Raw genomic sequence first — 72,089 nt, forward strand, 5'->3', positions numbered from 1 at the left:
ATAAATTTATTCTCGAAATGATCTACACAAATAGCTGAATATTTAGATAGAACCTAATCTTTTTTTATTGACAAAATATATTCATCATTCTTTCAAATTGCATTCTTTAGGAAAATGAAATGTAGACTTTTTTGAACCAATAGTGTAACCAGTTTTAGAGTTGGTGGCAACACATTTATTAACCATTTTTATTACTTAAATTTTTTTCAAAAACTGCAATAATATTGAGATCTCTTACATTTATTATTGAAATTATTTCCACTTGAATAACATTGCATAAAAAAGCGGTTCAACTATATACAATAAACAAAACAGGCTGTCTGTTGTCTGTGTTTTGTTGATCTGTGTGCCTATTTCATTATTCTACTCTCTAATAGATTATAAAGAGGCTGGCAATCAGTCAGAATATAATCAGAAATACATATCACATGAATATGAAAGCATAAACTGAACTTTGATATAACAATTGTTATAACCACATCGTTTTACTTATTAAATATTGATAATCGTCTCATAATAGAAAATAAGCCGTAAAAAAAATGGCCTCTTAACTTTTTACGGAAAACAAATCGGGCCGTGTAAGTATAGTAGGTCATGCTTATTGATACAAAATTTCTTTACAAATTATAAACGTCCTCATTCAACGGAAAAAAATAAAATAAAATAAATAAGAAAAAGAAAATGAATAGAAAATAAGCAAAAAGAATTAAAAGGAAAGTTTCTAATTTAGTATACTATATTCCAGTTTCCAGATGCAGCTTGCACACAAAAAGATTCTAGATTTTGCAGCTTACTTCAACTTATTTAGTCATTAGTAAGTGAAACAAATCTCTTATCTGTGAAAAGCCATTTTCAAAATTGTTGCATATTTACGCACTATTCTAGCATAGCATCTTATTAAGAGCAGATAAAACAAATAAAGCACTTCAAAATCCAAAGCTACGCTTGTATACCATGGTGACCAGTATCCAATCATAGAAGGAGTATGTCATTTCAAAGCGTGAATATTTTGAAGAATAAGAGCGAAAGGAAACAGAGAAAGCTGACACACAAAAATATTTAATAGCTCAAGAAATCCAAATGTGCGGCTAGCTCCCTTAGACTATGGCATGAACAGTGGCGTAGGAAGGCTTTTAAAGGTTTGAAATAACCATTTTTTAAACAAAAAGAATATTTCAAATTTTTTTACGCAGTAAATGGTCATAAAAAATAAACACTGAATAGTTTAAACATTTGAAATCTGTTGATGGTTACATAACTAGTTTATATTTATGAAAAAATAAATAATTCAGCTCATTGCCCTCGCGTTTAGGATAGGGAAGGGTAAAATTTTAGGGTTTCTTGTTCCCATTCTCCTATCACAGAATTTTTTTTTGTGAAGAATCTTTTGGTCATGCATATGAACGTAAAAAAATTTGGAATATTTTATTTATTTAAAAGTTAGTTATTTCGAACATTTAAAAACCTTCCTACGCCACTGGACACGCACCTTCCGTTCAAACGTCAACTTCTCATAAATTTCTTGTTAAGAGCATCATTCCAGTAATTAATCATTATATATATATATATATATATATATATATATATATATATATATATATATATATATATATATATATATATATATATATATATATATATATATATATATATATATATATATATATATATATATATATATATTCAAAATTCAAATTTTGAATATATATATATATATAATTTTCAAAAGTCAATTCAAAAGTCAAATCAACAATTGTTGGCGTATCAATAAATGTTAGCATATCAACAAAGTTGGCATATCAACAAGGGTTGGCAAATTAACAAATGTTAACAACAAATCAGGTAAATCTTCCAACAATTGCCATTTACAAAGTGAAGCAGAAGCAGAGTTGCCTTTTTAAACTTTTGTCACCATTAACTTGGTTTAATCAGGTCTCTTAGGTAAATTTTGTTCATTGCAAAAACTAGTGGGATTTTTTAATTTTATGCGTAATTTGAAAAATTAAGAGAGAAAACATAGTTTAGGCTACTAACATTTTTCAATAGTATCAATATAAAGTTACACAATATCGTGACCACAAAATTTTATATTTGAAATGAATTTATGACGACAATTTCAAGCTTGAACGTACCATTTTTTGAGGTAATTTTAAGCTTGAATGTGCCAATTTGCTAACCAAACTGCTCAAAGAAATATTTAAACTTGGTCTATTTTCCAAAGTATTACAATTGTACTACGAATTCTTTTTTAAACAACTTTTTCTCTAAGTATATAGTTTTAAAGCAAAGTAATGAAAATCTATCTAAACTAAACTGCGCCGTTAGGGATCGTACTACTTTTAGTCAACCACATTTAGTAATCAGTATCGAAAATCTGACAGTTAACATAAGTAAAAAGCTTCAAAGTTTTACTTTAAAATTATTTTACATTAAGACACAGCAGTGATATTTATCACAATTACTAGACCTTAAATCTGAGATTTATAAAGTCCTTGTTAGTTAACTCTTTTGATAATCTATTTAAATGCGATAAATTAAATACAATAGGCAATAAGACTTAGAACTTAAACAATACTATAACAATAACTATTAACATTCAGATTAGTTAATTGTTATGACTGATGTTCCACAAGGTTTTGAACGTGAGCCATTATTGTTTTATTACACCAATAATTCACTTTTTAAAATTATTAATAAAAGCAAACTTTCTGCATTTAAATTATAAAACTATTGCTTTAGTTAGCAACAAGGCAGAATCAAAATTCTTTCAAGATGATATTGATAACCTAACTGAATGACATATTAACGATAAGTTTTACCATCAAAAAATGTAAAACCATGCACATTATCAAATACTATGAAGTGAAATCATCAAGTAAAAATGATTGTAAATAAAGCAATTAGTCGCTTGGGTCAATTGATTAAACCAGTTACTAACACGGACAAAAACACAATAAATTTTATGTAATGCATGGAACCCCTATAATTAAAAGATATACAAAAATTAGAAAGTGTTCAACAACGAGCAACAAAATTGATTCCAGAGTTAAAGCATCTTCTCATCTATTTAACCAAACTAAGAAAATTCTATTTCAGCAGATAGTCCAGCCGCAAACAAATGGGGTTATAAAGCAAGTTTTATTGTTAAAATTATAAAAAGCAACAAATATGTTGCTTTTTACGCTTTACTCTTAACTTACTCTCGGTTTTACGCTTTACTCCAAGACTTAGTTTTACTTTTACTACCAAGCGTAAACTTTCTGAGAAACAGAGTTGCAAAACGGTAGAATAAACTACCAGAAGAAATCATTCTAGAGCTATTGTTGTTTGTTAATATAACATTTATAATAATAAACAACAAAGTTTATAACATATAAATAACATATACTTATTGTCTAACAAATCAAACCTTTATTCTTTTTGCTGATGGCACTTAATTTATTTAACCACTCTAATTTTACGACAATCTTTAACATATATCAATCATTGTTCAAATGTTTGATATTAAATGTTATAAACAATAAGTACTTAAAAAATATATTTACAATCATAAAATATAAATTATACTGCTTTGGAAGCAGCATTAAATACTAAAAAAATTTTTTTTATATTATGACAAAGTTGCAACCATACATTTCCAGTCTTGATGCATTTGTCAGTAGTAAACGTTGTTTAGATACCATGCAAATGAACATATTAAGATAAAAACACATCGTTTGTATGCTTCTATTTGCGTCTTTATTGAAAACTTGTTGAATTCTTTTATAGTAGCGGTTTATATCTTTAAAAATAACTTTTAAAAAGTTGCTATTTTTTCCATTTGAACTCTGTTTCCTTCAAACTAGCATCTATATTGTTTGAGTTTATATCTCTTCTTGAATTTGAATTATCTATGGCTGACGGAGGATTGTTTGCCGTTAGTAAAGAATTAATTTGATCGTTGTCTGAAAATAACAACATTAGGTATGTAAATTATGTAAAAGTATATAAACTTTATATATTATATAGGTTTATGTTTTAGTATATCAACTCCAGGCATCAAGCGTTAAATGCGTTTCTTTTTGAGTTTCAAAATTTTTTTAATTTTTCGTAAACAAAGATTTAGTCTTGATAAATATGTAAAAAATGTAGGTTTTTTTAAATTCATTTTTTTTTACTTTGTTAGCAATGATGCAATTATTTTAAAGTTTTATTTACCTTCGCAATTTTCGGTTTTGTATGAAAATATATAATAAATAAGAATATTTACAACACGCAGCATAAATGAATTTTTTATAACTTTAAAACTAGTTATAATCTAACCTAAATAATAAAATTTATCCAGGTTCATTATTTATTTCTAATTACCTCTCATAAACCCTTTTTGGTTTTGCCCATTTGAACTTTTATTTGCTCCATATGAATTTTCATCCGAATCCAGGTTTTCTCCAAAGGATGAATACGTATTACTATGCGCAATGTAATGTGCGTTTTTAGTATTCTCTGTTGGATTGTTCTGAAGAAATATATATATATATATATATATATATATATATATATATATATATATATATATATATATATATATATATATATATATATATATATATATATATAAAAAGAGTTTAAAGGTACAAAAAGTATTAAAAAGTAAGAAAATGTGGTCACGTGTCAGTCATTTTTGGTGTTGTCCAATCACTATTAAAAAATCTACCAACAATTTAGAAAGCTATTTAATTTAATTGAAAATTACTTTAGGCAATATATACAACTTGCTGAATCAAAATAATAAGTTAATTTAAAAAAAAAAATTGTAAAACGAACCTTCTCAATACAGTGCTTTTTATTTGATTTTTTTCCGTTTTTGATTATTTTATGTCGCTTGCAATCATACGAATTACTATAAGACCGATCTCGGTTTAACTTTAACTTGCTATCATTGCCATCGTTGAAATTATGAAAGTTATTTGATACAAAAGCCAATTTTGATAGATTTACTGGATCAGTTTTTTTACTAATCTTTACGGGGTAAGATTGTTCGCTTGTATCGACTAAACTTTTTATAAGCTCATCATTACTATACCAGTTTGCTCCCTGTTGAATTGACTTTTGGGAATCGTTTTGCTTTTTTACGTCTTCTGATTCTGCACTTATTTTTGATAGGGCTTCATTTAACAGCTCTTGCTCTTGTAAGTGTTCAATTTCTTTATTCATAATTGATGTATTTTTATTACTGATTTGAAAATCATTTTCTTTACCAAGTCTATTTACAACAATTTTATCTTCTAGCTGCGCCAATTGCGCCAACTTATTTCCATTTTCGCGATTTCTCTGGTTTTCTTTTTTAATTAATAGTCTCTCCCTTTTTTTTAAATGTCCAACAGAAATATTTTTTTCGCTTTGAACTCTATTGGTTTGTAGTTGACTTGTAAAACTTGCGTAGTCTTTATTATTTTTGATGAACTTGTCATGCAGCTTGCTGTTAATTGTTAATTCGGTTTTTGGTAAAGATTCAAATACTTTTGTTATCAATGATTCGTGATAAGTATTTTTATTAATATGACTCTTTTCACCAGGCTGATTTTCTAAAGGAATAACTTTATAATTTAGCTTAGAAGTACTGTCAGATACTTCAACGTATTCTTTATTGTTTTCGTCCCCGCTGTTATTTGATTTTTGTTTATAATTTTTGCTGTTGGATTCTTTTTGGTTTTTACCAATGGTTTCTTCAACAATTGGTTTCTCTTCATGATCATCGATATTTTTGATTTCTTTAGAAAAACTTTCTTGATCATTTCTAGGTTCAAGAATAAAATGTTTTAATGTTTCATTTACCTCTTTATGTACCATTTCTTTCATTCTATCTTGAAGCTCTTCACTGATTTCATCCTTGTCTTTTGGAGATAAGAAATATAATGGAGTTTCTAAATTTACTTCGGATTTAAATGGTTTTGATTCCAATATTTTGTTTTGATCACTTTGGACTTCATTCTTTATAAAGTCCGATGTTAATGAAACTTTTTTACCTTGATATAAATGTTCAGCATATTCTTCTGGGGAATGAATTTCTCCTACCTGGTTGGTTTCTTTTGATTCGGGTTTTTGATGATTTAATTTAACCTCGCTTTCTGAATTTATTGCTCCATGATGTAAAATATCGATTTGATTTGGTTTTTTATTTGTTTGCTCTTTTAATAGATTCTCCTCTTTATTTTGTTCAAATAGTGAACTGTTTTGATTGTTTAATTCTTGATACCCTAAGAATGTATTTTTAAACTTGAAATCATTTTTAAAATCATCCATCTGGTTGAGCTTATTGTTTTTTGAAACTTTTTTCAAACTATGACCCAAGTCATCAGAAAGCAGAAGTCCTTCTTCAAAGGATCGATCTGTTGCATTATTTGAGAGCTTTTCGAAGGCATTTTTAAAAGATGTTGGATCTTTGATAACATTAGGATGTTTTTCAGCAATATGCTGACTTTCTTTACTCATAATAGTTTCTGATTGTGGGTTATTCTTAATTTGTTTTATCAAATATTTTATATTTGAAACCTGTTCCTCTGGTTTATTGTTTTCGTCTGATATATGTTCTTTGTCATTCGATAATTGCAATCCTATCGAGTCTGTATTAGAGCTAGCATCGTTTAGTTCAATGGATGACGGATGGTGTAACGAATAAGAATCTGCAGCACTTATATGTTTGTTTTTATTTTCAGAAATCATTTTGTTAACAGAGTTTTTTAATTGAACTTTACTTTTGTCATTGTAACCATTTTCTGCTTTTAAATCAATTTTGTTTTTGCTTTTGAATTTTATTGTAACGCCACTGTTTCTGATATCTGCTAAATAATTTTGATCTGGCAACTTTTCTACTGCGTTTGAAACAGAATCGCTAACATTAGATATTACCCTCAACTTAGATGGCGGTTTTATAGTTTCTAATATAACTGAAGGTTCCTCGGCATCTGAAAAAATTTTCATTGCAACTTTATGAATGTCTTTATTGCTTAAAAGTTTTCCAGTGTCATTTACTATCATCTCATGAATGAAATTTGTGTATAATTGGCCAGACCCTCCAAACGTTAGATGTTCGTTTCCTGATCCTTAATAATAAACTTTACTACATTAAAAAGGTTTACTGAAAGTATTTTAATTATACATAAAAACAATGAAAACAATAAACTTAAGAGAAAAGTAACAAACAATAATTTATTTTTTAGATCTTAAGAATGATATCAATTTTATTATTTTTCAATACGAAAATCTTTATGAGCATTTTTCTTCTCCTTTATTATTTTTTTAATACTTTACAAAGCATAACACACGTTTTCTCTTGCATTTCAGTCTTATTTGTATTTTAAGTACATTTTTTTTTAGCTATTTTGTTTTAGTATTAAACAAAAAAATTGTTTATCTTATTAAATAGTTCTCCGTTTAAAAAAATGGTTGAAACCCTATCTAATAATACTCCTAATATACCCTGAAATTTTGGTGTCAATAGCATATGCAAAACATTAATAATCATGTTTCAATATTTTTTAAAATGCTGGTAAAATGTCTGAATTAAAGTTAAATTAAAAAGACTGTTTAATTGATACAAAATAAATTTAATTACAATTAATGTTTCATAAAAACAATATAGGCAACTTTATTTTAAGGGGATCTGCTACCTTAACACTGCGTATTTCTCTAGACCTGTTTATGACGTTTATAGACATTTAAACTGCGTCTTGTGTTTACTGCGTTAATGCTGTATTATTGAAAAAAAATTATTACGTAAACAAAACTTTGAATTTGTTATATCGATTTATTTAAAACTTTTAAAAAAAGCAAGTAATAACTAATGTATGTTACCTATAACAGAAAAAACCAAGCTAGCACCATCACCTGATACTTGGTAGTTACCTTCTTTTGAAAGAAAAATACTTTCTCCCTTAAAACCTATGAACGCAAGGGAACCACCTGGTGGAACAAAAATTTCTGATTTTCCAGCCAGTTTACCCTAAAAATTATAAAATTTGTATCAAATTGCGTGAACCGATGGTTTAGTTGGTTCACACGCACACATATACGCACACACACATATATATACACACACACACACACACACAGACACACACACATATATGTATATATGTGTATATATATACATATATATATATATATACATATATATATATATATACATATATATATATATATACATATATATATATATATATACATATATATATATATACATATATATATATATATATATATATATATATATATATATATATATATATATATATATATATATATATATATATATATATATATATATATATATATATATATATATATATATATATATATATATATATATATATATATATAATATAAATAATGAGCAGGAGGTAACCCACTGGTATTATCCCTCTTATCGTAGAGTAATAGAATTGATACAAATAATAGGGATAATATGGCAGCAGCTGATATCGATCAACCTGTTCACAGTGAAATTTTATTTTTCTGAAAAGCAAAATGGATATTTTAACAATGGATGACAACATGAAAATAACATGTGACTTTCATCTTAAAGAAGAAATTAAAGAAGCAAGAAATCTTCTTTCGAAATTATTGCCTGAGAAAAAAAGGCTTTCAAAAAAAAAAAAGTGTTAAAAAATGCAAAAAAAGCAGAAGATATTCTTAAGGTTTTGCTGGATCCATTGAATGAACTACCCATTTTTTATGCATGCGACCTATCAAGGTTACCTCCAGTTGGTACAAAACATACTGATGTAAGTGCACTTAAACAGGAGGTAGCGTATTTTCGAGCCAAAGTGAGGCAATTTGTTCAGATGAAAAATAATCTAATGAACTTGAAAACCGTACTTGATCATCTAGTTGCTGTCGAAACGGATCGAGCGAAGCACAATTCATGTCTTGGTAGACCAGGCGTCCTGCAACATGATGACTTCCCACCGTTGAGGAATGGATCTTCACAAACTCTTAGTTAGGAGATTGTCAAAAAAGGAATACCAAGGAAGCAAAGTCAACAACAACTAGCACAAAATATTACACAACCGAAAAAATCAAAGACCCATTATTTGGAATCATCAATGAAAAATATGCGATTGAAATCTATAGCAAAAGTTAGCAAACAAACTGCCGTTATATTTGTGTCGCGTCTTGAATCGAGGAGGCTGCTTTTTGTGGTTACAACCCTCTCTCAACTCTATAACTCCGAAACATGAACCTCGACGAACAAGGCCGCTGCGCGGAGAAACAAGTTGAGCCCGTTACTACCAGGGACGTGGTGGGGATCGAATTCTGAACTTCTCACTTATGAGACGAGCGCTCTACCACTACACCACTAGCACGTTTAGTAAAAATAATAAATCAGTTAAGTTTCAAAAACTGAAAACCAAGCATGAAAGATTTTCATCTTTCTATGTTGCTGTTAGTGTCGATTCTCTCAATATGAAGAGGACAGTTGATCGTCTTATGTCAACGAAAGTATGACCAAAGGGGTTATTAGTGTAAAGATATTTTCAGCCTAGAAATGGCTAACAATTATAAATCATTGTCTTTTTGTTCATTCAATTGTCGGACTATAAAGAACAGTTTATTTTCAATTAAAAATTGTGTATATCCAATGACTTTGTGTTGTTTCAAGAACATTGCCGCGTGACTTTGATATATTGATCAGTATACATCCTGATTTCTATGGTACCTGGATTGTCTGCAGTCAACATATTATCAAGTGTACTAAATGGAAGGCCTTATGGTGGTACTGCGATATTGTATCGCAAAAGTCTTGCAAACTGTATTAAAATTGCTGCAACACTTGAATTAAGGATTACATGCTTGCGTATTGATACCAATATTAGGTCGATGCTGCTTATGAATGAAGACATGCCCACTAATTATAAGGATGAGGCAAGTCTTCAAGCCTATATTAATATATGCCTATATATCATTATAGGCTTGAAGACTAATTGTTTTCAAGCCTATATTGATATAAGCCTATATTGATATAGTAGAAAGAAGTACAGTATACACACTTATTGCAGATGATTTTAATTGTCATGAAAGGTCAAGATTTTATGACGAGTTCTCAAATTTTGCTGCTGAAAATAATCTGGTTAAATCTGATATAAACAAGATAAATAATGCTTTTACCTATATCAGTGATGATAGTAAGAATACTTCTTGGCTAGATCATGTCTTAGGTAGCCATACTGTGAATAAATTAATAGGAAATGTTTCAGTAGTAATAAAAGTCTTTGCATCAGACCATAGACCATTAGTTTTTTCAATTTTATGCTCAGTAAATAGCGAAGCTGCTACAATAGATAGTAATTCTACTTTCAAAATGTTGTCTAGTCAGCCGGATTGGCAAGCTTCTGACTATTCCATTTTAACTCAATATGAACAAAGGGTGGATTATTTACTTCAAAGAGTAAAAGTACCGCTTAGTATATTTAATTATTCTGTATTTCATGAATGTATTGCTTCTGAAATTGATCTTTTTTATAATAACATTATAAAATGGATGCAATCTTCAATGACTAGCGTGACACCTCATAGGGGTTTAAAAATAAATTTGAAATTTAATGTTCCTGGATGGAATGACTATGTTGCAGATAAAGATGAGTTAGCCAGGGATGCATTTAAACAATGGGTAGTTGATGGAAAATCTAATCATGTAATTATCTTTGAAAGTATAAAAAAAACTCGAGCAGTATTAAAACTTACTTTTAGGCACTGTAATATACTGTGCAAATTAAAGCTGACAGATGTGCAGGTAATATCAATAATAGCGATCCTTTAAATTTATGGAACAGAGTGTACAAAACTAGTAATTTAAAGGCAACCAATCATGTTGCTAGTATTGTCAGGGTTACTGGCAACAAGGACTAGATGACTTGTTTATGGAACCATTTATATATGGAGGACATAGACTGTCTCTCTATCTAAGTATTTTTTTAAATTTATGCTTGTTGTATAGATATTTGCCATCAACATATTGTGAAGCCACGATAATACCTCTAGTAAAATCTAAAATTGGAGACTTAACAGATGTAAATAATTACAGAGCAATCGCAATCTCTCCCGCTTGTTCTAAAATATTTGAAGGTATTTTATTAGAAAGAATCGAATCTCATAAGAATGCTGATGATTTTCAGTTTGGTTTTAAGAAAAATCATTCCACAATGTCTTGTACATATTATTTAAAAAAGACAGTTGAACACTATATTACTAGAGGAAGCCATGTATTCACATGCTTTATGGATTTCAATAAAGCTTTTGATAGCGTTAATTGTAAGAAACTGTTTTCTAAATTAATTGATTAAGGTATTGCCAAGAATGTTGTTTTTCTACTTGCATCTTGGAACTATGTTTGCCAGATAGCAGACATAGTTCCAAGATGCAAGTAAACTCTGATAGCTTTAAAAAAAGCAGTGGTATACGGCAAGGTGGAATTTTTCCACCGTTCTTGTTCACATTTTATATAAGAACACTAACTTTCAATATTACGAATATGCATATTAGATATAACATAGGTGGAACTTTTTTGAATCTTTTGGCATATGCCAACATTATTGTACTAATTGCTCCGTCTTGGTTTGGATTGCAAAAATTATTAATTGCATTAAATGAAGAAGCCACTGCAATTAACATGTCATTTAATACAAAAAAAAACGGCGTGTATGGTATTTAACCCAAAACAGAGATGTAAGATTGTGTCAAGCAATTTTTCACTGTTCACAATAGCTGGATAAGAATTAGTTTTCATTGACAAATTCAAGAATCTGGGTCACATAACAGGAAATGATTTGTTTGATAATGCTGATGAAAATCTTTAGATTAAATGTCTTTATACGCGTACAAACATATTAATCAGACGATTCAAGAAATGCCCGATTAAGGTAAAAGTGCAACTATTTAAGACCTACTGTCTCTGTTTTTATGATGTGACTCTATGGACTAACTTTAGTGCAAATAGTATGGTAAAGCTAGATTCTTGATACAAGAAATGTGCTAAAATGTTTTTGGATATGACAAGTACTCAAGCGCTACAAACATGTTTATGATACTAGACTCGCCTAATCTAGATACTTGATTGCGCAACTACAGACTTAGCCTCATAAATCAGTTAGTTACCTGTGCCAGCAGCAATGCGGCTATGTATAGATTTAACAGAACTTTTAATTAATTATTATTATTATTTTTTATCTATACAATGGACCTAGTACTGTGATTGTTGTCTGAATCAAGTAAATAAAAATAAAAAAATTAAATAAATATATATATATGTATTATATATATATATATATATATATATATATATATATATATATATATATATATATATGTATATATATATATATATATCTATATATCTATATATCTATATATCTATATATCTATATATATATATATATATATATATATATATATATATATATATATATATATATATATATATATATATATATATATATATGTATATATATATATATATATATATATATATATATATATATATATATATATATATATATATATATATATATATATATATATATATATATATATATATATATATATATATATATATATATATATATACAGTATCGGACAAAACGAGTGCAACCAAATAATGCTAATTTAGTTTCTTTATATAAAAGTGCTGCATTTTTTCAATTTAGAAAAATAACTATGTAACTATTTAGAGACAAAGTTCTTCAAGTTTTATTTATCACAAAGTTCATTATTTGTACACAAAAATTAATAAATTAATCAAAAGTATTAAAAAAAGTTGATTTCCTTCTGGACAAAACAAGTGCAACTCGACAAAATGTTGACCAAGCTGTATTTCGCTATCAATATTTTGTGGCGAATCTTTTGTTGTCGATCACAGCCTTGCATCTTCGAGGCATAGATTCGATCAGGTGATCAATAAAACTTTGTGGAATCGCTGCCCAAGCCTTTTGGATTTGTTCAAACAGTTGATCCTTATTACGAACACCTTCACCATTAGTTCTGCGGTTGACGATCTCCCACAGGTTCTCGATAGGGTTCAGATCCGGAGATTGAGGCGGCCAATCCATCACCGATAGGTGGTTGTCTTGAAATCACTGCTTGACTACTTTTGCAGTGTGTTTCGGATCGTTGTCTTGCTGAAAAATCCAATTTATTGGCATATTCCATTTAGCATGAGGTAACATAACATCTTTCAGGATATTTTTATACATGAAACGGTCCATTATTTCATCGTTTCGATGTATTGGATCTAGACCGTTAGCAGAAAAACACCCCCAGACCATTACATTGCCTCCACCATGCTTCACGGTCTTATGGCAGTAACGTAAATTGAGGCGTTTTCCGGCCGGTCGACGTACACGGCAAACGCCATCGTTCCCAATGATGTTGAACTTCGATTCATCACTGAACAAGACAGTTCGCCCATTCTGCACATTCCAGTCAATATCAGATGTAGCAAACAGGAGTCTTTTCTTCTGGGTTTTTTAGTGAAATCAGCGGTTTCTTTAAAGGACGTCGAGAAAACAATCCGGCTTCAACAGCACGTCGTCTGATTGTGCGGTCCGATACAGGCAGCTCTAATTGCTTTTGTACCTCGCCTGATGATATCCAGGGATCCTTCTTGACGGATCTGATGATCAAAGAATTCTCTCTAGAAGTGGTGGAACGCGGTCTTCCACCTATGTTATCTGCTGCCAACTTCCCCGTAGAACGATATTTAGAACATAGTCTTGATACGGTCCATTTTTTCACGCGATGTTTATCACAAATTTCTTATAATTTTCTCTTCTCATAATTTTCTTTTTTAATTCCAATCTAAGACTGTCGGGAGCCATTTTTGCACTTGAAGTCATAAAAATAATAAAAATAAATAATCACGCTTCTCAAGGCTTAGCGTGTTACATTTACCTTGTGATGATACAATAATGCTCTGTGGAACACAACGTCTTGGTTGGATGTGAACTGTATTGATGTAGTGAAACACTAGTTGTATTTCACTTCTTGTATTGATGTTCTTCAATAAAACACTTTGATAAAACTCACTTCGATAAACTGCGTTGATAATACTGACTGATTGACTTCCATATACTGACTGAATTACATGTCGATTTGCATGTCTCTTATATAGTAAAATGAACCTGTGTGAACCTGTTCTGGAAGATTCTAGATGCTTCTTTTCGATGCTTCTGGAAGCTTCTGGATGCGTCTGGATGCTTCTGAATGTTTCTAGATACTTCTGGATGTTACTGGATGCTTCCAGATACTTCTTCTGGAAACTTCTGGAAGCTTCTGCATGCTTCTGGAAACTTCTGGATACTTCCTTTAGTTATTAAAAAACTTCCGTGACGTTGACACGGACTAGACTTAAGAAAACGAAACAAACCAAAAAAGTTGCACTTGTTTTGTCTGCTGCAAAATGGCACTTGTCAACGAAATTCTGTCTGTGTGCGGTCACCTTTCAGCTGATTGCTCATGTCATGGCATACTATGACTCCAGACTCCTGAACTGTTTGCTATGGTAGTATAGTTCGTTTCGTTTTTAAGACATGTAAAATTAGGAACGCTATTTAGCATTGTTCGATGTTGGTTGCAAATGTTTTTTCCAATACTCTATATATATATAGATATATATATATATATATATATATATATACATATATATATATATATATATATATATATATATATATATATATATATATATATATATATATATATATATATATGTATATATGTATATATATATATATATATATATATATATATATATATATATATATATATATATATATATATATATAGATAACCAAAATTTCTTTTAAGCACCAAAAATGTAAATATTTTCATAAACAAGACAAATTTTTTAATTTTTAAAACCATTTAAAAAAAAAAAATTAATACATGTTTCGACTAACACTAGTCATCTTCAGTTAAAATAAATTATTTAAAATATGTTAAAATACCTATAAAGGTGTTAAAAAAAAAACAATACAAATATAATTATTCTTGTACAAACTAATAATAATATAATTACAAAAATACAATGAAATCAGTTAAAAGTTTATCATGTCATACAAAAGAAATAGGAAATAACAAAAGAATAGGTCAAAAAGATAAGAAGACCCGGATATCTGAACATTTCAAGAGGGACAAAAAGTCTCATATCTATAAACATCTCCAATGCTAATGAAAATTGTTTCACGCAAATATATGAGAAGTATTTTTATGTGTTAAATTCGGTATGTAACTAATTTGAGCTGAAACTTAAAAAAAGTATGTTTATAGAATGGGTAAAACCAGATATGAATAAACAAGTTAACCAGGTATGAATAGGTTGATTGTAGAATGGTGAAACAGGTTAGAAGACAGGTTAATTAGAATAGGTGAAACAGGTTAACCAGGTATGAATAAACACTTTCTGTTTAGTTGCTATTTTTTATACATACTGCGTATCTGTTTAGCCTATTCTTTTGTTATTTCCTATTTCTTTTATATGACATGATAAACTTTTTAACTGATTTCATTGCATTTTTTTAATTACATTATTATTAATATTATATATATATATATATATTTTTTAATGTCTTTATAGGTATTTTAACAAATTTTAAATATTTAATTTTAACTGAAGATGACTAGTGTTAGTCGAAACATGTATTGTTTTTTATTAAAAAAATGATTTTAAAAATTAGAAAATTTGTCTTGTTTATGAATATATATATATATATATATATATATATATATATATATATATATATATATATATATATATATATATATATATATATATATATATAAATATAAATATATATATATATATATATATATATATATACATATATATATATATATATATATATATATATATATATATATATATATATATATATATATATATATATATATATATATATATATATGTATATATATATATATATATATATATATAATGATTTACAAGTCCATCTTATATTGCCAATGTATCATACCAATGCTTTCCAAGCTTCAACTGTCAAAGCTTTAGTTGCTTCTCCCTGAGAAACAACAAGCACAACAGAAGACGATTGAATCTGTTCAATAAATCTGACCATTTTTTCAGATTCAAACTCGTTGAACCCAGTATTGTAAGTCTTTGAATATAGAAAGTCATACTCTATAATAAAAACAAAAACTCATAGTTTTACAGACATAACCATAACTAAATATTGAAAGAATTAAACAGAAAACATTTACTTGGATAATCGAGAACAACAATATTCATTCCATCTACACCCCCTCCTAACTCAACGCCATTTATTTTAATCGAACTAATAGAGTTTGAGCAATCGCCCTTGTTACACCCTGTTGAATATAACTGAATTACACGATCTAAAAGTAAAAAAAAGAATCACAGTTAGCTATATGTGTATCTACGCTAAATAAACAATTTTACAAAGAGCACAGTTCTTTTTAATAATTTTGATGTAAAATAATTCCACCGAAAAAAAAAGGATGTTTTGAAAAAGCCCATAAATGTATTCTTATGCTAAAAACATTAAAAATGTCAATATTTTAGTCTTTTAACCATATTACCCTTAAAAAGGTAAAAAAAAAACAAACATAACATTGAAGATATTGGTTGAGATAACAAATGAAATCTTAGAGATAACAGTAGTCTAAATTAGGAAAAGCAAGTTTATTTTAAACACTAAATACTGTAAAATACTTTATTTTAAACACTAAAAACTGTCTAAATACTGTAAAATATAAAAACGTTGAAAAATATAAAATATAACATGTTCCAACAAAAGGCGGATTTAGTTTTTTAAGACAATAATAGGAATAGAGCCTAAATCTAAATGTATATTCAAAATTTTTTTCAACTATAAATGTCTTTTTGGATAGCGTTCCTCAAATACCAGTTGAACATTTTGAATAATTTAAATTTCTTAATGTAAAAAAACTTTTATTAAAAAAAAACTTCAACATTCAAAACTAGCAGCGTCTGACTATCAATGGTTAATATGACTGTCTGTGTTTACTCTGTTTATAATTGTGAGAATTATATCCTCTCTGAAATATTTGAAAATTAATTTTCTTTACTATAGTTAATACAATATATTTGCAAATATATTTATTTTTTAGTCGATTTGTAAAGACTATAAAATTGTTTTTGACATAATAATTAGAAACCGCTCACAAATGAAAAGTTTATAAAAAAATATTTTATAGTTATTTTATATTTTGAATTTTTCACACGTTTAAAATAAATGGTGTTTAAAATAAAAAATAATAAAAGAGAATTTACAGGTTTTAAAAAGATCAGTAAAACTCCTAAAGAGAGAGTTTTACTTTAAACTCGTTATTGTAAACAAAGTTTTTTATTCAGTTATTTATTCAGTTATTATTTAAACATTATTTATTAAGTTCTTTTATAATGAAGGAGTATTCCAAAAGAATACTCACATAAATGTTTGTTTTTATTTTAAAAATCTTTAAATATTTTCTAATGTTTTTTCTTTTAGGAGAGTCTATTTTTTTTAGGAGAGTATGTTATTTCTTTTAGGAGGGCATGTTTTTCTTTTAGAAGGGTATGCTTTTTCTTTTAAGAGGGTATGTTTTTTTCTTTTATGAGGGTATGTTTTTTCTTTTATTAGAGTGTATTTTTTTTTTAAAAGGGTAGGCTTTTCCTTTTATGAGGATATGTTTTTTCTATTAGGAGGGTATGTTTATCTTTTAGAAGGATATGTTTTTTCTTTTAGAAGGATATGTTTTTTCTTTTAGAAGGATATGTTTTTTCTTTTAGGAAAGCACGTTTTTGAATAATAAATAATAAAATAATAAATTTAGTGAATATATATTTTCTAAAGATTTTTTTATAGGCAAAAATATGTTTTATGCTTTTGGCATATAATTACAAAAATAGCAAAATTTATAATAGTCTTTTTATGTTGAATATCTTGAGAGTATATTTTTTTGAAAATGTTTTGATATATTTCAAAATGGATTTTTTTGAATGAGTAGGAGAGTTTTAAAATTTTGCATAGTTTTTTCTTTATTTTATCTGACTCAGTATCAAAAGGTTTTTTAAGCGTATTTCAACCAGATTAATCTTTTGAATATATTAGAGGTAGGTGAGTCTGAGATGGTTAAACTTTTAATTTATAATTCGAACCATCATTACTATTAAAAAAGAAACATAATTACTTAAAAAAAACTATTATCATTTTTTTATCCAGCAAACCTACTCAATAAAGAGAAGTTGACAAAACTTAATGTTGAGAAACTTTGTTATTGTTTAAAATAAAGAAAAGGTTTATTTAAACTATTTTGCATTATTTCAATCAGTTTTAAATATTTCAATCAGTATTTAGAATATTTAGAATATCTTTTAGATTCTCATTGGACGTTGTTTTTTTTTTGCTTAATTCAATTAATTTCTTATTTTAACAAAATTTCTATAATCTACATGCGATTAACTATTCAAATCTTTTTTTCTGTGGAATCAGTTTAATCTTGATAACTTTAATACACAAATAAAAATGTACATTTTAAACCTAATTTTATAATACCTACCTGAAAGCACTTTACTTACTAAAAGTCTTACTTACATCCTGCTTGTTTAACCAAGTTGTCGTAAAACCACATCATATTTTCTTTTACACTGATTATAAATTCAGATTCTACGTTAGAAGTGTACTTTTTTGCTTGAAATTCTTCGTGGAAATTGAATTTTTGCGGTAAAGGTTTACTTTCTGCTTTTTGCGTCGGATTTAATTCTTCATTTTCAAAAGCTTTAGCTAAAGTTGCTCGTTCTTCGCAACAATTTAGTTCAAAACGGTGTTCACGATTGATTCCTTGCTGATTAATTTTCTCACTGCAACGATTACACGCTTTTGTTGAATTTTGTTTCAGTTTTTTATATTGAAACTCTGTTGATCGTTGCGCTTGTGTTACCTTTACAAATTTATCTTCATCTTCTTCACTAGTTTTAAGTTCGTAAGGAGAAGTTTTTGAATATTTGTCTTGCTTCTTGTCAGTATTTAATTTTTTCTTGTCATCATCAAGTATTTTTTTGTCATCGTTAAACATAAACTCGCCACTTTCTAATGAGGTTTGTCTTATTAACGGTTTTTCCTGTTCAGGCAACAAATTATTATGTTCAAATGAATTTTTTTCTAACGCCTGTTGTTTTATAGATTCAACAGATATGCTTTCTAATGAAGGCAACTTTTTGTTTAACTTGTCGTTTTTAATAAAATGCTTTATATAGTTTTCTTCTATAGGAAATTTAGATTGATTGTTATCGTTTCCAATAAGAGAACTTTCAGTTGACTTATGTTCATTTAAATTAGTTCCTAAAAATGATTCTTCGTTTCTATCATCATTGTCCATCCCTTGTGATCGTTGCTTAAGTTTGGAAGAAAATAGAATACTTTGTTCTACAAACAAAAATAAAAAAATTACTTTGTAAATCTTAGGATTAGATTTAAGTGATTGAATAAAGTATCGTTCAACCTCTTTTTTAATTTATAAATTATTTTGTTCAGTTTTCCAGCTGTTTTGCTAAGAATGGCATGAGATATTTCTAAGTTAATTAAGTAAATTCTGTTTTTCTTGTAACAATATTTTTTTGTACAACAACTGAATTATCAAATAATGATATATATAAATTATAGATTATATATCATTATTATTTATTATTGCTATTATTATACATATACATATACACACACACAAGCACACATACATACACACACATATATATTATTGAATATATACATGTATAAATATATCCATAGGTAGAGTTTATTTCCTTTTTTAAATAAAAGTATTACGATAGCTTTTAACCAAACTGTGTTAAGACCATTTTCAAATGATTTTTCAAATACTTTTGATAATGGTTTTGCAATCTCAACTGAACAAGATTTTAAAACTTTTGGATAAATTTTATCCGCTCTAAATGTATTATTATGATGTATATATAATATATTACTATTTAGTTTTTAAGGTGATTTTTGATGATATCAAGGTAAAGCAAATCAGCATTCGTTGGTTTGTTTTACCTTTGTTTGCATTTGATTCTTCCTTATTAAAAACTGAAACAAAGTACTTCTTTTAAAATATTTGCCATTTTAATTACATCGTTAGTGATACCACTTTCATCATAGCTTTACTTTTTATTTGTATTAAGCATTTTTGTAAAATCTTTAGTTTTGATTTTACTGTTGATATACGTGTAAACTGATATTGGGTTGTGTTTCGAGTTTGCTGCTAAGTTTCTTTCATATTTTTTTTATAATTGCTTTAACGATAAGTTTTATTTCTTTGCAGAGAATTTTATATTCTTCTACTTCTGGTAAAATTGTAAATTTCTACATTTGATTCGTTACATTCTTTTTCTTTTACAAATACTTTTAATATTTCTATATATCCATAATGGGCCTTTAATCTTTTTATTTTGATAGATTTTTAGTTTTGGTATAAAATCATCACAATGCTCCAAGCATTGTGATGGTTTGATAACCATTTGTAATATGTTTTATTAGCATTTACGTTTGTAAATGTTTTATCCCTTCGATTTTATTAAAAATTATTTATTTTTTTGTACATTTGTTAAAAAGAAATTTTTCTTTCATTTTGATATCGCTGTTCCTTTCTTTTCGAAACAAATGATTAAAACTAATTAAATAATAACCATGTTCTGTGTTGCCCAGAGGAATTTGATGGTTGATTTTAAAAACTGTTGCCGTTTTCTGTTAATATTAAATCTAAAACATTGCTATCGATTCCTGCTTTTATTTGAAAAATAATTTAGTTTTAAAATGTTTTGATACAGAAAACAGTCATCTAAAGAATCAATGAATAAACTCGTTTGTTTATCGGTTAAACTTTAGCTTCGCTAAATTCTTCAATCCAATTTAACGATGTATAGTTAAAATCTCCACATATCGTCATGCTTGTACATTTATTTTTCAAACATAATCAATAAGCATCTTCGATAGATTTGATAAGAGATAAATTTTCATCATCAGTACTTTTGCTTTTTCAATAGATAATACAATTAGTATTTTCTCAATCCCAATTTCAACCATAAACCTTATGGCTTCAGACAATGTTAATTTGGACATATTTTTTCTATTTTGTAAGATTTTATTTTTTCATCGACGTAAATACATACACCTCCTTCTTTATTGTGTACACGATTTTTTTATTGCGTACACGATCTCTACCATCTCTAACAATCCATGTTAAATGATTGTAAACTGCAATATCTGGAAATGCTTCTGGTAATATTACAGTTGATTTGTCTGACCACCATGTTTCACTTATTAAAACTATACTTGATTTGAAACTCATGATTTCTATTAATAGCTCGTCAATTTTGTTGCTTAAAGAAGTTGCATTCGTGTATAGACATGATAATTGATTATCTGAATTATTTTGTTTCAACTGCGATAAATATTTTTGTCTTGATTCGCTTAAGTGCGTTTCTAATAACGTATCGGAAGGGCAAATTCTTATCCTCTTCAGCTTTATTCGCCTTTTTTCTCTCGTTCCTTGTTTATACTTTGCTTTTATATATTTTGAACTTATTTAAATATTTATTTTCTTGTAGTATCAGTTGTTGATTCAATTTTGTCTTTAGAGTTACTTTTACAATATCAGGCCAGCTAATTTTAAGTCTATAATGCTTTTCTATTTTATTATTATCTAAGATGAGATCTGCAAAGACTTCTTATAATTGTTTTGAATTTTTAATGATTGATTCAAACCAAAAAAAATTTCAAACCAAAAACATTTTTCAAATCAAAAACATTTTTCAAACCAAAAACAATTCTCAAACCAAAAGTTGCAAAATGACTTTCTCTAGTAAATTTTTCTTTTCATACCGCTGAGATGGCGTTTAGAGTTTTTGTTTCAACTTCTACTGGCTTAGTTTTACATAGATGTTAAAGCCGCCCCCATTAGCAAGAAGCCGTCGCTAATTGAACTTAATTTTTACAGCCGCCACTTTGCTTTTTTAGCAACTATTAGGCCGCCAATCAAACAACGTAATCAGCTGCAGCTAATTTCAGACTCACTCTTGTTGGCTAATAATAAAATAGAGAGTTTAGTAAACCAATATTTTCTTGTCTAACTTAACAATAACAACAACTTTTTTTTAAGAAACAAGTTTTTAAGTTTGCTTAATAAAATCTTGCAAAGAGGGAAAGAAACAGTTGTGAAACGTCCCTCCACACTAGATATCACATCAATGACCGAGTTATGTTGCTTGCATTAGATACTTTTTCATAATAGCATATTAATTTTTTTTGTCTTTCTTTTTTTGTCATTTTTTAATTTTAATTAGCTGATTTAAATATAAAAAGTGTTTTTATTATTTAGTTATGGATAGAAAAGAGAATGATAGTTTGCATAACAGTTCTTTAAAATACTTAAACTGTGCAGCTCATTTAAAAAAAAAAATACAGACTCTTTATAAGCATGGAACTACAATGTTAAAATATTTACACAAAGTCGTTATGTTACAGACGATGAACATTATTACTGTAGTTAATGTTTTTAATAGAAAAATGATGAAATAGTCGAGTCTTCAGCTGCAGGCCATTTATCAAAAGTTCACAAGGTTAGGAATTCTGCATCTAGCAGTAGTTTAAAAAGTCATTTGTTTCTTGCTCAAAAATATCAACAGACAAACCAGCTGTTGAATTAAAAAATAATTAACTTTACATAAATGGTGCTATTACTCTGTTGCTAGTTCATCGAAATACCATGCGAGTTGCGATCTTGCCCATTAGTTTGCTATAGATCTAATATTGTCCTCTAATATTAACAATGTGGGGTTTTAAAATGTTTTAAAAAAAATGTCGGCCTGAGACTTCCCACAGGTTCTGCTATCAGTAAATTTGCTCTACCTGATATTTACAAATCTTTAAGACTTTTGCTATTAGGAAATTTAAATGACATTGATGCGGCAATAGTTTGATTTGGCGGTTGGATTAACAAGTACAAAAAAAATAGTTAAAGTTTTTCGTTATTACCAACAATTAGGTTAGAAAAATGTTTATTTTTCCTTGTTTGTCTTCAGAAAGTCATACAGATGAAAACTATCATAGTTTTATTAAAACATTGTTCAAGAATTTTTTCAAATATATGAGTTTACATAGTGTGCACGATGGTACAGCAAAAATGATGAAAACCTCTATGAAAACTTTTCATCATATTTGCTCTTGACTCTTAGACTTAAAGGATCCACAACATTATCTGGCTCATAACTTGCATATAATATTGAAATGTGATCAAATAAATAATTGGAAAAATACAGAAAAATTGTACCATGCATGAACTTTAAGTTAGCTTTACTTTTAATCACATTGTGAAGTAAATATAAAATTGTACAACAATCTTTGATTTCTTGCTGAAGTTAAAGATGTTGACAATTTAAAAGAAAAATTTCCAATTCAAATTTACAATGATTTAAACATGATTAAAATTTTTTTTTGATGGTGCATGTAAAGAGAAACTTATGTACAATTTTATAAAAAACAACAACAGCATAACAGCATAAGAACCTAAAAAAGCAAATACGCACAAGATGGAACATTGCTCTCTTTACAAATCCTGTAGAAACTTAAAAAATTCGGCAAAGAAGATCCCTGTTTAGAAAATCATGAACAAGACTTTATTACTGAATTAGTTAAAATTTTAAAAACATTTGAACTATTAAACCTTGTGGTCAGTGGTAGCAACTCTCTTTTGATTTTGTCATTACTAAAACACAAAATACTAAATTTTTTTGCAAAATAATTTTGTGATTTAAATGAAATTATAAAACAAAAGGAGTGTAGCTCCAAATAAATTGACCAAAGACTTATGCTATAAGATATGGTGTTTTTTAGATCCAGCCACAAACATTTTATATACAAGAAATAAAATTTAAAAAAGTTTGTTGTAGAATGCAGTAAAACATAAAATTAGAACAATTAGTTACTTTATGCCTAAACAATTATTTGTACAGACAATGGTACAATTAAAGACAATTCTATAATTAATTAACTACAAAATTATATCAATAAAAGAAGTCAATGTTTTACCAACAATTACTGAAAATTATTTTAAACTTAAAATAGTTACTTAAATTATTGATAATTTGCACTATTATATGTATGGCATATTATTAACAGGTAATATATAATTTGTTTGTTATTGCTATTATTATTTATTTTAGTAAATTTATTTATCTGATTGTAGTTATGTCAGAATTAGAAAACGATAAAGATTTAAAATAAGGACCTAATACTAAAAGACTATAACTTCACGATGAAGAAAAGTGTTTCTTCTTCAGAAAAAAATTGTCATGTCGAATCTAAAATAAAGCAATTTATTAGTCATACTCCTACGACAGATAATGAACAGGTTATTTATTGTTTCGGCAAAATCTCCATATCAAGTATCCCCACTCAGCAGTGCTGGCAAAGAAATATTTTAGCACTCTAACTACTAGTATCAGTGGAGTCAATTTTTTCAACAGCTGGATTAATTCTGAATTCAAAAAAAAAGTAATTTAAATTCTTCCAAGATGAGCATAAATCTCCTTATTCATGATTATATTAGCTTTATTTGATTTTCAATTTACAAAAAAAAAAAGATAATTTTATTTTAAGTTAAAATTAAACTTTTTTGATTTTGTCAAAAACATTACATTCATTATTTCAAGCAACTTGCTTAGCCAGAAGCCAGCAACTTTGATGGTCAGCCAGTATCAGCTAGCTGACGAAGTCACTCAGCTTTTAGCCATCGTTTATAACCGCTAGCCAGCAATTTTGATGTTTTAAACATGGCTTTAACCTCTAGTTTTACATAATAGGTTATAAAAGAGTAGTGGATTCTTTACTTTATTCTTTTCTGGATCAGAAAACTCCTGTTTTAATTTACTATTTTCTGTTTCCAGATAGGAAATTTTAGCTTCTAAAGCTCTTTTTATCTTTCAATTTTTCAATAATAGTGTACCCATCTATAATGTTTATGTTTTAAAATAACAAATAAACAAAGTATTATTTTTTTTTTAAATAAAATTTATGAAAAAATAAAAGATTTTGTTAAAGTTAGTTAATTTGCTGATGCACTGGTTAATCGATAAGTTGAAACAATACATCAAAAATAAGCATCATGTCAAAATTAATACATGTATTCACGTTGTTGTTCTCTACTACTATGCAACTTAGTATTGCTATTGTTATGATAATATGCAGGGCTGCTGAGAGCCGTCACGCCGCCTGGGACAGCAACCCTTATTTGGCACCCTTATTTATCAAAATTTCTCTATATTATAGATGAAGGACTTTTTTTTTTTAGATAACTTCATATCATTTGGCGCCCCTTGCATATCAGCCGCCCTGGCAATATGGTATTATTATGGTATTTAATACCTGATATTTGAAAGAAATAAAAAATATTTTATAGAGTAGATGAAAACTTCTTTACATGAACAATGATTCACAATGATTATACATGATCAAAATAGCGTAGTGTTAAAGTGCATTATACAAAACTAATAACTTGAATATTTTTAGTTTAGACATCTAAATAAGTTTTGACTAACAATCAAAACAAAACTAAAAGAAAACTGAAATCATTAAAGACGCGCCTTAACCAATAAAGACACCTTAATATCATTAAAGACAACTAACCACTTAAAAATGTCGGTCCAAGTTTTTATTGTTTTTACAAATATATGTTTTTTTGACTTTAGTATCTTATCCTTATTTGTCTTATCTGTCTAACATGTGAAGCGTTACTGTTTACATTAATAAGTTTTAGCATTCGTTCATAAATTGATATTTTATAAAGTATGGCCTTTTTTTTTAGGTTATTTAGGTGCTCCCAGAAAGTCATTACGGTCTTATCACAGAGCACCGCGGAAGAGCATTTAACTTGAAGTTCACGCCTCTTTCCTTACCAATGTCGCCTATTGAGCAAGAGATGGCGTCGAACCTGGGACCTCTGGGTTCTAATCCAGAACTCTAACCACTGCGCCACGGCTGCCTTTAGAAGTTTATGCTAATAATAGATTTTTGACGTCATTAAAATTACCAAAACTCATTTTTTTTTTGGTACACTTTATATGGTTAAGTAGGAGCGTGGGTTCTAACTGAAAAAAAAATTGTTTTTATTGCTTACTGTTTACATGTCAAAATATTATTCTTTTACATTCATACTTTCATTTTACCATCATTTCTTTTACATTCATTAACAAACTTGCAAGTAAAACATCATAGTCATCGGCCTTTTAAACAGTCTCGCTCAGTGAATGATAAAAAGCTTGTCAAGGAGAGCTCAGTGAATGATAAAAAGCTTGTCCAGTAGAGCTTTTTTGAAGCAACGGGATTAAAGAATACTATTGGTATTGTACATGTTATCCGCCTCAAAACGAGAAAAACAAAGTAACGTTGTCAACTTTGAAAATCATCCAGATTTTTCTAGCTAATCTTTCATCTCAAGCTGAATTACTCAAAACATGCGCACGCCACAAATAAAAAACATGCAAGGGTGTTTATCTACAAGAAGACAGAACGCTGGAGCAACAACGTCTCATCAGTGCTACGCATTTGCATCCCCATCCAAAACCTTGACAGACAAGGTTAGCCGCACATCCGCTCATTAGGAGTCCCCCTGCCAACTAAATGTTCTAGACCAATAACTAAATTGAAACAAAAACTGATACAGCCCAACACATCCCTTCTTTCTTGTCATCTACGCTACTAGTCAAACAACTTATGCTCACTCAACAACAGGTGGAATTGCAACTAGTGCTCACGTTATAAATGAGCGTCAAAGCGAGCTTAGGCTCCATAAGTGCCTCAATGAATGTCATCTAACTCAACTTGTCACATTCCCAACGTACCGTAGTAGTCAACTCATTGAGCCACTAGCGCGTTCAACCTAAACTGCAAATAAACCATACCGTGCTATTTGCATCAAATATAGCGCCTCTCTTGATAACACTCCAATGGGCAAGGCACACTGCTTCATTGAAGGTCAACTTAAGATTGCACGCTTTGATAACTCATCTGATTAGGCAGCTGTATTAACGCACTTCGCAGCGGCTGATTAGGAAACAGTACTTAATAGTTTAAATGCAAACGATTACTACCAGCTTCTAGTCAACGTGTACAATAAAGCCACCAAACTACACATCCCGTTAACTACTACTCCTTTCACGGAGAAACAGAAGCAATTGGTATTACTAGATGCTATTGAGGCGATCAAAGCTAAACGAATCTCTTCGGCCATGTACATTAATACAGATTGTGGTATGTACAATTTTTTTATAGTTTTACATTGCACTGCATACAAAAACATTACCAAAATGGTAAAATCTGCCAAGCAAAGAAAAATGCTCAAGTAAAGAAAACAGAGCGCAAGAAACACTGTTACAATACTTGAAATAGACAATAACAAAGTCATCACCGATACCTGCAAAGTGTCGCTCATTGTTAAATAACTATTTTCAATCGGTCTTTGTGTTAAAGCCTAAAAAGTCAAGCGCTAGCCATTGAGAATTGTACTCTAGCAATATGTAATCTATCCAGCAAGTTTCTCATTTGATATAGTACAAAAGTGCCTCAATCGCCTCGATGATCAAAATCAAGCGACTATAATGGCTTACATCCAAGCATCCTTTTAAATGCGCAAAGATTTTTTCAAAACCTCTTTTTGTAATCTACAAGTACTCGTTCGCAACTGGTGTAGTTCCCAACTTCGAGAAAAATTGAATGATATGTCTATTTTCAAGAAGGGCATAAACTAAATGCATTAAACTACCGTTCAGAGTGGATCTCAGCCTGACTACTTGACCAAAGTTAACGAATGGTCATTAATGACATCACATTTAAATGGAGAGCGGTCACTAAAGGCGCCCCTTAAGGCTTAGCTTTGGGCCCATCGCTCTTTGTGGTCTTTAATGTTGACTTGCAGTACAGCATTGCTCGCCATATGAAACTGTATGCTGATTTGGCTCATGTATTTCAACGTTGAGTAATTCGAAGTAATGCATAGTGATCGCGTATATAGGAAATCAACACATGAATACTCAATGGCTAACGTTGACGACACGGGTTGTCCACTACAAAGGTTTGTTGTCAATCGAGACCTTGTTGTTGTTGTTGGTATAATCTAAATCAATGACCTTAAGATCAGACAATAAGTAGAGTCAAACAAACCAATTGCAAAGAGAATCCTAGAGCAACACAAAAAATTTTTTTGCAGCCGCAGTAATCAGTTAAAGCGCTCGTTCTATTTCATTTACATTCGGTTGCAAGTATGTGTTTACTTTATGCTAGCGAAAACGTAAGCATAAGTGAACACTCCATTGGTCCACTTTTTCAAAGATAGTATAACAAAGTAACTTTTTTACAGACTCAATTGATGCTTTGTCGGCAGTGTTTATGTCATCATATTCTTCAATATAGAGGGTTTGGTATAGTACCTTTTCATCAAACTATAAATTTATTGTATTTCATATTTTGATAACTAAATAAAAATAAATATATACCTTTGTTTTGAGTTTTTAGTTCTTCTACTTTCTTGTTTAAAGTTAATTCTGAATGATTTTCTATCCTTTCTGGTTCTCTTTGTTCTACTGCATTATAAAGAGGAGACTTGTCTTTAAACAAAATGTTGCTTTTATAATCGTGTTCAGATTTATAATCTTTTAAAAAAGAAGATTGAAAGTTCCTATTAATTTTGGGTTCATCAAAGATAAAACGATCTTTATTGCTGTGCGTCTCAAAATTTTTATTTAACGGCTTTATCAATTTACTTTGGACGTTTGTTTCTTCATTGTTCTTGTTTTTACTTTCATTAGATAGATCGCTTTCAGTTGACTGATATTGAGGTTCGTCCATTCTGTCTGCGTTAGGGTATACATCTGATTGTACAGAACGTATGCTTCCAGTTTCTTTAAACAAATCAGAATTAGAATTAGACATTCTTGTCTCAGGAAAAAAGTTGTTATTTTTTTCTGGTAAGTAATGTCCACTCTCGGGGTATTCTTTAACTGTTTTTTTTTCCGCCTTGTTCAGGTCAGAAAGCCTCGGCTTCAACTGATGTGGAACATTAAAGATTTTATTTTCAACAAAATTAGTTTTTAGATGTTGGTTGTCAAGATTGGATTTTAAGTTTTTAAATTTCTCAAGTTCTCTGAAAATCGAACTCTTAAAAGTACTGGTATTTTCACCTCCATTTCGTTTATACGAAGAGGAGTCTAGAAAAGATATAACTTGCTCTTCTACAGATTTTTCTGGTGTCATTATTCTGCGATGCCCGATCTGTTGTAGCGGAGAAAAATTTGTTTTTGGTTTATTATCATTTTCGGCATAACGATTTATAGTTTTAAATCCTTGCTGATCTTCAATAGTATGTACGTAGGTTGATGAATCGTTATTCTCTTCGTAGCGGTTATAATGTTCCTTGTCAAGTATTCTTGACTTTATAGCATTTTTTTCTGGCAATATTGTTTGCCATTGTCTTTTTGAATCTTCAAAAGCCCTTGAAAGTAAAGGTTGCTTTCTATAAGAAAAACTGTAAGTAGGAACTTCTTCACCTGGATTACCATAATTATACTGCAGAATTTGGCTGTTTTTATCTAAATGTGGTCTAATAAAATTTGGTTGCTTGTTGCTTTCAATAATGACAAATTTCGGTCCCCATCTTTTATAGTTTGTCGAGTTCGCTATTTCAACTTTTTTGTTTTTGTCATGATTTTTGCCGCGAGAATTTATTAGTAGCGAAGTAGGAATTTCAGATTTTAAAGCAGATTGTTTTTTCCAGTTTTGAGATAAAGGTCTTTGGTATAAGCTATCTGATAATAACTTATGAGGAACGTTATTTTTGCCAACCACTTAAAAAATAAATAAAACTAGAAAGTTTCTCTTTTTTATATCTTGTACGTATTGTATTATTTAAAAGAAACAAACATATAATAACAAATATATAAGAAAATATGTTATTAAAATAATAATTATAAAAAAAAACATCCATAAAAACACAAGTACTAACCGAATTTAAATAAGATACATGATATATATATAAACAAGTTTAAAATAAGATTCATTTTTCAAATTCTTCCCATTCAACACCATTTCACAATGTAACGCATTTCAAATAATTTTTACTGCGGAGTTTACAAGCTATAAAAAGGACCTAAAAAAAACACATAAATATAAAATATATATATAGATATGCACATAAAAACACTAAATATTTTACAAGTAAGAAATATATATATATATATATATATATATATATATATATATATATATATATATGTATATATATATATATATATATATATATATATATATATATATATATATATATATATATATATATATATATATATATATATATATATATATTAAATATAACATATGATGTGTATAAAATTTTATTAGGCAAACCAAAAACTTTAAAATGGCAATTTTATTTAGCCGCTTTATTTTAGCGGTTTTTGAAAGTCTGAAACTCACTTTAACATCACTGCCCATGCGGATAATTAAACAGGGTTAGCATATGCTTAACAATATTATGAACGTAATATTGAGCTTGAATTTTATAAATTCAGCATAATGTGTGCACAAAAGTGTTATTAAACATTAAACTGTCAACAAACAATGTTAAATTTTGGTTTCGAAAGCAACTACTATTGTAAAATTTATGGCGTAAAATGAGCTTTCGTTTAAATATTCTTCCATATTTTTTGTGCTTTAATGGTAGAGCGCCCGCTTGTAAGCGAGGAATACAAAATTTGAATCCCACTTTGCCACTGGTAGAACCTCAATCGAATTGTTTTTTACGCAGCTTTAAAGTATTATATTTGCTTGTAAAGCTTTGTGTTTCGAAGTTGAAAAATACTTTAACCCTATGGTTAAGAGAGAGAAAGAGTTTTAACAACATATAAAAAGTAAAATTATTTTTTATATGTTGTTACAACAACAACAAAATGTAAATAAACCACTCACAACTTTTTAAATAATATTAAATTGCAATGATTTTTATTTAAAAGGTAAAAAACAATTTTTTCATACAACTGTTACTTAATATTTTTATTTATATTTCAAAAAGATTTTATAGTTAAAAGGAGCTAAAAAAAATTGAGAAATTTTGTTTCTATCAAAACATAGGTTTTAAACTTAAATAAAAGTCTATATTTACTTTAAAGATAATCTATTGACTTTCTTTTAAATATATTAAAAAAATAATAATCTGATTTTTTTCTTAAACTCAAAAAGATTTCTAAAGTAAAATTTCAGAAAAATCTTTTACCATAACAATATTAACAAATTAAGTATTTCCTTCATTTTCAAAAAGAAAATAAAGAAAATAGTGATTTTGTAACAACTGTTAACTTAAATGTACTATTATACTAACATTATTTACTCAATATTAATAAAAAAATTACTACTGAAAGCCATTAGCGTTGCGACAAAAAATGGGCTTAAAAAAAGCCTATATATTTGTATTCTTCACCACCCTTTCCCTTCATATTTGACAAAAAACTTATACATGAAAACAACAACCTTTTTCTTAAACAAAGTTTTGATTTAATGAAATAGAAACCAGTATGTTACAGAATGTAAGTCTGATATGTTGAAAATATAATGAAAGTGTTTTCTTCTTTTGCTTTCATGTCTGCGAATCGGCCTACCGTAAAAGGAAGTTAAATGGGGACGGAAACCAGAAAAGTTTTAAATGTCCACAAAGTAACAGGGACAGCTGAAAGACTAGTGAAACTTTTTTTTATCAAGTATAACTCAGGCCCATATAGTTAGTTGTCTTTTGATTTCACTGTGACATTACCTATTGCAGAAATAATTGCAAAACAAAATTGTCCAAAAATGTGAAAAGAGTAATGAAAAATGTATGAAAAAATCCGTTTTGGCACAGACAAAAGCACTGAAGGTGTAATTGTGAAACTTTACCAAATTATTGCAAAAAAAAGTAGAAACTGTGATGAAACTGTGATGTTTAAGAATATAAACCTAATGTTAACTAATATATTTTGATTGATTCCTAGTTTATAGGAAAAAAAATTCAATATTGGGGTAAATTAGGAAAGTGTGGGTTGTTATCAATTTTGATCAGAACTCTTGAAAGAAATGGATATTTTATCTTAGACAAGTCGATAAAGGTTTGTTCTTCGAAGAATGTCTTGGATTATTTCTTCTTTCTGCAAAAACGGGAATAGGTCTCACTTTGTTTTCCCTCAAGCTGAGGACATATCACTTTTAAGTGATTTGTCTACAACTTGAGGAAAAACAACATTCTAGTTGGTTTTGAATGTTACCAGTGCACTTTAGGTGCACTGGTAACCTTGTCTGGTAATTTAGGAACTCTGGTAACATTACTGGTGCACTTTAGGTACTCTGATGTACAGTGTCTCTATTATAACCCTACAATAGAGACAATTGTCATCCCTAGAATAGAGACAACATAAAGATAGAATAAAGACAAATATCTAAAACAGTTGGTGCCTCTGTTTACCCTACATATGGAGTCAATAGGGGCAGACAAAAAACAAAAAAATAATAAGGTTAGCCATTAACGTTATTTGTTATTATGCTTAAAATGCATAACTTCAAGGGAGCAGTTTATGGCCATTTTTAGTAATCAAAAATGCAATCACAAAAGTATATCTCAGTCAGTGGTACCTGAAAAACATTCAAAACTATCCATGTTTACCTCATTTTAGGTATCTAACTATCTTAGATTGCTTATTCTGCTTCAATAGCTTAGCGCAGAAAAACAGTCTTGCGCCATCGTTGTCCTTAAAAATATTTTAATTCTTTTAAATGTGCTGAAAAATCTATTTGCCGTTACAATGCTAACGGGTAATCAAAAATATATGTCAAAAGCTGCGATTATATTAGTGAATGAAAATAAAATTTCAAAAAGTATTAGAATTATGTATAAAACTAGATATATGTTGGATAGAAACTGTTTAAAATCTATTTACTTTTCATTTATTCATAGCTACAATAACTCCGTCAAGACTAACGTATATCTTAAAAAAACAAGTAAGCCACCTTATATTAAATGCTAACAAATACATCAGTGCCAATCCACTTCTTAGAAACCAATTATATATTTATAATATTCTTTTATTCATGTTTAGATTAAAATATTATATGCTGCCTAATATTTTTGAAGACCTTTTCTTTATCATGAATATCAAGCAACTCACTCGTTGCTTAATTATCAGGTACCAAAAATTTAGTTCAAACAATCCGAATTCTTAATAACTTATCGAGGGCCACATTTGTGGAACTCATTTCTCCCAAATGATAGTAAAATTACAATTTCAATTCAAACTTTTAAAAATATCTAAAAAAAAAGTTACTTAATTACGACATACTTCAAATTCTATTTTATTTTTATACTTTATTTTATTCTCTTTTATTTTTCAACTTTTCCTTTTATTAAAAAGCGATTTTTAATAAAAGGAAAAATTCACCCTTTACATCATTACTTATCTTTAACTTTTTTTTTTAATTTTTATTTTAAGTTGTATTTAATTCAGGAAAAAAATTATTTAAAAGTATTTAATATTATTTTACTGACATAAAAAAAGTAATACTTTTTTTATATGCTTATTATTTGTTAAATATGTAAATGATACAACGGGGCTTGATGATAAGAGTTTCGTCTTCTGCCTGCTTCCGTCACATCTTAACTAAAAAAATATTGTTAATAATTTATTATATTATTCAAAAAAGTATTAAACACTGCAAATCTTAATCACTGTTCACATCTTTAATCTCCATTTTGTGTTTTAACTGTTGAGAAAACGACTTGAAGTCGTTGGATTTTTTTTTAAACGAGTAGTAAGATTTTGTTTTACTAAAATACCTTAATTATCCTATTTTGCATAAAATAACTACATCTTATTTCTCACTTAATAAAACTGAATACTATTTTCCTATTATGAGCTAAAATAGTTTGTTATAATCATAAATAAAATGTTGCTCACAATTTAAAGTGCTAGTCAAGATTATTATTAAAGTTTCAAAAAATATTCTGAAAAAGAGTTTGCATTTCTTAGCAACATAATAGTATTTCAAATTGTTAATGATAATATATTTACATGCATGTAAACTATTTTTTTTTTTTTTGCATGTAAACTATTTATTTACAAAAAAAACTTTTAAAAAGTTTAATTTTAAAAAAGTTGGTCGGTTGGAGCGTCTAATAACTCTGGGCCCCCTCTGCGCGCCCCTTGCTACGCTACTGCTAAAAACGTCATCTGATAATTGTTAAAGAAATAATAGCATAAAATGTTGTAAAATGTTAAGTAAAAAAATATATATAGCCTTAAAAAACATTTCTGATATAATAAAGATTTTATTATATTGACGATTCTAAAAATCAAGCATTTTAGACCACACTGTTCGTGTTTGTTAAAATAATTCATATATGTAATGTGTTTTATACGTAAATATTCGTTTTTATGGAGCGTTGAGCCAAATATAGTTATAAACAGAAGTATGACACATTTATAAAACTTAAGCATGAAAAAAGCTTTTTCAGTAGAGCAATTTTGCTTTTATTACTCAAGGTAATAGTTGTCAAAACTGTGAAAAATGATAATCTGTTATGTTATCACTTTTGTAGACCTCTCCATCTACAATATAGAAAAAAGACATGATATTATGCCGAGAAGAATTAGATATAAAAAAAAATATAAAATAGATATATAAGAGATATTTTGCAAAGTTATAAAATTGCAGGAAAAATGGTGACCTTTATATTTAGCTAGCTATAAGGTCTTAAAATCTTTCATAACAATTTGGTTAACACGCATACAGACACAAAATCAACTCAACCCTGCAATCTGTACAAATCTAAACTCAATGGAAAGAACAACGTAAGTAAAAGCCAATCCGGAAAATTCAGGCTTAGCTCTTGGAATTTCAGATTTGCATTGCAGGAGCTTAGAGTTTATTGAATAATTTGGTTAACACATTTACAGACTAAAAATTCACTTAATCCAGCAATATATGCAAACCTAAACCCAACAGAGTGAAAAAAGCAAATAAAAGCCAAACCGGGAAGGGTAAAGGTAAGCTCATGCAATTTAGGTTTGCATTGCTGGATAAAGTGCTTAATGTTTATTTTTTATTTGATTTATAAAATGGAAATTAAAAAATTTAAGGCAAAAACTATAAAGTAGAAGTTATCTGTAAACTTAAGGCATAAAGATATTCAGTTATACACAGAGAAAAGTTTAAACTATCTGTTGACATTCCTAAAGCAATGTTTGGCTGCAAGCTACCGCTATAAGTTGGGAGTTACTAGGAAATAAAGAATAGTGTTAATAAATAAGGAAACAATTGGTAGGAGACTTGAAAATTTGTATAAGTCAGAAAAATAAAACATACAACTCTCACTTTCACGTCAACTATTTTTTCCGTTTTTTCCATTCCGTTTTGGTTGATAAAATTAGAGATGATAGCTGATAGCTTGTAATTGAGAATGACTTCAATAATGCTCTTCGAAAGAAATGAATTTATAAACTAAAGAGCTATATAAATAAACCATACGAAATAAGCTTATAGAAATTACAATCATGTCAGACTTTATTGAAATTTTCAGATATGTCAAAAGCAATAGCTCTTTGCCAAAGCCTCGCCGGCTTTATTTAATGCAAAATAGAATCTTTCACTGGGTTGTGGTAACAGTATCGAAAACAGCCAAACTGATTAATCTCGAAAAGGGACCTTCTGGAATAACATCGTAATAGAGAATAACATCGAAACTGTAAAAAAAGGAATTGTATCGAAAATCCGAAAAACAGAATTATCTCGAAATTGTGAAAAAAGGAATAATATCGAAAAGGGACTTTTCGAAATAATATCGAAAAAGAGAATATATCGAAATTGTTAAAAAAGAAATAGTATCGAAAATCCGAAAAGCAAAATAATCTCGAAATAGTTTAAAAGAGAATAATATCGAAAAGGGACTTACCGGAATAACATCGAAATTGTGAAAAAAGAAATACTATCGAAAATTCAAAAAAAAGGAATTAGATCAAAGTTGTGAAAAAAGTAATAATATCGAAAAGGGACTTTCCGGATTAATATCAAAAATGTGAAACAAGGAATAGGTTCGAAAACTCCAAAAGCAGAATAAATAGAAGGCCAGTATTTTGCGGTATTAAAGTGTAGTAATTATACTGTATAATTGTATAATTTATACAATTTAAACTAAAAGTTCTATTAGTAGAACAAAAAATATTGAATGTTGTGTTGTTGGCTATTTATAAAACGATTTAAAACAAGATGTTTTGATTTTATTTACATTTAATGTCAACAAACCATAAAAAGTTACCAAATTTTTAGTCAAAATCAATAAAGACTTACGAACCATAAAAAATTTAAAGAATATAGTTATTTGTAAATATGCAAAACAATATGCCAACTAAGTCATCTGTTCTAAATGCAAAAAAATTTCAAGAAAAAAATACTTTAAAACAAGGAGAGCAGGATAAAAGATCCTGCCTAATAAAACAAGAAGAGCATGCTAAAAGATCCACTTTAATAAAAGATTATAAATAATACCCACTCTACCTCCAAATACCATAGAAATATTACTTTTACAATTTTACAAGATGTTATATAATAAATATTACCATACCAGAAGTTATTGAGTTTATTATACAAGTTGCTGAAAGCTTAAATGAAAATATTTTACAAGTTGTCTATTATCTTTACATAACGCTTTGTAATAGTCATAAAAATGTTCTACATATTTATGTTGGAAGACTTTCCTACTTACCTACAAAACCATGCAGAATCTGTTTGGTTTGGTTCTGTTTTTGAAGAACTTAAAAAAAATAAAAAAGAAGATATCAGAAAATACTGATAGATATGCATTATTTTAGTGTTATACTTCCATGAAATTATTCAAAGCATACGTTACGCATACGATACATACGTAAGCATACATACATACGCATACGTAAGCATACGATACATATCACCATTAAAAATTATTTAGAAAGATTTTATATTGCTTTCTTTATTGAAAACACATTCTGGTAATAATGACATAATAGAATATGCAAAATTACTCGATATTGGCCCAAAATGTTGCAATATAACTGTTTAATATTTGATGAAATGTATATACAGAAATATTCAGAATACTCTGAACTTTGAACTAAAAAAAACTCAAGTCTAAACTTTTCAAAATTGGTACACAATAGAAAATTGTTAAAAACATTCATTAACTAATAGGAACATTCCGTACATAATAAAAACTGCTTCAGTTATAAAAATTGATAATAATTGATTGAGAAATGAAACCATTGAAACTGTCACTATTTTTTAAACTATTTTTTGCTTTTGGTGTGCAACATATATTATATTGATAAGTTCTCTAACAACATTTGAGAATATTGAGTTTCTTGAAAGTTTCTTAAATTTCAAGTTTTAAATCGAATTTTATGTGCATGCGTATGTTTATTGTGCGTGCAAATTAAACTGTTCATTTAAACTGCTGTTCTCCATTTTAGATAATGCTACCTTTGTGTAAAGTTGATGCGATAATTAGGTGAAAAGTTAGGAAATATTCATCAAACTCTTAAATAAGTCTCTTATTGAAAAGTGACTTAGTATTAAAAGTTTCTTAAGATTTTCTCCGAGTATTAGTTTTTTATATATATAAAAAAAAGTGTGATCAGAAAATCATATTTTCGATGTTAATCATTAAAACGAGTTTTCGATCTTATTCTGTTTTTATTGTTTTCGATATTGTTCCATATTTGTGAATTTCGATATAAAAACTTTTCGATATTAATCTGAAAAGCACATTTTTGATCTTAATCATTAAAATGCGTTTCGGTCAGTATTTTTCGATATCAATCATTTTTTTGATCAGTTAATTTTCGATACTATTTCGCTTGCGCCTTTCGCTTACGACTTACAAATAATTGTTGATAAAAGACTCAAAAATCTAGGTAGACTGATTTGAAAAATCAGTATACCTAGATTTTTGAGTCTTTTATCAACAACTAACACGACTGATTGGACGGTTTTTGAGAAGGTCAGAGTGTTTCTTAGAGTTTTTATATATTAGAACCACAAATGCAATTTTTCATCAGGCAGAAAAACAAGATACAGTCAAGCCCTTATTAAATAGTTCGCAAAGTTACAGTTATCTTGTCCTTCATCTCCCTTTATCTCGACTTTTTGAAAAATTTAAGTTATTGATAGTGTTAAGTATCTCAGATTAATGTTGTTCTATTGTATTGAAACCTAAGTTAAGATTAAAAAAGTTGTGGAGAAAACATGAGTTATAAAAATGTTCTCCTAAAGTTTTTATTTTTTAAATTGTTTTATCTCAAAACTCAAAAATGTTAGAACAAGATAGTTCTAACGTTGCAAGTTTAGAGAAAATTGATGTGAGTTTTGGAGAACGCTTAGTAAAACTGTGCCAAGAATGTCGTTTGCACCACAAGCCGTAAAAAAAAGTTGAATTCAAAAATGACTTTAGCAACGAAAGGAGTAATTTGGATGTCTAACAATGGGTTAATCTGTTTAAATGGAAAGGTAGGAAGAGTATGACTATGAGATTCAAAAGTCGGATAAAAAAAATGTTTTGCAAACAGCTCTGTTTTATCCTTTGATAAGATAATAAAATAAGGGCCGTGAGTTAGAAATGGATTGATGGTACCCTACTTAAAAGCGCTTTTTTAGTGTAAAATTGAAATAAAACCAAATACTAATATTTTTCTGATAAGAAATTTATAAAAAATAATATTTGAAATGAAATTTCTTTTGTTGACTTTTTTGACATCCATAATGGCAGATAAACTGCTTAAAAGATGCCTAAAATTTATTAACTTTGTGACGTATTATCTTCCATTATAAAAATTTTCTCTGGTTCAAACTTTGTAGAATGATGCGTTATTATGTTTTATTCCGGCTGACAGATGGATTTTTAATTTAAGGACTTATTTTAAATTTTTTACAAATTATTGATAAAATGCTTGAAATTCTAAGTAGTTTCACTTAAAAGGTGAACTAATTTTTCTATTTAAAGATATTAAATATGAATTTTAAAAATTCCATCTATTAACCGAATTTATTGAGTATACTGAGTATACCCAGAAAATTTCATGCAAAAATCATTAGCCAATACAAAGATATTACGTTTCAAAGTTACCATAGTATTACAAAAATCAAAATTTGTAAAAAACACGTTTAAAGTTTTTTTCAAATAAAATCTTGTTTAATGTCCACCAGAAATATATGACTGATTAGTTTCATTTGACTTTAGTTTATCACTACTTCGGCTACTGATCTTTTTTTATCTAACTTTTTTCTTTGCTTTATACACTCTTTTGTTGACTTTCGCTTCATTTGGTTCACACGAGAATTGTCAAACTGAGTAGATGTCATCACTGTTATATACTCAGTCAAATTGAACTCTTTTAAAACATCCAAAATAACTTTACTACCATCATTAAAATGAATAACAGCAGAGTAAGTTTCCATTTCAATTGTTTCTCTACTGACAAAAGTGCTCTTTGGAACTCTGAACCATATAATGGCATTCAAGGACTCATTCAGATTTTGTGTCTTACCGTGAAGACATTTAGATAGCAGTTGATCGTAAATTGGCACTAGCAGGTTTTTAATCCATACTGGAATTGAACTTGATGGTATATACTGCTTTGTTTTACACCAATACCTGCACCAGCTTTCAGAATCACGAGGACAAAACTGATGTCGCTCATCTTGATTTTGAATATTGGTAAGTGGAAAAGAATGGCAAATATAGATTCTTCATAGCATAAATATTATCAATGTTCCTTCTTATAGGAATGCCATAGTAGTTCTGCATCGAATTTATTATCTTATCTGTCAGTTTATTTCTACCAGACAATGGTGTTTTAGTGCCACTGTATAATTTTACTAAACTTCGTAATTGGGTACCCATACGCTTTACCCATACCATGTTCATGGTATGGGTAAAGTCCAATACATTTAAGTTTTATAGTAATTACTCCTTGTTCAATGTAAGGTTTTGATTTTACAACATCTAAAAAAGCTTGTGTCACATCTCCAAGGTACTCTTTATAAATTAAGTTTTGATTTAAAATGGACCGATGAAATAAGTCAGCAACCTCTGATGATTCCATGGATCCTGAAGAGCCTTCATGGTTTATTTGACAATTGTGGTCTAAATTTCACTGCTCGTATTCTAATGTATTTTCTTTACTTATCCACATTTTGCAACCGTAACAATGTCTTGACTTGATTTCATCATCAACACATTAATTATCTGTTATGGCTGTAACAATGCCATGCAAAGAAGAATAACCATGTCGTTGCTATGAGCCATCAACAGAAACCTGAGTGCAAAGAATATCATTTACAATTTCAGTATACGGAGCTTCTATAGCTGCCTTTTGCTAGTTCATGCTAGTTGTTACAATTTTTTTATAGGCATTTTTAACCTGCAAGTCTATGTTTTGAAATGCCCCTTTAGCTAAAGAATGAATGTTCATAACTGACATGAATGTCTTCATTGAAGCATATCCGCAGCCAATTTCTCGAAAAGCAATAACAGCTCGAGTGTTTATTTCCTTTAAATTAGCTCCTTGAATTATTTTTTGTTTTTTTATTTCTGGAGAGGTATTGAAATTTCTAAGAAAACTACATTTTTCATTGCAACATTGTAGTGATAAATAATGTGAAAGTCCTTTTCTTTTATTGGGATAATCAATAAGCTAAATGTTGCAAAAACAATCTTGGCATAAAAGAGACTGAGCAATATTTTCCAACACATGAAAAAGAATAAAGATGAAAATATCTAATACATTAGAACTATCTTTTTGAATGCTGAAAGATAACTTTCTTTCGCTGGAACTAGAGGGTTGATTAACATTTGAGGTCTTACAAGATACTCTATTTGGTATAACACCGTTCCATTTTCTTTGTTTTTTTCTTGAAAAAATCTTTTTGTTGCTAACTTTATATTTTTGATTTAGGTTTTCTTTTTCTCCTGAACTAAATTTTATATATACTAAATAAAAAGCTAAAGTTATTGAATCATATTAAAAATATATATCTCACATTAATTGATAATTACAATAAAATTTACAACAAATATTAAAATTTGAATAAGTCACACAACAATGTGCTTTTAAAGTTTAGCTCAACTCTTTTATTTTTTATACAACAAATGTGCTTTTAAAGCACACTTTACAGCAAATGTGCTTTTAAAGTATAGCTTAACAGTTTACAAATATAAAAAAGAAGCATAGCATAGCTTAAGCATAGATTTTAGGGCTTAAATTATGGTTTTTTTTGTGTTGCTACGGCGTTGCTAAGGTCAATAATTTTATTAACTCTGGTAAAATGCATTTTTTAAAATGTTTAATGTAATTCAAAAATACAAGATGGTTATATCGAATGAAAAAGGATAAAATTTGAAAAAAAATGAGTCCAAAAACTAAATTTTACTTCAAAATCAGTATTTTTTTAGTAGTCTACCACCTTAACATTGTTAGTGACTCTGTTGAAGACTTTCCAAAAGTGTGTAGAATCTAACTTCTGAGTTAAGACAATATTAAGCTGAGAATAATGGAGCTTCAGACAACACCATTTTACATTGATTTCTTGCAGTAATAAAAAAACGTTTGTTCTCAAAAAAAAATTGATTTTTTGAAAAAGATGAAATTTTGATTAGGATTAGATAAAGAGCTACACACGAAGATGAAAACCACGGAGTTGGATTACACTTGAATTGAATGCGATGAGAAGGAATAAAACCGTCCATACCTGCCTAGATCCAGGAGATTACATAGGCCTTTATCAGCGGAGAAAAAAAATTAGCTCAAGAATTGTTACTACGGATAACTCTTTTGCTTTCTTTTTTTTTACTTACACGAGTAAACAAATTTTTATCAAAAAGTAAATTACATAAGCAATTTTAAGCATTTTATGTAAATTTACATTTCCGTATAAGTAATTAATTTTTTTGAAACAACTTTTACTTTATAATGTAAGTTTTTTTACTTCCAAAAGTAAGTTATGTTAAATAAAATAACATTAAAAAGTAATTTACTTTTACATGTAAAAGTAAGTCAACTGAAAAAGCTGTTTACTTTTACATTTAAAAGTTAATTACTTTTGAAAATTACATGACAAAAAACATAAAAGTTCCTCCAAACTGTAATTTACATTTACCTATAAATGTAACTAATTAAAAAAAAAATTATATTAAAAAATAACTTGCATATGAAAGTCAAATGCATAAAAGCAATATGATACCAAATGTAAATTAAATTTACAAATAAAATAATATTTTTTAAGCAGAAATTTTTTATTTTGAACGTAAACTTACATTTTATATAATTTGTAAAGTAAATTAAAAGTAATTTATATAAAGTAAGTATGTAAATTTACTTATATTTTACAATAACTTTGACAGGATTTTGTACTCAAGTCATGCAAAAAAATACAACTTTAAGTCACTAACATTTTTATGCTGCAACATTTGATTTGCGCAGTTTCAGGTACTTCTTCCCTGTAAAGTTTGAAAATATCAATAATAGGTTTCTGCCCATGATTAAAACCATTTGAAAGGTCTAGAATTTAGACAAAGCTGAAAAAAGGCAGTTAGCAGAAGGCAAATATACCCATGGGAGACTCAGAAAGAGTAGTTTATTTGAAAGGAAAATAATTGGCATAATTGTTAGTTCTTTTTAACAATTTTTTTGCGTAAATGTATTTATTATTTAAAAACTAAGGAGAACAAGTTTAAATCTGTCCTGAATTATGGGAGATATAACACCATACACTAAAGATTAAGGAGCCTAAAACTTTTAAGGAGAACGCTTAATTTTTGTAAAGATTTTTTGCCACTTCGATACGAAAAAAGTCCACCTGCTCAAAAATATCCTTTGACTCTAAAAGTCTTGGTTTAAACAACTACGGTTCTTTTATAAGGGCATAAAAAATTTAGAACTTTTCACGTAAATATTTTTATCTGCGTGTGGTATCAGTAGCCTAGCTATCGCAAGGCCAGTGTAAGCAACATGTTCTGTCCCTCATGCAATTAGGCCCAGGGCCGAGAGGTTTAGGAGCCTCAAGATGTATTTAAAGAGTTTTTTATTTTTTTTATTTTTTTTAGTAAAATTTATTGTTTCAGAGAAACATTAATTGGACACCTGGACCACTTTGCCTACTGGCCAAAAATATTATGCTACGCCATTGTGTAGTATACATATAACCCAAGCTGTAGCGAAGCAATCATTTATGCGTAGATTAAGAAATAAAACTTGTTGTGATAAGAGCCTGGAAAAAAAAATCCCTTAACATTTACCATCCCTGCCCTAAATGTGAGGGCAACAAATTAGTAACGTTTATTTTTTATTTTCTTACACTAAATTTAAGTCGACAGGTTTTAAAATTCAAAATTCAAAGGTTATAATTATATAAAGTTTACATCCAAACCAAATAAGGTGGTTGTTTTTACATTTTCCTAAACATTCTAATGTGGTATAATCAAGAACTTACTTAAGTTTCGCACTTAAGTATGTTTTATTTACCAAAAGTATATTTATTAATCAAAAGCATTGGTTTTTCATAATTATATTAATATTACATCTCAGAATTTACGCAAACAGACATCATTAGTTTTCTTCTCGGCTAGTAGATAAATAATCTCGTTGAGAAAATGAAAATTATCGTTTATTATCGTTTAACGACACATTAAAAGACCTTATTTGTACGTAACTATTAATAATGCTATTGGTTAAAGATTCTGTTGATTAAGTAATTCTAATCGGTTTGGTGATAAAAAGAATCCCCGCATTTTGAAATTATTAAACCTTTTTACATTACTTTATACTTTTGCATAATACTATTTATTCTATTTTTGCTTTATACTATTTATTTATACTATTTTTTGAAATTGTATACCACTCAATACTTGTATTTAAATCAATTTAGAGTTAAATCTTGTATTTTATATCATTTATATTTTCATGGATAATATTTTTTTTTAACAATTTTATTCATATGTTAAAAAAATAAAATTATTCAAAATTTCTGTTATTTATGCAATATTTCTTCTGTTTTAGTATGTTATTTAAAAAAAAGATTTATCTTTTTTTAAAATAACATACTAAAACAGAAGAATAATAAAAAAAAATAATTTGATAATTACCAAATTATTAATAATAAAGATAAGAATAATTTGAACAATATTATTTTATTTTTTGAAAAATATAAAATTTATATTTTTCAAAAAATAATCATCAATCAAGATCATTTAATGATCTTGTAGACTTAAGTCACTTACAAAAACTTAATCTTCTTCGTTATTCTTCGACATTTTTTAAGTCCGCGTCATTTTACTATTTATTCACGAAAAAAGAGCTCAATTAACTTTAATTTTAAATCCCTTAAATAATTGGGGAGGTTGCTCTAAATTTATTTAGTCATAGTTTATGAACACTAAGATATTATTGCATGACATTAGAGACTTGTTAATGATCTTAAACGTAGTTTAAAATGTTAAAAAAATGTATACATAAATGTTATAAACTCATTGCTCTCACACTAATGGAATAAAAGGAAAGTTAACATTATAGGAGTTTATTGTTAACAGACTCCGATTATCGCAAATCTTTTGAATAGCCTTGCATAAATATGAATATATAAATGTTTGGAGTTTGCTCCATGTCGTTACATAAAGTTAAATTCTCAAACAAAAATAAAAAGCTTGCTACGGGCCTGATTTTAAATATGCAATTGGAATCTGGTTGCTAAAATATTGTGATTTGCACTTTTGTTAACTTTTTTACTTTAAATTTTTGAAAATTTAAAGTAAAAAAAGTAACAAAAACTTACTGAAAAAAAAAGAACTTGATGTTATGCATCTGTATGATAAAATAATATCAAGACACTTTTCTTCACAATCGGCCATATAATTTTCAATTTGAAAGTGCGCTTTTTTGAACCATCCTACTAAATTCGCTACATTAAATAAATTAAAATAAGCGATTGTGGTGATGAAAAGTTATAAATTTTTTTAAAGTCAATTACTATTACTTTTACTTTAATAACTTTAGTTTTTTTTTAAATTAACCTTGATGTTATTTACATCAGTTATTTTTAAAGTTTTTTTAAAAGACTGTCTGGTTTATTTTTCTTGCCCTTCTCCTGCGCCCCCCTCCCACCCTTCCAGCTGTTTTGTATATGCATTTGAGTAAGCTTATTTGTACATTTAGCATTTCATTTAGCAAGTTTTGAAGTAGAGTTGGCAAATATTGATGACCCTTTTGTGTGTGTATGTGTGCGTGTCTCTTGTTGACAAAAAAAACATAAGACCAATCCCCTTCCCCCTAAATGAGAGACCTCTTCGAGACAGCCTTAACAACAACTAAGCTGTTTAAGAGAAGAGAAAAGCAGCAGCATAGCTACAAATATGCCCCGTTCCTTTACAATAAATTTTTATTAGAGTCAATAACTTATTTCCTCCCTTATTTTCCTTTCTCCATGCATGTTCATTGGGACTACACAAATGCTTTCAAGAAAGTACAATCAAAGTAAAGTCTGAAAGATAAAGTAAAATCAAAAAAAAAATGAGATTCTAAAAAGTGGAGCTATCCAGTTGGCTCTGAAAATGATTTTAAGATGTATTTTTATTAAATTTACACAAATGCTGGAAGTTTCAGAGCTCTAGCTAGTCTGAAAGGTAGTGAAAAATCAATTGCAAGATTCCGGGACAATTGATAACCAACAAACATTTTGTGAAGTAAAACTACCGTTTGAAAAAAAATTACAAGTTTATTCTAAAGCACTATTTTAATTGAATAAGATTTCATATTTCTAATCATCCTTATGCGGGTTGGACAACAACGCACAAGGATGATTAGAAATTTAAAATCTTATTCAATTAAAATAGTGCTTTAGAATAAACTTGTAATTTTTTTTATATCTGGTAAACACTCCTTTTATTATATAAATTGTATCAGATAGTTTAAATGACTTATAATTTTTTGAAAACTATTTTAGCAGTCGATGTCCTTGCCAATAGCAAAAATATTATATTGTGTCATATTACCATAACAAAATTCAAACAAAAAAAACTGGAGAATAAGTGCGCTCTAACAAACAGTGACTTAGACAAAGTTTACACATGCATGAATTACCCATAGGATAGAAATAATGCCCCTTCCCCCCTTCCCACCCCTACAAAGTTTCATTATGGCCACTAACCTATTTCTGCTCAACAAAAACAAAGAAATAAAAAATCATTTAGCATTTTTATTTTTGATAAGCATTTTATTATTTAGCAGCCCCATCTCTACACTACTGGTATACCCGCATGTTGACTATATTTGCCCCTAACTATTATAGAACTACCCCTTTATGATATACGTGAAAAAAAATCCTTTCCCGATGCCCGCCACAAATATTGCCCACATACATCAGAGTATTACCTGATGTTTTACCCAGAAGTGCCCTCAAACAGGCAATGGGTTTGAATATGCTACCTATCTCAAAGTTTATGTTAAATCAACATGAAATGACTGTTCTTTGAGAAAGTAAATAATATAACTTACATTTTACTTACTTACTAAGTAAAGTATAAAATTTCAAAAATAATTACTTTTATTTGTAAATGTAAAAAACAATTTTTTTCAAACTACTTTTATGTAAGCTGTTTTTGCTAATTAGTTACTTTTATACGTAAAAGTAAATTTGTTGTTATGATGTAGTTTTATTTTACTTTGTAAAGTAAGTGTTATGTCTTTTAAATATTATATTTATGTAAGTTTACTTCATAAATAATTTTCTTTACATTTAAAAAGTAAATTACATTTCGATGTAAATTTTTTACGTAATTATAACCAAAATTACTTTTCAAAGTAATTTACTTTACACGATTTACCATTAAAAGTAAGTTGCATTTACAAGTAAAAATAAAAATGCAAATAACTTTTACTTGTAACTTGTTAACTTAAGTAATTAAGTTTTACACGTTATATAATTTATGTAAAAAAAAATTACTTTTAAATGGAAGTAAATTATATATTTTTATATGAGTTATGTAAAGTTGTTTATGCTTAAAAGTAATTCGCGTTTTTACATTAAAATAAGTAAAAATGCCATCTCTAACTGTTACAAATTAAATCACAAACAGAATCTCAGTCAACTTTAGGGTAGTAGTAAGTTGTGCAATGATAGAGCAAGTCCGGAGTAGAAATACATGATGAAATATTTATATAAATTATTTCATGGTCAGAAAAATTAAGAACAAAGAAAAAGAAGATGTGATAAGCAAAAGCACATAAAAGATTGGTCAGAGAATTGAAACTTGATCTCTCGACAAATCGACGAGTTGATGGGTAAGTTTTTATTCGAGCCAAAAGCTTTAACTTTATTAGGAGATAACATGAAGAATTGCTTAGCCACTTTCAAGGAGGCACAATCAAAAGTTTACAAATAGAGTCAAAAATATTCAGCATTTATCAGCTTAGGGAGGAACTAATGTAACACAAGTTTACATCTACGCCAGCCAAGTAGATGAAGAATGAGTGTGATGCTGGTTAACAGAATTGTTCTGCTTACATCTAAAGTATTACCTATTTACATGTTAAACATTTTACGTATTAAATATGAATGTTTTTGTTTTACAAAGAAAACAAGATGTTAAAATAAAAAAATTTACAAAAATTTACAAAAAATTTACAAAAAAATTCTCAAGACTAAAATATTTTCTTATTGTCATTGCAAAAGAGCATTTGAAAGGAAGTTTACGCCTCCTTCCTTACAATGTTATAAGACTTCCCCAGAGGTGGCGTTGAGCTATGGATTCTAGCTTCTGAGGCGAGCACGCTAACTACTGCGCTCCGGCTGTTTTCAGTTGCATTAAAAAATCATTATTTCGTAAATTGCATATATTTTTTTGTTTTGTTATGAATTGACTATGAAAAAGAGACGGAGATAATTTTGTTTTACTTTTGTATATATCACATAGAATATTGTATACGTTAAGTTGATATATGTTTAATCCAATTATTTTTCTTTAAAGAGGCTTTAAATGAGTTATTTGATTAAATAAATTAACTAAACGTGCAATATGTTTCTGATAGCAATGAAGAGGCTCGAGTTTACTTTTTTTTGTACTGCTCTACCCAACATTTGCAGTGTATATATGGCAGTGAGAAAGAGAATAATATAGTTGAGTTAAAATACGCATGTTTAAATAGCTTTTTGATTTGTATAAAATCTTATGGATAACCCGTTAGTATCAATGAACTAGATTTATACTGCATTAAAAAAACTAAACTTATAGTGAGTTTGTACGACTGCGCAAAAGCTTTAACTGTACAATCCTACTATATCGTTTAAACTATCTTTGCCAAATTGTGTATATTTGGAAGATACTCTGGAGAGTTCGAATAAACAGATACCGCTTTTTGCATTTAACTCGGTGGTTTTTTGCACGAATCTGATAGTTTTTTGCATTTAATCTGGTGGTTTTGTGCATTTAATCTGGCGGTTCTTTGCATTGAATTTGGCGGTTTTTGCATTTAATCTGGTGGTTTTAAAACTTATATCAATTTTATAATGCATGTTATGAATTGCTTAAATGATTAGTAATAAAAAATATTCTACATATTCCAGTTAAAATAAATTTAGATGTGTTACAAATAGTATAAAGCAACAACATTGAATAATAAAAATAATAATAACATTAACACATTGTGTAAGAAGAGATTCGCAGTGTCTCACAAAGTTTGAAAGATTATGGTCAGTAATGTGTTCACTACTGTTCCTCATTTGTTTTAATAAACCGTTATTTTCGATCGGAGCTATTTGTCCTTTTGTAGTATTCTTAACTTTTGAGAATATCTCTTCACAAGGATTTAAAAAAGTTTAGTATAAAAATCTGAAAATGAATGATGAAAGTTAACGTTATCCATCACCAAGGTAAACTCTTCTTCCTTCCCTCCTTTAAAGGATTCTTAAATACACTTAAAAATACTTTTAAGTGTATTTAGGAATCCTTTTAAGATATCTGCTGTCACCCCTTTGCCAATTATTGCTTCACTGTGGACTATGTTTAAACAGTTTAATGCTAATATCATGGTTATGTTACGGTCTCTTGATGACAATACACTTTGATTTGGGGTGGTTCCTCGGAGACTGTATCCATGGTTTCTTATCATATGAAGATTGAACAGACTTTCATCAATATAAATGATATTTCTGTAACGTTGTTGCAATGTCAAGTTTAAACACCATGAAATATATCATTTTCTTTCTTCATTTAGCTCTGAAGTATTGCGTCTTACACTAATAGGTCTTAAATTGTATATGTATTATTCAACTTTTTTAACCATCGCCAAAATGTAGAGACATTCACATCAGTTCCCAATTCTACCTTTATCTCCTGGAGATTATAGATTCTGTTATCTCCATTTATCTCATGTAGCTTATTTCTTATTTCCTCAGTACAACCTGACTGTCGTAAACCACCTCTAATATCAGGATTGATATAACCAGTTGATATATATCGATGGATGACCAGACGTCGTATTGAAGTACCACTTCTATGCACAAGTTCCAATACTTCTTTTACACTTTTCCCTTCGTTAATTCAATATTAATGTTTAAATTTCTTACTTCAACATAAATTTCTGAGCATCGTTTTCGTGTGTAAAAGTTTTTAGAGTTTTAAAAACTTAAAGAAAAAACGGGGTTAAATTGTATATACGGATGCTAAATTAAATGAAGCAATAACAGCAAAAATATTTATCATGATAAAGAAAAACCGCCAGACTGAATGCAAAAAACCGCCAGATTAAATGAAAAAAACCACCAGATTCGAGTAAAAACCACCAGGTTAAATGCAAAAACCGGTAAGAAATTCTAGATCACTCGCCATAATACCGATGTTGAACATTATGACGAACGTTCAGTTTTACGGTCATATTAAACACGGATGTTTTAAGGCGGAAAGTTAAACAAAGTGACTAAAACTTATTCAAATTTAAAAATATTAGAGATAATTTTGCTCTGTAAAAAGATTGTAAACTCTAAGGAAATTTTAATAAATTTCATCAGTAAATAAAATGTTACTTTTTATCAAAAATAATAAGAAAACCTATATTTTTTAAATTAATTATTTAATATAAACATTTTTAGATTAATTTAAAAACCAAAAAACTTTACTTAAACCTAATGTAAACAGATTCAGGGATTAACAGCCTGACAAATAACAACTCGATGTTTTTAAAATAATTTGCTCTAAAAATTAAAATTTTTAAAAAATATCATATCACATATTGTGATATATTGTGTATCATACTGTGAGCTCATTGAGATAAGAGATGCATGACCTACTATATTACACGGCCGTGTATGTACATTTTAGAGGTCGATTCTAAGAGACCTGTTTACGCTACAACAAAAAATGACAGTGCAATATTAAAAAAGCTTTAAATACATATAATAAAATATAATATTATATATATATATATATATATATATATATATATATATATATATATATATATATATATATATATATATATATATATATATATATATGTATTTATAGCAGCTACCAGTAACTAAAAGTAACTGTTTTGGAAGTTACCGAAATTGTCGAACCCTAATGATAGGGCACCATTTAAAAGATTAAAATCATTACAAAGTTTTTGAAAGAAAAAAGCATTGATGTCTTGTATTGGCCCAGAAATTCTCTAGATTTTAATCCGATTGAGAATATTTGGGGCTGCTCAAGTGGGAAATGGTTAAATCAAGTCTAATGGCAATATATGGCAAGCCACTGTAGTCCACTGTATAATAAAGTCCACTATAATGGCAAGCCACTGTAGTCCACTGTAGTATCCAAAGAGAAAAAATTTATTAAGTTGATTCTATAAAAATCTTTAGATTATAGACCATGGAAGTATAAAACAGATTGAAGTTCATCAATCCGCAAACATCAAAGTAATTTCAGGTTTTCTTGGTAGTATGCTTGTAAACGACAATTAAAAAAAAAAGTTTATTGGAAAAACAACAACAAAAATTCACTGAAATAATTTTTATTAAAATATTAAACAAATAATTATTCAAAGGATACGCTACATTTTAACGCAGTAATTGGTTCAGCCTGAACTTTAGGAGTAAAGTAAAGCTCATTTTCATCTGCGGTGTCTGTTTCATTACAGTCTCTGTTTCATCAATTTACCAACTAATAATTTTAAAAACAACAGCTTTCGATGCTAATTTATGTAAACTTTGATACAAGTTCTCGGTTTTTTCTATTAGTTATTTTCTTTTATATATATTCTGTTAGCTGGGACCCAGCCTGGGTTGATAGAAGTATAGATTATTAGAAGTATATCTTGTTAATTTTATAATTAATTTTCTTTTAAAAACTGGCAAAGTTTTTTTTGATAACTGGTTAAAAAAATTTGACACATTTTAACACGCTGGTTTTACTTTAGTGTGAGACTTTTTCTATTCACATTTTATTTGTACAAGCTTCACACCATAACTTTTGCTTACTTTGCTTTAGCTCCAATGTTTTGCTAGTCGTTTTTTGCGCACGCGCTTTAGAATGTAAACAAAGCAACCCGTCTATTCAAACACCGATTTTTTTATACGTTTACGCAAATAGGTACGTTTATAATATTTTAATAATATAGTATTTTGACGAATCGCCAATAATATTCAAGTATAATACGGCGACAAAGAAAAAAAGTTAAAAATGGCGACAACGAAGCGGCAAAAAAAAACTTTTCTTTAACTTTATATTAAATGAATGGAAACATAATATACAATAAATGAAACTTTAGGCTTTATTAATTTAGAAAACATTTTTTTTTGACTTTTAAAAATTGTTTTAGTTGTTTTTTTCAATCAAATATCGTCTTATGATTCGAAGCAATAAAAGAAGCTTTAACTAACATATGCCTTTAAATTATGGTGATTCTATTTAATTACCAAGTTTTAGTAAACATTTTGTTAAGGGGTATACTACCCCATTTTCAAATATTGACAATAAATAACAACTTTTGACATAAAATGATTAACCATAGCATAAATGTAGAAAATTAAAAAAAATTTAAAAAATTGGTCAACGGTTGCTGTAGTAACCGTAAAAAACCCCAAAAATAAGCAAAAAATAAGATTTGCGCTGGCCAAGTTTTAGCAAAAACTAATAAAAAAAGGCTGAATGAAACTTTGGAAACACAATTAAAATAAGTTTATGAGTGTTTTAAACAAAACAGATTTTTTAAAAAAAGGTTCTGGGCCTGAAGACTTGTGCTCTACAGATGACAATAGAAAAAAGTACATTTTTTGAAAAATTAAATTAGCCATACTGTTTTATTCATAAGTATTTAAAAATTCTGTTCCGTTTAAAACACAGCTTTTATAAAAAGAAAATTTTGTTGAAAATTTCAGATAAAACGCTCAAGCGGTTCTCTTGGAATTTTGGCCGGCATATTGAAAAACCTCAAACTGAGAAAACGCATAAAAATTGAAAATAAAAGAATAAAGATCTACAAATATACGTAACATTATATATTGGACTATATTTAATATTAAAAACCTCCTGCTTCATATGTTTTACTTTCTTTTTCAGAGTTTTTGTCACTTTTCTTCAGTTGTTTAGCCCTTAACTTTTGACAATGCAACTTGTTATCGGGTTTTAGTTTATAGATCGACCATTTAATGCATGTTTTATTTATGTCGTTAGAACCGTTTAGTGTATAAAAACCTGGAACCGTGTTCAGTTTTTCATATATTAGGATTGAAGACTTCATCCCAATGTTAAAATTGGCAACAGCATCATAAACACCAAACTTCAGTAAAGTCAGCGAGACATATTTTGTTTTCGGTATGCGATCCCAAATTTTCCCATGGAAAGACTCATTTGCATTTTGCGTTTTACCATGCAGACATTTTTTAAGCTCATTTTCTTTTGTGAGCTCTTCAAACACAGGTCTGATCTTGTACACAACCTCTAAAGGTAGACCAGGTCTTGGCTTGTAGGTGTTAGTGCTATTTGCTTTGTCTCTGTTAAATTTACACCAGCTACTTACACCTGTTGGACAATGTGGATAGTGCCAATTATTTTCTTTTGATGATGCAACGTGAAAAAGGGTAGCAAGCGCTGCTGATTTCATGGCATCTAAATTCCCAGTATTCTGTCTAATTGCCACACCAAAGAAATTTTGCAGTCGATCAATTGTTGCATCTGTCAATCTACCACGACCGCCCAGTCCCCAAACTTTTTTTTTCAATTTACGGAGTCTGGTTCCAACAGGCTTCTGATAGTGTCCGAAACATTCTAATTTATTTACTTTAATATTAGGATAAACATCCTTGACACTATTGTAACTTTTGCTATCTCCATCACCTAAAAAATTAAAGTACTACAACTTATGTTTTTTAATTGATTGCTGGAAAATACGACTGGCTCCTTCACACTCCATTCCACCTGCAGAACCAACAAAATTCATTTTACAAATGTGGGAATTTCTCCACTCAGCATAAGCAGTAGGATCTTTTTCAGAAAGTTTTTGATTTAAGGAGCACCCTCTGCATATTCGACTCATCACCTCAACATCTAAAACTTTTCCACTGTCTATTGAAGGTGCTGCAAATACACCATTCAATGATGAAAATTCCCTACGCTGCCATGTGCCATCACATGATACACCAACATCAAGAATCTCATTAATATCTTGACACTGTAGTCTTATATCAGATACAGCATCAGTCATTGTTTCCTGTGCAACTTTCTCAGTAATATTAGTAATTTTTAAAACAAGTTTGTCATAGTTTTTTGGAGTCATGAGGGTTTTGGCATGTACATGAGGGTTTTAAACCGTTCAATTCCGGAATGTCCTAATCCAAGAGTTCTCATTGTATATACTGTTCGATTGTTTATATCAAAGTTTCCTTTTTTATTAATCAACTTAGAAGTGTAAAAATCATTTTGATATTTACACTTTAAACAAATAATAGAAGGTTCACATGCAAGTCCTTTCTTTTTGCTTTTGTTTTCAATGATTGCTAAAGTCGTTTGAAAACAAGTTGGACAGCTCAAAACGCTAATAACATCAGACAAAATCGAACAATCAATAATTCTATATCCTGTCAGAACTTTTTTTTAGTATTGGTATAATTTTTTGATGTTGAGCTAATGACTGCCTCAACTTTGCGAAGAGAAGAGCTTGGCGTATCGAAGATGTCAGTTTGACTATTTACAGGTAACTCGATATTTACACTTAAAGATGGAAACTTTACATTATTTACACTCATACTGCTACGTAAAAATTTTCTATTAAAAATCTTCTTTCTTTTGCCTGCTCGCTTAGTTCTTACTTTAATTCGATCAGCTTTAACCATGTTTGAAAACTAAAAAGTATACAATTTCTCGCAAGAAAATGCTACAAAAAATGAGCTACTAATCAACAAAGACGAACTTAGTCTTGATATACCAAAAATAAATCGTTAACAAGTCTAACAAGAAGTCAAAAATGCTTTTAACTTGTGAAATCAATACGTTGTTTTGGTTTACAAGTGATTTTTTAGGGGTACCAAATTTTTTCTTTTTTGTACCTAACTTTCAAAAACAAAAAGTTTTGGTATTTATAGACATTTTTAGGTAAAAACATTATGATTTCTGAAATCCCCATATATTTAATTATCTAAATCAGTTGTTTGTTTTTTTTTACTTTTTTTTAATTTATGGGGAGTATACCCCTTAAATTATTACAATATCTAATGGTTAAAACTGTGTAGCGTATTTTTCAAACAATTCATTTTTTTTTGATGTTTTAATAAAAATCATTTCAGTGAATTTTTGTTGTTTTTTGCCCAGAGAAGCTCTTTTTTTTTTTAAATTGTCGATTACAAGCATACTCGTGAGACAACTTGAAAATGCTTTGATATTTTTGGCTTGATAATCTTCCATCTGCTTTATAATCCAATGGTAGGCCCAAGACAGGTTTTAAACACGCGTGGATGTAGGGTATAGCCGTAGTGGCTAAGGCTACACCTCAAAATAATCAACGAAATCAAAAAATAATATAATATACATATTCTTAAAGTAAAAATAATATAAATATGTAAGATAAGTTTATTTTTGTTTGCTGTGTTAAATCGGCTTTAAAAGCAATTACTTAAAACTAAAAAAAAAAATGAAATAAAAAAAGACATCGGTCATTGCAGATCGGTTTGTGGCTAAGCCACAAACGACCTGATTTTACGGCGTATGCTGACTATGTTATGGTTTTTTTATAGTAATATACTTTTATTGCAAACTCGTATGCCGTCAACACTCGAAGCCCGTGGCTAGATTGTTTTTTGCATTGTGGCTGTACTTATTTCCCAGTCTTTTCGTCCCCCCTTATATTCAAACCCAAGCGGCTGGATTATTTTTCGTAGTATATTGGTAATTATGGTGGATATGTTTTGAAAGAATGCTGTTCCAAATGCTATCCATACTTCTCACATTCAAAACAAAAAATGTCGCAAAAAAAAAAAATTGTTTACAAAACTAAATGGTTTAAATATCTCACCAGTTTAATTTATTTATTGGCTTTTGGCTAGAAGTTGTCATGATGTGAATGTTTTTCTAACGTCTTTTAAAATGGATCAAGGTTTTGTTGCTTAAAGGTATACTTTCACGAAGTATATTTATTATAAAAAGATGACATGCTTTTTATAACTGAAACTATGTTTGCTTATATACAACTGTTTCTCTGCTTATTGTTATAATATTCTTAAAACATTTAACTTTTACTTATTTTATTCAACAGGTTAATACTGTTAATAATGCTATTATTAAAAAAATACTATTAATAATAGTTTTGCCACAGAGCTGTATAAACAATTTCTATTTTCATTTGCTATAAATGTAAACAATTAGAATATTACATTTTTATTTCTAGAAAAAAATTTGAATCTTCAAATTTAAGTTTTAATTAAAGAGGATGGAAACATTGTTGAACTACCTAATTTTGGAATTTATGCAGGTGACACTATCTTATAAGATCATTTAATATCAGCCCCTAAAAATGCCACAAACATTTTTGAAAACACACAAAATCAACTAAAAGAGAGTTGTGGAGAGTCTTTTGAGAGATTCTTTTTTTCTGAAACTAATAAAAGTAAGTACTTTTCAATTTTGGTTGATAAAAAATCTGATAGTACCAATCTTAAACAGATGTCTATTTTTATTAGGTAAATAGACAGTAACTATAAGACTTGTGAAGATTTTTCAAGGTTTGTTGACTGTCCTTAATTAATTAAACAGGGCCTTTGTCCAAAATTATGGAAATGTTTAAATGATTATCTTTCTGTTGGTCAAACAAAACTAATCAGTGTCTTTTGTACTTGTTGGGTTCAAAAACAAAAAAGTCTGGGCACATTTTTTAGGAAAAGAACTTTCTTTCAATTTAGCATTAGTTTTAGCAAAAATTTGATGGATTGATATTTTTAGATTACAATTAGACTCCAAGATAAGCAATATGATATATCTTAAATTTTAGAGACTTGAAATTGACAATTGAAAAAAACAAGCTTTAAGAAATTAAATTTGATATTGATTTATATCACTATAACTAGTTTAATATTGCTTTTAAATTAGCTATGGCTTTAAATGTAAAAGAACTAAAGCTTAGAAAATGTGGAAAGCAAATCAATTATGATTATCACTCGTCATCTTTAATATCTGATTATTTTAACCTTTCTATCACTTCTACTGAATCATCTTATTAATGATCTAATTGATTAAATAAGATTAAGAAAGCTGTTAGTTTGATAAATGTTGTACGGCGCATTTGCAGTTCCAAACTACCTAAGCTAACTAAGATAGACAAATCTACTTTCAGGAATATCTGAATATCTATAATTCTTATCTTCACACCAAATATCTATTCATGCGGAGTTGGATTTATGGGAGCCTCTTTGGAAAAATCAATTAAAACATCCATCGTGTATTTCTTAAACAAAAGTTATGACAATGACTGGTGTCCCCAACATTCTTGAACTTTTTTAACAATTTAATTCTAGGTACAATACCTAGATATTAAAAACTTATTCAAGAAGTAGAGTGTTAGAAAAGTTATTGAATAACCTTGGCTTAATGTCAATTTATAGATGAATTGTTTCAAATGTAGGCAGGGTTATCAGTATATTTTCAGCTTCTGGAGAAGAATATTCAAAACATTTTTATACTTATAATATAGTAGTATAAAATAAGTGAATGTTAAAAAAAAACAACAAAAAAAACACTATAATAATATTGCAACATTTTTGAATATACTATGATTTTATTATAATGTTATTACAATAATAATTGCAGTTATTTTATTAGTAAGAAAAATATAAAGGAAAGAATCCAGAAATGGAGGGCTTTTTTTTGTCAACAATAACAATACTTTTAGATTAAAGCCTATTAAGAATTGGAAAGAATTTAGAAATGGAGAGCTAACCTTAGGCAGCATTGCAGCTCACTTATGGAGTGCAAAGTCCTATGACTTACCTTCTAGTCGGTGCACTTCGTTAAGTAAGTTAGACATGTCTATCTAACGAACAGAAACAAATTTTGTATTTTACCATTAATTATTTTATTAGAATCATTGAAAGTAAATGAAAAATATATGTACAAAAAGTGTAGACATATATTTATACACCACAGAAGCTGTTCAATTCTTAAATTTAAGACGCTCAGATAAAAAATGTCCGGCATCGTTACATGACGTAATTATCGGACCTCTTTTCGATGTAGACTAACCGACTTATTAAATAGTTGCGATTATGACGTAATTTCACAAATTTTAGCTACACCTATATAAAATCCTAGATTCGCTCCTGGTAAAAGTTGTGAAAAACAGAAAAGTATCCCAAATCATTAGCAATATTTTATTTATATTTATTCTATTTAATGTAAATATTTAATTAACAAGGAAAGATAGATCTTTTATATATTTTTTTATTTGAAGATAAAGCGTTTATAGAGAAGAATTACTACTATTTTAAAGTTTGTGAATTTTCATAAATTTTATGCCGAATTTTTTTGTTGATGTTTAAACTTGTAACGCAATGAACCTGTTGACCCGTCAAAGCTGCGTTTAAAAAATACTTTCATTAACTAATTTGAAATATTTGACCTAAAAATCTATTATTTTCATGTAAACATGTTTATTTACGATGTTTGTCAAATTTTTTGGGTTTTTGCATTAAAATTATTGTAAAAATTCCCGTAACCCTTCAACACTAAATATACAATGGGGGAGGGGGGGGGGAATATTAACATCTATGAACAAAAATTGGTTTTATAAAAAGTTTAGTAAACAAGATTACTAAATTTTAGCTTTATCAAAAAAAAATTAACGTCAAATAGTAAAGAATTTAAAATAAAACAACAAGTAACGAAAGATTTGACATGAACTATTCAAAAATGCGTAACTTTATTTTTGAAAAATATTTTAAATTATTACAAGTTTACATCAATACAAACAAAAAGTTCTCTATGTAAATTATAAAATAATTTAAAAAGATTAGGCATGAAAAATTTCCAAGAAATCCAAGAAATTTACATTTTATGGTTTTATGAACACATTAATAAAAAAATAAACTACTCTAATTTTCGGAGGGGGGTGGGACTATAACCACTGGTACATTAGCGTGGTGCAGTACATAATCACTTGTGCTTCCTAACAATAATCTTTTCATGGTGCCCAACCCACGCTGACCCATGATGATAGCTTCAGCTTTATGCTTTTGAGCCATGTCACAAATCATATTTCCTGGAGAATGGAAATCATCTTCAAAGATTACTTCATGTTTAATATTGCGTTCACGGCACTGTGATTCGAACTTTGCAATAGCATGTTTGCTTTCCTTTATGCTATCCTCTACCATTTCATGGAAACTTCTGGTTAGGCTTTGAGCAACTAAAGCACCTGACAAACCCATTGGTGGCAATTGAGGCATTTGATGAATATGGATTAAAAGCAATTTATCATCAGTTTTATGATAGTGGTTTAAGTACCACGAAAACGCACGTTCACTAGTTATACTGTCATCAATTGCAATTGCATTGATTCTGCCCTCCATTTTTTAATTCTAATATTTATGCTAAGTATTATAAATAATATATATATATATATATATAATATATATATATATATATATATATATATATATATATATATATATATATATATATATATATACATATATATATGTATATATATATACATATATATTTATACATATATATATGTATATATACATATATATATATATATACATATATATATGTATGTATATATATGTATATATATATTTATATATATATATGTATGTATATATATATATGTATATATATATATATATATATATATATATATATATATATATATATATATATATATATATATATATATATATATATATATATATATATATATATATATATATATATATATATATAAAGTAGTAGAAAATCACTAAACAAAAATTTTTTTCATTTAACACTGTGTGTCATTAATAAAGACTCATCAGAAATGAAAGCAGAAAAGAAAGCATTTCTGATGAGTCTTTATAGATGAAACACAGTGTTAAATAAAAAAAATTTTTGTTAAGCGATTTTTTACTACTTTATAACTGCTCTGTTCTTTTAAGAACATTGAGCACTCCATTTTGTAGAATACATTTTAAAATTGTTTAAATATATATATATATATATATATATATATATATATATATATATATATATATATATATATATATATATAATGTTGAAATTTAAGGGTTAAAAAAAAGGTTATCCTAATGTGTTATTAGAAAAATCAAACGTGTAGAATCCTCAATAAACTTATAAAAAATTCAAGTTTTCAGTTCCTTATATTTTTTTATGTTTCACTTTAATGAAGCATTGAACAGTAGGGTAGAGTAAAATTTAAATTCTTATTCACATAAAATTGTAAAATAAAGATTCTCATATTAGTCGTTAAATGAATAAAAAAATTGTCAAAATGTTAACTTAGTTAGTAATTTAAGAAATCGTTACCATTTTCATCAAAAAGCTTTGTTTTTATAAATGCTAAAAAGAATAATTTTGTAATTTTTTTAGCCTGTATTATTCTTTAGGTTCATTATTTATATAAGATGTTACTACAAAAGTACAAAAGTCAGTTAAATAACAAAAAAAGGTGTTTTAAAGACTTAGCAGTCTTTTTAACTGACTTAAAAAAGACTTTGTAGTCTTTTCAACTGTTATTTTAAAAAACAAAAAAAAAAAGTATCAAGCAGAAAAACATGAGAGATTTCTAAAGCAGTGAAACTGTTGAAAAAATAAAAAATAAATAAATAATAGTTTTAGAATTTAAGTATATAATAATAATAATAATAACAACAACAATAGTAATAATAATAATATATATATATATATATATATATATATATATATATATATATATATATATATATATATATATATATTTACAGTTACGCAAAAAAGTAACTGTTATTATATAAATTTAAGTCCTTGAACTATTAAAAACAGACTGCATCAGTATGACTTGCATGGTAGAGCACCATAGTAGACCAATAAACTGTTAATTAACAAACAACATATAGCAAAGAGGCTTGCATTTGCAAAGAAGTATCAAAACTAGATGGTTAATGATTGGATAGATATTATGTTCGGTTAAGATATTATGTTCGGATAAAACAAAAATATGCCTTAGCGGTAAAGATATTAGATGTTGGATATGAAGAAGATTAAGTGAATTAATGCAACAAAAGCATGTAAACAGACAATAAAGCATGAAAAGTATGTCATGGCCTGGGAATGCTTCAGTTTGAATGGTGTAAAGCATATTCATGTTATATAGGATACATTGACTTCCCCTAAGTATGTTAGAATAATTTCAAAACATATGCTACCATCTGGTTGAGAGTTATTCAATGGAGAATTCATATTTTAGCAAGATGGTGATTTAAAACATACAGTAAAAAAAACCAAAGCCTCATTCCAAAGCAAGATATCGAGGTATTTGATTGGCTAGCACAAAGTCCAGACTTAAATCCTATAGCAAACCTATGAAAAGTAGTCAAGGAAGAAATTGGTAAACTTATATTGATGTAAAAAGACAATATTGAAGAAGCACTCAGGAAATGCTGGAATTCTATAGATATAGAATTCCAGCATTTCCTGGAATCTATTCTTTTAGGCCTTGGTTGGCCTAAGAGAATAGACAAAGTATTAACTAATCAAGGAGGATGGACTAAATATTAAAGAGATAAATAATAAAATAATTTTTTTTTTGTCTAGATACTTTTTCCACATTCAATTTAGTTTTTTGTAACAAAAGAGACATTTACCTAGTGTAATAAATGTTTGACTATAGGAATATATATATATATATATATATATATATATATATATATATATATATATATATATATATATATATATATATATATATATATATATATATATAGCAAACCTATGGAAATAAATATATGTACATATTTATATATATATATATATATATATATATATATATATATATATATATATATATATATATATATATATATATATATATATAGAACTCTTCTATGTTATCCGAAAGTTTTTTCCATATTTTATTGACAAAAAGTAAAAATTAAAATGCAAGAACGGAATTTTTTTTTTTATTAATTGATAAACTGCCTGCCCCAACCAAACCCTCAGTCGATGTAGCAGCACTCCGTTGCGAGACAGGCTACTTGTCAGTTGATATAGCAGCACTCCCTTGCGAGTCAGGCTATTTGTCAGTTGATGTAGCAGCACTCCCTTACGAGTCAGGCTATTTGTCAGTTGATGTAGAAGCACTCCCTTGCGAGTCAGGCTATAAGATAGTCGATGTAGCAACACTTCGCGCATGATTTACAGTAAAAAAATAAAAATAAAAACATGTTATTAAAAAAAATAAAAATAAAAACATTGTTTATATTGTTAAAAACATTCAGAATATTGTTAAAAACATTCAGAATGTTTTTAAAAACATTCTGGTCAATTGAATTTGCGTTTTTGTGGTTTTTTTAAAAAACGAATAATTTGTAATTAGATTAATGGTTTTGACTTTCGTCCAACACGCTAATGTTGGACGAAAGTCAAAAGTAATTAAAAGTGATGTATTTGTTGGCGTAAGAATCACTTTTTTCCTTCCGTGCTTCCCAAACGCAACAAACTATAGGTTTGATCATGTCAAAACGCATGAATTTAATTACGGAAAAGTAATTAAATTTAAAAAACCACAAAAACGCAAAATTAATTGACCAGAATGTTTTTAAAAACATTCTGAATGTTTTTAACAATATAAACAATGTTTTTATTTTTATTTTTTTTAATAAAATGTTTTTATTTTTATTTTTTTTACTGTAAACCATGCGTGGAGTGTTGCTACATCGACTATCTTATAGCCTGACTCGCAAGGGAGTGCTGCTACATCGACTGATAAATAGCCTGACTCGCAAGGGAGTGCTGCTTTATTGACTGACAAATAGCCTGACCCGCAAGGGAGTGCTGCTACATCGACTGAGGGTTTGGTTGGGGCAGGCAGTCTAACAATTAATAAAAAAAAATAATTCCGGTCTTGAATTTTAATTTTTACTTTTTGTAAACAAAATATGGAAAAAACTTTCGGACAACATCTAAGGGTTCTATATATATATATATATATATATATATATATATATATATATATATATATATATATATATATATATATATATATATATATATATATATATATATATATATATATATATATATATATATATATATATATATATATATATATATAAATATATATATATATATATATATATATATATATATATATATAAATATATATATATATATATATATATATATATATATATATATATATATATATATATATATATATATATATATATATATATATACTCCTAGTAGGCGTTTCCAGGGACATATTTTTTTTGTTCCCGTAATGTTTTTTTATTACTTTTTTTCTACTTTTTTATAATATTTATATAGTTTTTTAAATTTTCAGTTTATTTCTATTTTTAATTATACATATCTAAATTTATTATTTTATTAAAAAAATATTTTTTATATTAATTTTTGATAATTTTATTTATTTATAATTTATTATATTTCATTTTTATTTTCATCTATTTACAAAAACAAATAACTACAGTAATATAACCATATTTTAATCTGCCGTAACCCTAACCCTTAGCCTGACCTTGATGCTGACCCTAACCAAACCCTCAGTCAATGTAGCAGCACTCCCTTGCAAGTCAGATTGTTTGATAGTCCATGTATGTACTTTTCACTCTTTATAAAAGTTGCTTATGGGGACATATTTTTTACAAAAAAACAATGCTTATGGGGATAAAAAATTAACAGGTACACAAAAATGTCCCTGATAATGCTAATGTGTCTGCAAGTACTCGTTTTTGTAAAACCTGTTCCTGTTAGTGATACCCTAGGTGTATATAAATATATATATGTATATATATATATGTATATATATATATATATATATATATATATATATATATATATATATATATATATATATATATATATATATATATATATATATATATATATATATATATATATATATATATATATATATATATATATACAAAATCCACCTCACATAAAACATTCATGGAGTCAAAATTGTTAATAGTTATTAAAAATTCATCACAATTTTTTGTCATGCAAAAAAAAAGGAATCAAAACTATTAAAGTTCTACAAAACTCTCTTACATTTACATTTTTTAATGTATTTTAAATAACCAAATTACCTGATATAATCAATATTGATATTGTCTACTTATATACGCAGCTGACTTACCAAAATACTTTAACTGAAATTTAATTGTTGCTTTATTCCAAGAAATGCAACTAAAAGTCAACCTTCAAAAATTTTTTGTAAAAGTACATTAAGTATATATTTAGATACGTATCTAAACTTATAATAGTATATTCTAATAGAACATATTATTAAAAGTTTAGATACGTTTAGAAATGTTTACCAAATAATAATTCTATGGTTAACATTTCTTTACAAACTTTGTAAATTTAATTTTTTTAAGTCCAGAAACATCCAGTATATAGGCTGAACGGACATAATTTGTTCTTTAGAACAAGCCTACGTACTTCTGGTAAAAATATCATTGTTATTATTATTGTTGTTCCTAGTTTGTTATTGTCAAAAAATGCGTATTAGTTATAAATTACAAAAACAAAATAATAATTTCATTAAAAATTACTCAAAATATATTTTTTGACCTTCAAAAGCACAAGTTATATTTTCAATAACTGATTATTTACTCAAAACAACCAACTACCTCGACAACACAGATTTTTGATATAGCAATAATAACAAAGTAACAAAAGCTTTCGGTGACGGTAAATTTGACAATAAAGTAGTTGAGCGCCGAGAAGGACAATATTTGTAGTCCATAAATTACGTCAAATTAAAGGCAGGAGAGATGTAGAGGTTAGTGGTTTTCGACGACTCTTACGAGCTTGTTACTAAAGAGTTAGGTTGTTGTGACAAGGGGAAAGGGGGCCAAAAACGGTCAAAAATTGCCTTACGTAATTTTTTGACGACCAATAAATATTTATAAAATTAAATTTAAATATATAACAATTATGGAGTAAAGCTCAACATATTATAGATAAACTATATAATAATTATGGAGTTAAGCATAATGAGTTATATATAAGCTAAGATTTAATTCAGATTTAATTCAGATTTTTTTATTATGACCATGTAAAGTTTTGACTACCACTCTCCTCATAAAGTATTTTCAACATGACCAAAACTAGATTTTTCAAGAGACTTAACACCCATAGAAAAAGTAGCTGGCTCATTAGTAACAGGAGAAAATTTGGCATTAGGTAAGTTAATTAGTAAGTCATGCAGTGCAGGTCCGTAACTAGACTTTTTTTAAGAGGGTGACAAATTTTTTTACAACGGCCCACTGTCTTTTTAAACAAAGTTTAAAGGTCATTTTTTTTAAATATTATAAATAAACGCAAAACTTATCGCAAAATTTTAATATAATGTAAGTGATGAAAAATAAATAAACAACAAACATTTAGTTTCAATGATAAGTGTTTCATTAATTACAACAATTGTTAAGCGTCTAAAAGAAAGGAGACAAATTCAAATCTTCTCGGATGTAATTTAGCCAACATTTTAACGGCCACATCTAAATCAAAGTTGTAACCATGTAACCATAGTGGATGTGCATTAACGCCAACTCTGAAAGTCGTTTTTGTCTTTAGGTTGCTCTTGTGTATGAATGAAGGTGCTGAATTGCACTTCCCATTCTTTCACATTCTGCAGTAGTGACTTGAAGAACAAATACATGGAAAAGAAGAATATAAATATTTGGAAACTTTTTACATTCTTAATAAAACACTAACAGCACATGAGGGTCGATTATCTGGTTGACATCTAGGCCACAATTTTTGCCACATAATTATTTCTTCATCAATTGAAAATAGATTATTGAGTAAGGGAGATCACTTTCATAATGCATCACAGTGTTTTGAATCACTTTAGATAACTCCGTTTAAGTTTTTACGCAGATAATAGAAGGTAACAATAACTCAATCTGATTATTTAAATTTTTATTTCAATTCAACCAATACACGATCTATAAATGGAATGATGAGAGATTTTTTGAAATATTCTTCAAACGTTTTAAAGGGCGGATTTGCTCGATGAGATTGTTGGCCTGTGTGTGCTTTTGGCGTTACTGGTTTTACATTTGATTTTTCGGCAAGAATTGATGCATGAATTATTCATGCATAAACATAATATGAGAATAGATATAAATATGTTTGCCGAATGAATATATTTATAATGAATATGTTCATTCGGCAAACATATTTTTGTCTATTCTTATTATTTTTATTTCCGATTTAAAAGTTTTGATACACTTAAAGGCATATATACTGTCACTAGATTTTTCCTGCACTAAAGGCATACGCAGAGACAAAATAGTATATAATAAAATCAAAACTCCCAAACGCTTTCAGAAAAGACAGTGCTTGATATTTGTCTTTGACCGTTTTAACCCATTTTGTAACACAAATATCAAATGTCTATTCTATGTTTAAAATTGGTTTTTGTTTTGGCACACCAAGCTAAGAAGTTCTGCTCACTTTGCGCTATTTTTCATCTATTTGTAAACTTCTTCATTATAGCTAACACATTTCTTATTTCAGGTATTTTACAAGACTGTCTAATAACCAAACTCAGCCTATGACACACGCAATGAATGTATAGATCGATATGATGAACGATAGATCAATGAAAATTCGGTAAAAAAATTTCAAAATCTTTTAAAAAAACAACGTTGATTGGAATTTGGTATTGCAGTCACATGACGTTAACAACGCATATGATCTATTTTTAAATCATTTCTGCAAGCAATATGATCAAGCATTTCCTAAAAAAAAAATTATTCTAAAAATCAAAACTGTTTTAACTCCATGGATGCTTAACGGGTTATTAAAATCTTTAAAAAGAAAACAAAAGTTATATGATAAGCACTTGAAAAAAAAAATTTATAAAAACGAAATGACATAAAAAATTATAAAAATATATTTGAAAAAACAAAAAAGAACTCAAAAAAGCTTTATTATGCAAAGCTTTTAAGTAAAGCCACCGGAAACACTAAAAAACATGGAGTGTAATTAAAGAAATAATAAGAAAAAATAATTATGCGAGAAGCATTCTGCCAAAAAAATAACAATTGATAAAAATACAATTTATGATAAATCAATTATTGCTGAAAAACTAAACAGCTTCTTAACTAATACTGGCCCAAATTTGGCATTAAAAATTCCTATGAATTCAACACCATTTGAATCTTATTTAAAAAATTACGATAAAGTTTTGGATGAACCTAATTTAAAACTAATTGAATTGAAAACCGCCTTTTTTTACTATAAAACTAACAAAAGTGCTGGATTTGATAAAATTAACGTTAATGTTGTAAACTCATTATATAATATAATAGAACCCTTGTTATTTCACATATTTAATTTTTCACTTAAAACAATTATAGTCAGGGAAAAGCTAAAAATTGCACGAATCACGCCGATATTTAAGTCCGGAGATGACTCAAATATCTCTTATTATAGGCCAATATCTGTTTTACCTTGTTTTTCAAAATTACTTGAGTGAATAATGTACAATAGGCTTTTTAATCACTAATCAGAAAACGACATGCTGTATTCAAAACAATTTGGTTTCATAAAAAAAAAAAAAATTCAACGGAGCATGCAGCGATTGAACTAGTAACCCCTGGTGACAAAAATTTGGCACAAATTAAACAGTAATAGTTTTAAACTATTACTTTCTGTATTTAAAATATTTTTTGATCATTAAACTAAAAGTTTAATGATCAAAAAATATTGTACAGAATATTAAACAATATAGTAGTTTTTTATTTTCGGGACTGCAATAATGATTTCTCGCCATTACGACGTACGGCATCAACTTTTTTGTATACATCTTCACACATGCCTTGTACAAGATTTTTATCAATTTTAAACAAGAATGGATTTTTTTTTGCAGCTGATCTTCACTTTCAGCTTCCCAATTGTTTTCATACACGTTTCATACACTTCTAGCATAATGTGAAGAGACCAAGTCAGGCCAGAATACATAATTACCATCACTGTGATGTTTGTTGATAAAAGAAATCAATCGTTTGATGATGCAATCATTTTTGTACACTGTTTGGTTTATTGCCAGTCTCGCAGGAACAATAAATGGTTTCGAGATTCCACGAGGGGATATGGTAATTCACACAAGAACTTTTTTTTCAAATTTGCTTTTGCGCTTATATTTTACATTTTTGGTGCATTTTTTGCGTCATCTGAGAAAATCCAACATTCGAATTTTTATTTGTATGTTTAAATGTAAAATAATACTCATCGTCAATGACAAAGTCGCGGTTTCTGAATTTGCGACAAATTCTTCCACACTTCAGTTGCAACTGCTTTGATTGTTTCTCAGTGCAATCAGGGATTTGTTTTTTCTTAAAATAACAAATGTTTTTTTTGTTTTTTTATTGTTTTTACAATGTAGGAATGATCACACTTGAACTTATTTGCAATTTTTCTTGTTGAAGTTCCAGACCGGTTGTTCAAAAGACCTTTCAGGCAATTGATGTTCCCAGCAGTCATAATTTTTGGTTTTCTGCCTGATCCAGGCTTACAAGACTTTGGCTCATTGTTCTTCCACTTTGCCATATAACGTTTAATGGTTCTTTCGGGGTGATTAGAGGCAACAAAATACTCTACGGTGCTCTTCGTTTTAGCGTTAGGATGCAAATTACAATAGTTGTACACTTGTTCAATTAATGTAGTCGACTTCATTTTTGGATAACTTTTTTATTAATTAATCTAAGTAAACAAAACTTTCAGTAAAAGATAAGTAACACTTTATAAACAAAATAACTAAAAAATTAAGACTGGATAACTAAAAATTCAATAAGTTTTAGCTTATCAAAGATTGTGCCAAATTTTTGTCATCAGTGGTTAAATCGAATATCAAGTGCATTCAGTAGTAACTACTTTACCTTAGGAGTTTTTTTGCAGATGATTCAAAAGTAATAACCTTTCTCTAAATGTGGATAAAACCAAATTTATATTGTTTCACAAAGTTAATAAATCAAAAAATATTCCCATTAAATTGCCTAATCTAATAATCAATAACACTAACATTAAAAGAGAAAACTCAATAAACTTTCTAGGCGTAATCTTGGATGAACATTTACGTTGGAGTTTACATATAAAAGTATTGAAAATAAAATATCAAAAAATTTAGCAATGGTATATAGGGCTAAACCATTTTTAAACAAATTTTCTTTAAAAAGTTTATATTTCTCTTTTATTCATTGTTATTTAATTTATTGCAATATAGCATGGGTAAGTACAAACCATACAAAATTAAAAAAATTGTACTGTAAACAAAAGCACGCGTGCAGAATAATTTTTGGAGCTAATAGAACTCTACCTTGTGAGCCTCTTCTGCGTATACTTGGAGCATTAAATATATATAAAATCAACTTACACCAAGTTTTAATATTCATGTATAAAACAAATATAGGATTATCTCCTAAAATATTTCAATCCTATTTTGACTAAATAGTTCATAAATATCCGACAAAATTTTCAATTAACAACTTTGTTGGCTCAAAATATAATTCAAAACTGACTTCATATTCAATTCTTTATCGTGGATCTTACTTGTGGAAAATATTTCCCAAAATTGTAAATACACATAAAACTAGTATAGAGCAGTTTAAAAATGAATCAAAACAGGCATTACTTTTGGATTTTAATATATCCGATTTTAAACGTTTTTTTAAAATTAAAACTCAAATACAAAAAATAATTAATACAAAAATTGTCATTGAGTATCAAAATTTTTTTATTTTTTTGTTACCTTTATTATGGTATTACCTCTATGGCGTTTGCTAATTTATTTACGTTATTTCTATGAAGTAGACTAATTTATTTATGTTATTTCAATGATGTATATTAATTTATTTACTTTTTATTTTTAAATCTTAGTTTAAATTTTTAAGTTTTAAGCAAATGATAATATCTTATTTATTTTTTTAAAAGTAAAATAGACAACGAATTGTTATCTATTTTATTTTTATACTTTAATTTTTTTTAATAAATATTTTGTTAACTATAGATATTTAAATATTACGGTTTTTGTAAATACGTGAGAATAGGGCTCGGTGATAAGGCTAAATTAGTCTTCTTCTTGCCCACCAATATTAGGCAGTTAAATGGTTAAGTTTTTTTTGTGTGCAAAACTTAACTAATTTCAGGAAAGATTTTTTTTCAAAGATGGAATTTTCCTACTTTTATAATAAACTGGAAAAGTAGTTTTCTTTTAAGATAATATATTTTAGTTCTTTTGATCTTGATTCTACTTTATAAGTGTTTCCTTAAGGTTATATTTTTCTTGTATTGTTAAATGATATTTATTTTTAATTTTTTTTACCGTGTAAATATATACAATCCGTATGTTACTAACAAGATATATAGGTAGAAGGGGCGAGAAGAAGACTACTATGTCTAATCGCCAAGCCCCTTGATAAATTCCGTGAATATAAAGTTTAATTTAAAACTAAGCAATTCCGTTAACTATATAAAAGTTTAATTTAATACTTTTACTACCTTACATATAATACACATCAATTTGTCACATATTTTCATATAATCCAATTATATGAAATATGGAAATATATATATATATATATATATATATATATATAAATATATATATATATATATATATATATATATATATATATATATATATATATATATATATATGTATGTATATATATATATATATATGTATATATGTATGTATGTATGTATATATATATATATATATATATAAATATATATATATATATATATATATATATATATACATATATAAATATATATATATATATATATACATATATATATATATATATATATATATATATATATATATATATATATATATATATATATATATATATATATATATATATATATATATATATTTATATGTATTTAAGCATGCTTCAATTTACCTATAGACATTTTCTTTGTCAAATCGAAAGGTAATCAGGAACTTAGTAGCTTAGTGGTTTTGAAACAAATATGGGATTTACCCATTATATATAATCATGTTCAATCATTTCCCAGACGGTAGTTAAAATTTTAGTACGCTGAGCAGTAATTACATAATAAATTACGTTTTTGTATGGTCATCTATGTGTCATTCTTCCCTAGCAACGTCTCTGGTTACATGAAAATTATAAATAAAACACATTCTCGACCACTTTATTTCTTCAGTTTTGTTAGAAATGCAAGCTTTAAAGTCATATTTCAAACCCTCCTATTTGAAAATCCGTGCCATATGTAGCAGGGTATGATTTTAAGTCATCTTTTTAAGCTAAAAAACTGTAATTGAGTTAAAATGAACAAATCTATAATAGCAAAATGTGATGAAAGTGTTACTGATAGAGTAAAATTTTCTACTAAACGTCTTAGAAAACGTAAAAGTTCTTTTTATGGAATGAGAAAGCAAGAAAAAAATGTAAATATTGGTTTAAATAGTGTATATAGTAATGATGTAAATATGACAAACTATGTAAATACTGAAAGTCAATATGTATATGAAAGTGCATCAAAAAGGAAAGTTAAGCCAGTAATGGTACCAAGTAGAAAATTAGATTGTGTTAGTGGCTACAGATTTATTGACATGGAAATCCTTGTCTCCATATTTATGAAACTTGCATGTCCAGAATGTTTGCAACCGTCTCTATTATCGTTAAGCGAGAGTGAAAAGTCTTGTAAAGGATTTGCATCAAATTTATTATTAAGCTGCATTTGTGGTTTTAAATTAGACTTTGAAACATCAAAAAATGTAGCAGGGTATGATATTAATAAAAGAGTAGTATATGCAATGAGAACACTCGGTCAAGGCCTATCTGGTCTACATCGGTTTGCCATGCTAATGAATATGCCAAAAAGAATATGTAAAAAAAACTACAATGTTATTGTTCAGAAATTGACAAGCGCAGCACAAACAGTTGCTAATGATACTATGCATGAAGCTGCACAAGAACTCAGAGAAGGCAAATCTCTTAATGAAATAGTAGATACTGGAGTTTCGGTTGATGGAACATGGCAAAAAAGGGGATATAGTTCAAATAATGGTGTTACCGCAGCATTGCCCATAACAAATGGGAAGGTTTTAGATGTTGAACCATTATCTAGAAAATGTAAAATATGTGAAAAAATTCAAAATACAGCTAATTCAAACCAGCAACCAGCAGAAAAAAAAGAACAAATTTGCAATAAAAACTATGAAGGATCAGCTGGTGGGATGGAAACTGCTGGTGCGATAAAGATATTTA

At 27.9% G+C, this 72,089-nt stretch overlaps 2 protein-coding genes across 2 annotated transcripts; both read right to left on the reverse strand.

Annotated features, from left to right (window-relative positions):
- Positions 1–3,410: 3,410 nt before the first annotated feature.
- LOC136071904 (uncharacterized) lies at positions 3,411–30,570 on the reverse strand. Its single transcript, XM_065797686.1, has 10 exons — positions 30,528–30,570; positions 30,058–30,201; positions 28,553–29,899; positions 18,606–19,436; positions 16,249–16,383; positions 16,005–16,168; positions 7,834–7,981; positions 4,804–7,082; positions 4,348–4,495; positions 3,411–3,944 (listed from the first exon to the last, which is right to left on the reverse strand). The coding sequence occupies exons 2-10, from the start codon at positions 30,110–30,112 to the stop codon at positions 3,808–3,810; spliced, it is 5,244 nt and encodes a 1,747-aa protein (XP_065653758.1). The 5' UTR covers positions 30,113–30,201; positions 30,528–30,570; the 3' UTR covers positions 3,411–3,807.
- Positions 30,571–58,700: 28,130 nt separating this feature from the next.
- On the reverse strand, positions 58,701–59,177 carry LOC136080266 (universal stress protein Slr1101-like). Its single transcript, XM_065796881.1, has one exon. The coding sequence runs from the start codon at positions 59,175–59,177 to the stop codon at positions 58,701–58,703; it is 477 nt and encodes a 158-aa protein (XP_065652953.1).
- Between the last annotated feature and the right edge of the window lie 12,912 nt (positions 59,178–72,089).

Source organism: Hydra vulgaris, chromosome 05, assembly GCF_038396675.1.
Source record: "Hydra vulgaris chromosome 05, alternate assembly HydraT2T_AEP".
Lineage (NCBI taxonomy): Eukaryota > Metazoa > Cnidaria > Hydrozoa > Anthoathecata > Hydridae > Hydra > Hydra vulgaris.

Bases quoted from the DNA above. Each gene is read 5' to 3' on its own strand.
- LOC136071904 (XM_065797686.1), bottom strand. From the start codon at position 30,112: ATGAATCTTATTTTAAACTTGTTTATATATATATCATGTATCTTATTT. The intron at 16,169-16,248 runs GTAAATGTTTTC...TTTTTATTATAG, and splicing joins TGTTGTTCTCGATTATCCAA to AGTATGACTTTCTATATTCA. The intron at 7,982-16,004 runs GTATGATACATT...TATAATTTTTAG, and splicing joins TTGAAGCTTGGAAAGCATTG to GGTAAACTGGCTGGAAAATC.
- LOC136080266 (XM_065796881.1), bottom strand. From the start codon at position 59,177: ATGGAGGGCAGAATCAATGCAATTGCAATTGATGACAGTATAACTAGT.